Source organism: Carassius auratus, chromosome 41 (genome assembly GCF_003368295.1).
Source record: "Carassius auratus strain Wakin chromosome 41, ASM336829v1, whole genome shotgun sequence".
Classification (NCBI taxonomy): domain Eukaryota; kingdom Metazoa; phylum Chordata; class Actinopteri; order Cypriniformes; family Cyprinidae; genus Carassius; species Carassius auratus.
In genome coordinates, this window is record NC_039283.1 from 10,730,264 (window position 1) to 10,802,352 (window position 72,089).

General features: G+C 38.4%; 2 protein-coding genes across 2 annotated transcripts; both read right to left on the minus strand.

Annotated features, from left to right (window-relative positions):
• Nucleotides 1-11,653: 11,653 nt before the first annotated feature.
• Nucleotides 11,654-26,304, minus strand: LOC113060077 (cytochrome P450 4B1). The gene is made up of 12 exons (XM_026228892.1): nucleotides 26,026-26,304; nucleotides 25,190-25,334; nucleotides 25,036-25,080; nucleotides 24,446-24,573; nucleotides 23,870-23,994; nucleotides 23,637-23,791; nucleotides 21,844-21,950; nucleotides 21,508-21,698; nucleotides 20,320-20,453; nucleotides 19,853-19,917; nucleotides 16,794-16,876; nucleotides 11,654-12,222 (listed from the first exon to the last, which is right to left on the minus strand). Exons 1-12 carry the CDS (start codon nucleotides 26,209-26,211, stop codon nucleotides 12,045-12,047), a joined length of 1,542 nt encoding a protein of 513 aa, XP_026084677.1. The 5' UTR covers nucleotides 26,212-26,304; the 3' UTR covers nucleotides 11,654-12,044.
• Nucleotides 26,305-40,827: 14,523 nt separating this feature from the next.
• Nucleotides 40,828-52,347, minus strand: LOC113059637 (microfibril-associated glycoprotein 4-like). The gene is made up of 5 exons (XM_026228176.1): nucleotides 52,305-52,347; nucleotides 51,971-52,183; nucleotides 51,789-51,885; nucleotides 43,082-43,249; nucleotides 40,828-41,119 (listed from the first exon to the last, which is right to left on the minus strand). Exons 1-5 carry the CDS (start codon nucleotides 52,308-52,310, stop codon nucleotides 40,863-40,865), a joined length of 741 nt encoding a protein of 246 aa, XP_026083961.1. The 5' UTR covers nucleotides 52,311-52,347; the 3' UTR covers nucleotides 40,828-40,862.
• Between the last annotated feature and the right edge of the window lie 19,742 nt (nucleotides 52,348-72,089).

Genomic DNA, 72,089 nt, shown 5'->3' on the forward strand with positions numbered 1-72,089 from the left:
GTTCTTCTCACTGCATTGAAATGGTTTTCCTCCTTTCATCGGGTCATCTTGCAAGTCTTTGGCTGTACATTGAAGGTTTTTCTCAGTTGCTCTGATTAAACGTTTTATGTTATTGTGCTTTTTCTTCAACACCCTCAAAGGTTTTCTGGTAAAACACACTTTAAACTAAGGAATAAGGCTGAGAGCTGTGTCTCTAGGAACTTTCAATGTCTTGGAAATCTTCATATAGCCTTAGTCTTTCTAAAGTAATAGAATATTTATTCTCTTTAGCTTTTGTGAGATTTCTGTTGACATTTTTGCTGCTCAACTTCAACACATGCTTGGGCTAACTGAATGTGTAACAGCTCAGGCTAATACTGTTTTTAATAGTTTCTAAAAGCTTAATTGTGTTTTGAGACTGTTTTATTCTCCACCATGCAGATAAGTGATTTAAAAACAGCAATGTTTAATAGGGGTTGAATAATTATGATATAGCAGTATTATAAAAAAAATCTTATAATTCAAAAATATTACATTATATATTGACAATATCACTTTTAATATATAGATGCAATTTTTATTTTATCCTGGATCTTCAGAAAGGCTTGTATTTGTAAAGTACTGCAGTCTCTAGGGGGTTGAGTAATTTTGATTGCAACTGTATATATATATATATATATATATATATATATATATATATATATATATATATATATATAAACATTTATTATTTAAAAGTGATTATTTCCTCCCACTTCTGGAAGGACTTTCCTTTTTTCATGGAAGGCAAACATAACAATTAAAGCTCTTATTTTATTGGTTATGATATAAACCAGTTAATGCAAAAGTTAAACAAAATCAGCTAGACTGCAAGTTCATAACTTAAACTCTAAACGGCAATATTGGAGAATCCCAACAGCATTCTGTCATCATCTTAATCATCAGTTTCTCCATGTGTTGTAAGATCCCATCTTTCTGTTGTAGGTGTATGAGTCTCTGTAGCTCAGACGGATGTCCTTCTTTTGTCGCTTATGCTGCCATCTGTATTTAGCGCTCTTCCTCTTCTTCATCCTAGTCTTCGTCTACTTCACCTTCTGCTTGATGTTGAAACATGTTCTCTTCTCTTAATTTACAAGGAATACAAGATGAGGGTGAGATTAAAATACTACATACATACCCATGGATGAATCCGTCCCGGTCATAATTATCAGACCCAAAATAAAAATAAATTTGTTTAAAGAGAAAGTGTTCAATGAGAGACAAAAAAAATTAAAAATTAATTTTGTTTTAATGAAATGAAAAGCTAAAAAGCAGATGCCCATTGAACAGTTTCTGATGTGCATTTTGAACTAGGTCAATGACTATAAATGATGTTTCTGATCTTAATGTTTGCCAGATTGTTGACATACAGTACAGTATAGGCCATATATATATATATATATATATATATATATATATATATATATATATATATATATATATATTATATATATATATATATATATATATATATATATATATATATATATATATATTATATATATATATATATATATATATATATATATATATATATATATATATATATATATATATATGATCTCATTATGAAGCAAACTAATTGTCATACTAGTGTTTTAAGTTTGTCTGATTTATGGCATGCAATAAATGTTTCTTGGTCATTGGTTTTACATGGTGAAAATATGTGCTGTTACTAATTAAATCAGTGAGAGTTTAAAAAGTGTGTTTAGGAGTCCACAGGTCCAAAAGTTTCTAAAACATCCATAAACGTGAAAAACTGAGAGAAGCGTCATTGACCAGTTCACCGCAGACAGCACACATCCGATTTGTGATAAAATGATCAAATAACTCTTTTTACAACTTAATCTGAGACCAAAGTATTGTTTTTAAGGTTACATAGTGGTGCTGTGAATCAGAATCAGAAGCATTTCAATTTTTTATTTACGCATTACGCACATTTTGTATTTTTATTATATACATTTTTTAATCAAACCAGATCAAAATTCAGTTTGAGTGAGGGTTACACATAAACAGCATCATGAGTATATTACAGCATTGTCTCCACATACTGATGTAACTCGTTCCCCTCCTCCACTAAAAGTTATAAAAGTTCAATGGAAAGTCTTCTGTCATCATTTACTTCCTTTCTTCTGTGGAAAACAAAAGGAGACATGACGTCTGAATGTTTTTAGTTTATACAGTGAGAGTCAATGGGGTTCAAACAACACTGCCCACACACTTAAGCAGGATGGATGATATTGGTTGCTTATTTAATAATTTGTTACAATTCTTCATGGACATTTTTCAGAATTGGCCAAAATTTAGTAGGCCTGTCTTTTGTAATAGTTGTTTTCAGCATAGTGATTTAAATTCCCAAGAATTTATGAGCTGAGCAGGAGGAGAGTTTTTAGTAATTCGTCCATCACACTCAAATATTCTTGTATTATGTTACCCCTGCTTCACATTAAGTTTGGTGTGCAAACCTCTATGGTCTACCCTAAAACATACAGTGCTATAGATTCCTCTATTCATAGTGCTGTCTTTTTTTTTTTTGTATTAAAGCATTAATGCGCTGCTATTTTGAGGGGTGTCATAAATATGACAAAGGAGATTGATATTTAGTGTACTTGACTATCACAGCACAAAATCTGAAGAGTTTTAACTGTACTGTTTTAATTGTATAGACCCATGAACGTGGGGATTACACACTCTGTTGCACCATCAGCCCATTTCAAATCAGTTATACATTTACACGGGTGCATTAAATACGTCCCAATGGGCTTTTCAGGGATATGCTGTCTGGTACATAGTGCAATGCACTATAAATGGTGCATAAATAAGAAATAACTAGTGCACTGTTGAATACAAAATCTGTTGCCACCAGTTTCACTAATGGACAATATATTGAACAGGTAAACACTGTACAAGTATTTAGCAATTTATTTAGACTCCAGTATGAAGGATGATCATATATTCAAAGATTAGCCTTAAAGCTTTTAGGTGTAAGTCATGTTGATTCTATAGAAAAAATGTTGAATCCATTCTGTGAAATATGATGTGGTTATAGTAGATAATTTATCAGTACTAAAGTCCCAGACTGTACGATAATAAAAAAAAAAAAAAAACTATCCATCCATTTCCTGTCCTCATTTAAAGCAGTGTTATTTAGTATCAATGAGATGCCATTATAGTTTTTATTACCATTTTTAGATTATATTTTTAATAAGTGCTGCCTGTGACTAATGATTTTTCTGGTCAAGTAGTAGTCGTTCATTTTAAGCATCAGTCCACTAATAGCATGTTTATTAATAAAGCATTTAAATCATAATAATGATCCTTTTAATTGCCTACAAAGCCTAATTAACACTAAAGCACACTTATAAAACATGCCACAGTGCACCGCAGAAGCTAAACAGTAAGAAGGCTGCATTAAAATTTTATTAATTCACTGATAAGCAAGTGCTTTATCGTCATCTCCACAGCAGTGGATGCGCCTGTATGCATGTTTCAAATGGATTATTACATAATCTGAGATTATTCATTTTACATTTGAATTTGTTAATTTTAAAAGTAGACATTTTACTCTCTACAGATATATTTTTAATGTCTGTAAGGCAAAGATATACAAGGAGTTTCACGCTCAAGTTTACAGACCGAGATGGCAGAAAGCACTTCCCATTTGCTTTCATGACTTTACAAAAGTGCATTTTGTTGTTATAGATAGTGCAAACAAATAAACGTAGAGTCTTTACTGATTTGAAGAATATATTACTCAATAATATATAATTTTACATTATTATTTGTAATGATCAAAAAGCATGTGCAAAGTAACAACTCTGTAAGACAGGGGTCTCCAAACTAGATCCTGGAGGACCAATGACCTGAAAAGTTTAGCTCCAACTGGCCTTAACAGACCTATCTGGAAGTTTCTAGTGTGTCTAGTTAGAGCTTGATTAGCTGGATCAAGTTAAGGCTAGAAGGGATACGTTTGGCTCTACTGGGCATGCGCACATAAATACAGCGAATTTTTGTCATACTGTACTAGGGCTTGCATAGACTACTCAGCGCTGTTGGAACAATCGACTACTCCAGCATGCATTAACCATAATGCATACAAAGTGTTTGCAAGTACGACGTGAATTTTAGGATTACAATATTGCATGGAGCTGTTACTTTCTATTCACTTATCTATGTTGCATGTAAAAATGAAATATGTAATGTAATTAGGGTTGTGCCTGAAGCCGAATACCTTATTCGGAATGGCACAGATAATGGCTTCAAAATCGAATAACGGACAAGGAATAATTCTGCCTGAATACTCGGCTGAAGCTGGCACACTCCAGAGTTTGCTAGATAACAGGTGAGCCAGGGAATCAACACAATATTATACACAGACCTCTTAAGTCACGAGTGTGAAGTATTCTGTACATTAGAAGCTGTTGCCCCAATCAAATTGAAAAAAGTTAGAGAAAAACGTACTGTACCATGGTATAACAGTAATACTCACTCTCTCAAGAAATTAACTCGTAGTCTTGAACGCAAATGGAGAAAAACTAACTTAAAAGTTTTTAGAATTACATGGAAAAACAGTATGTCCAGCTATAGACAGGCTCTAAAAACTGCTAGGGCAGAGCATATACACAAACTCATTGAAAATAACCAAAACAATCCAAGGTTTTTATTTAGCACAGTGGCTAAGTTAACAAATTACCAGATGCCACCTGATTCAAATATTCCACCAACGTTAAATAGTAATGACTTTATGAATTTCTTCATTGATAAAATAGATAACATTAGAAATACAATAGCGAATGTAGATTCTACAGCGTCTAACACTTCAGTTTCATCCATCGCACCCAAAGATAAACTGCAGTGCTTTACAACCATAGGACAGGAAGAGCTAAATAAACTTATCACTGTATCTAAACCAACAACATGTTTATTAGATCCTGTACCCTCAAAATTACTGAAAGAGCTGTTACCTGTAGCCGAAGAAACGCTTCTCAATATCATAAACTCGTCGTTAACTTTAGGACCCGTCCCAAAACCATTCAAGCTGGCGGTTATCAAGCCTCTTATTAAGAAACCAAAACTAGATCCTAGTGTACTGGCAAATTATAGGCCTATTTCAAATCTTCCATTTATGTCTAAAATTTTAGAGAAAGTTGTGTCTGCTCAATTGAGCACCTTCCTGCATAAAAATGATATGTATGAAGAATTTCAGTCAGGTTTTAGGCCCCACCATAGCACAGAAACTGCCCTTGTTAAAATTACAAATGACCTGCTCCTTGCGTCAGACCAAGGCTGCATCTCATTTCTAGTCTTACTTGATCTTAGTGCTGCGTTCGACACCATAGATCATGACATACTCATAGATCGATTACAAAACTATACAGGTATTCAAGGGCAGGCTCTAAGATGGTTTAGATCCTACCTGTCCGATCGCTACTATTTTGTTTACTTAAATGGGGAGTCATCTCATTTATCATCAGTAAAATATGGAGTACAACAAGGATCCGTCCTAGGTCCCCTTCTATTTTCAATGTATATGTTGCCCCTTGGTAATATTATTAGAAAATACGGAATTAGCTTCCACTGTTATGCTGATGATACTCAGCTATATATCTCAACGAGACCAGATGAAACTTCCCAATTATCTAAGCTAACAGAGTGTGTTAAAAATGTAAAAGATTGGATGACACACAATTTTCTCCAATTAAATTCGGATAAGACAGAGATACTAATTATTGGACCAAAAAACACTACACAGAATCTTGTAGATTACAGTCTGCAACTAGACGGATGTACTGTTACTTCCTCTACAGTCAGAAATCTGGGTGTTATATTAGATAGCAATTTGTCTTTTGAAAATCATATTTCCAATGTTACAAAAACTGCATTCTTCCATCTTAGAAACATTGCCAAGCTATGAAACATGTTATCTGTTTCTGATGCAGAAAAGCTAGTTCATGCATTCATGACCTCTAGACTGGACTATTGTAATGCACTTCTAGCTGGTTGTCCTGCTTCGTCAATAAACAAGCTACAGGTCGTCCAAAATGCAGCAGCTAGAGTCCTTATGAGGTCAAGAAAATATGATCATATTACCCCAATTTTACAGTCTCTGCACTGGCTACCTATTAAGTTCCGTATCAGTTACAAATTATCATTACTTACCTATAAGGACCTAAATGGTTTAGCTCCAGCGTACCTAACTAGCCTTCTACCACGTTACAACCCATCACGCACCCTAAGGTCACAAAACGCTGGACTTTTGGTCGTTCCTAGGATAGCAAAGTCCACTAAAGGAGGTAGAGCTTTCTCACATTTGGCTCCCAAACTCTGGAATAGCCTTCCTGATAATGTTCGGGGTTCAGACACACTCTCTCTGTTTAAATCTAGATTAAAGACACATCTCTTTCGCCAAGCATTCAATAAGCCAATAATTATTTAAATTAATTAATTAATTAATTAATTAAATTCAAGCAGCCAATAATGTATCTTTTTAATTGTGAGTGTAGTTGCATCTGTTCAAAGTTGCATTTTTATTCATTAGCTTGGGTTAAACTAATTTTACTTTGTTGGATCAGCAGCTATGCTAATGATGTCTGTATTTTGTTTCTATGTTTCGCCACGGGATTTACATCCCGTGGTAACTAGGATTTAAACAAGCTCCAGTCTGGATCCAGAACACCTGAGAAGAGATGATGCTGACCCTCAGAGGACCTCAGATGATGCTAACCTTGAATCAACAAACAGAACTAACAATTATTGCTAAATGTGTGACTGAATCATATAATAACTTAATTAATAATATTGATAGTTCATCGTCTAGCTGACTACGTCTTGTATTATTATTATTATTTTTATTTTTTCTAAAATCCTGTCAAATGTGCACAAACTACTAGCTACTACTAAATATTGTAGAAACATAATTTTCTGTAAAGTTGCTTTGTAACGATTTATTTTGTAAAAAGCGCTATACAAATAAACTTGAATTGAATTGAATTGAATTTAAGTGAATCAATGTAAACTTTATGAGTGAAAAGAGTGCAAATCAAACACCGCATTGCTGTTGCCTCTCCCCGCATCTCTCAGAAATCAGAGCTTTGCAAGAATAATTTCACCTATAAAAATACATCATACACGTTCTATTATTTGCATATATTTAAAAGGCAATGATTTAAAGCTTATGCTACAATATGATACGTCTCAGTCTCTCAAAAACCAAATCAGTTCTCTCTCAAGAGTAGGCTAATAATCAACTTAGATACAGATACATTTCCTACTTGTCCTACATGTTTGCATATTTACCTTTTGATGGTTTGCGCAGCATGCACACATTTGTTTAGTGAAGTTCTCTAAAATTAAGACTCGCTTAAAGAGTTCTGCGTAATGAAAATTTGTGCATTGAATGGATTCAGTCATGTTCAAATGAGTACTCTCTCTGCTTGCATGATAAATTTTATAAAAAAAATTAATACATATTTTAGTTTAACACGAGATACTTGTTCAGTGATAACTGTTACATGAACATTTAAATATGTAATGTTTGCATAAGGCTATACATTAATAAGCATTTATTGATTAAAAAACCTATTTAATGAGTTTTCATTTACAATAGCATAAATCACGAGTAGTCAAGTAATTTTAAATAAAAAAATGGACTAGTAGAAATCAGTAGTCTTGCAACCCCTATACTGTACAACATTTATTAGTATTTCATTATTGTAAATGATAAATTTAAGGCTATCTAGGTGTAGATGTAAATAAAACACAATCTAACACGATTTATTAAGAACATTTTATTAGACACATCTAAACTTTTCAGAATGCAGCAATTTCACTGCTGGTCATGCACATCCTTCCCTGTAACAAAATTGAAAGCTAAGCCAAGATGAAGAGACAGCTGATCATATCTGTCCACACGTTTTCAGTTCCGGCATCATGCAAATGTGTTTTTGTTTTGAAGAAGAATTATTTTATTTTATATTTTTTGCTGGACTCTGTCGAGACCAACGAGAACATCTGGTGAGTCCAATGGCCAAGTCCCAGTGTAAACGCAACGAGTCCGAGACAAGTCCGATAGAAAAATGTCTCTAGTCCGGACTCAAGTCCAAGACTGGACTCATAGCCGATGAAGAGGGCTAGGTGCTGAGGCAGTAGTAATACAATTCAGCGCAATCACCCTTCCCCTCCGGTGTGATGGAGGAGTGGAAATAAGGCAGCAAAACATGCTGGTACTTAAAAAAACAGATGTCCTGAATAAGCAGGAATAGATAAATGGGGACAATTCTTTTGTGCTTTTTTTACTTAGTAAATGACTTTACAGATGCAAGAGAATAAACATTATGCTGAAACGTCTTGCCTAGGTGACCTAGTTGAAACCATGGGCTGAAGGTCTGCCCTCAGGTGACTCAGTCATCTAATGTCTGCTCAGCCTTCTCCTCCTGCACTGATAGAATATGTGGTGCAAACGAGGGAATATCCAAGTTAAATTTCACAAAAGTGCTGTGAGATAACCAGCCCGCCGCAAAGCAAATGTCCTAAATAGACATACCTTTAGCCCAGGCCCATGTGGATGCCAAGCTCCCAGTGGAGTGGGCATGCTCTCCTATCGGGTAATCAAGTCCCTGGAAATCATAAGTGAGGCACATGGCTTCCACAATACAGTGAGACAACCGGACACCCTTCTTAGTGCCCATGCAACTTCTTAAAAGCTGTTCTGAAGCTCGAAACTGGCTATTTCTGTTTACATAAGCACGCAGCACAACTACAGGACACAGATCATACTTCTCAGACAGTGCTCTGAACACTAATGATAAGTCCAATACTGGCATTTGGTGAGGGTGGGAAGGATTCAGTCGCCTCGCTCCACAAAGAGCACGGTATTAGGGGGTGCTTGCTGACTGAGCAGCCCTCCAACATGTTAAGAAAGGCAGCAATAGCAGCCACATAAACTTTAAGCACTGCCAGCATCTAGACTTTACTGCAGGAAGTTTAGAACTGCTTATCAGTTCTTTATGCCTGCTGGCTTACCAGTTTGCAAATGTTCTCCATTTCAAACCAAACAGGCGCCTTTTTGAAGGCACTCTAGCTTCCGTTATCGTGTGGGCACTGGGCCGAAGACAGCCCCTTTTGAAGGATTAATCTGCAGTCTCCCGGCCTGCGGCTTGAAGGTGGCGGGCGGAAGAATGTAGCCAGTGGTCCACAGCTGTGAACAATGGCAAGTCTTGCACGTAAGATCTTGCTTGGCAATTCCTCACAGGCTCTGCTATCCATTCCTTCCATTGCCGACTTAGCATGGGCGAGGGCCAGACACAGCACACAATCCTTGTGTGCATCAGGAAAGTCAACAGGCCTGCCACACATGTGCCAAAGAGACACCTCGAATTTGGTAGAACGTACTTGCCGGAACGCAAGAGGGGATTGCTATCCACGCCATCCAATCTAGTCGTGTAGATCAATGGCGTAATCAGGCTCAAGATGAAGGAAAAATATTCTGAGGTATTCTGGCGCCCAACATCCCTTATATAGTGTCTGAGCCAGCCAATCAGGCAATGCTCAGACCCCATTGTCTATTGCAAAGAAATAGAGTGATTCAATCAGGAAAGAGTTTCCCCATACACAATGTCTAAAAACCGACTCAATAAGGGAACTTGAATCTCCAGGAAAAAAATGGTTAAATCTGTATTAACCCATGTACAGCACCTCTGTTTACCAGCACTTCCATCTGTGATCCGCGTTCCAGATCGGCTGTTATTATCTCTATGAATTCCGGTTCCATGGCAACAGACAGGACATGGGATCGCAGCCTCCCGTGATTGGAGTGCTCGCGATGCAAATATGTTCACCAAAAGCACGATACATACTAAAACAAGTTTGGGGGGACTTTTATCTATTTTTAAGTGAACGTTCTTGATCATATTTGATCAGCAACGGTGTCAGAAAAGGATTAGTGAGCGCTAGTGCGCTGATCAGTGCATCTCTCTCCAAATAAGTGAGATTTATACTTTCGCCTGGCTTCGCAAGCCTCTGCTGACTGCACGCGCACCTCCCCAAACAAACAAGGCTTTTAAACTTGTCGCATTCACCACTGTACTATTCTTTAAAACAACAGGGGGCGATGTGGAGGAATTTTCCTCTAACACCATCGGGATTCACAGGTGAGAAGTCATTTGTACAAGACTGGTACAAGACTTCTCACGTGATGTTGACGATTAAATCATTTCTTTATGTACAAACTGATTAAAACAATCAAACTATTGGCTTCAATTTCCACCAAACACGAAACAACTTTAAGCAAATAAGTGTATAAATAGTATCTAAATGAATTCTAATTCTGTACTTATAAAATAAAAATAAAATGTACTAATAAAATAAAAAGCCTTGGACAAACTATGCAAAAACTATGCATTGTTTTCCATCAAAGCGTCAAAAAGCACCTGATGGAGTTTGAACTTCACATCAAACTGCTTAAGCACAGACGTGCATGTTTGGCTAGAGTCGCCTTGAAATCATGCATCTTTGGATGCAGAGCTGCACAGAAATGGTATGCACTCCGTCGGGCAAAATGATTTTGTGAGCACTCGAAGCAAACTTCCGCCAACACCACGATGATGTCATATTTACAGCACCGCCCAAGTGAACTTGCGGACATGTCGAGTATAAATCAGCCTTTACGGCCTGCTCTTCCTTGGGAAAACACTTATCTTGCCCATACTGGGGCTCTCCCTTGCTTTGCTCTAACTTCTCAGTCGAAAACTGGTGTGGAACTGGAACTGGAAAACCAGTTTATTCTCCATTGTCTTCTGGGAATCACGAACAGAAAGCTGTGGTAATTATCCCACTTCTGACACCATGTAGCATCATACAACTTCCCAGAATAAATAGGCAGGAGATAATCCAGTTCAACAGCAGCCAATGGCTTTCGATTATTTCCTGAAAATGACAACCTAAACAATGGGTATCAGGAGACATTCTCACCTTCCCAGAAATAAGAAAACGCAGAAGGCTCAGAGTTTTATCTTCCCTGCAGCCGAACTCCAACCACAAACTCTCCTCTACCACATGCACCAGGCCTTATTTCCGAACAATTTCCCCCAGACACCTCTCGCCATCAGCAGGTGAATCAAATAAACACATTTATAACAGAGAATAAACAGCATCATCACCACAATATTATAGTTTTAATCTTAAAATACATGAGCAGTAAGTGCTTATGTTCTTCAGTAACAGTTCTTCTGAAGGACTGCTGATGTCTGAAGGGTCCAGCAGAGGGGGTTCATACACTGTATTCTAAAACTGAATTGACCCCCACTGACTTTCACATATGGACATAACACTTTTTCAAGGATATAAAATATATTTTTTTCACAGAACAAACAAAGAATTCATAAAGTGTTGAAATGACACAGGGGTGAGTAAATGACAGAAGTTTTATTCTTGGACAAACTATTCTTCTAAGGATCACCTCAGTTTAATTTAATGATGCATAACTGCATTTTTATTTAAATGTGTAGTGATGATGAGAGTTAACTGTTAAAAATAAATAAATAACAAAAATGAAAATAGTTTACATTCATAGTACATCAAAAAGATAATAGACATTAAAAATAGAAAAGACAAAAGAAACTAATAAACATTGGTTTTTTTTCATATTTTTATTCAACTAGTTACAGATCACAAGATTTCACCTACATTTACTCCATATTAGAGATCTTTAGTTTAAGAATTAATGATGTAGGCAAATTCAAATTTATTTATATTGACTTCAACATTTTTTCTTCTGATGCCATGATTAAAAGCAACCAAGCAGTACAGCAAACGGTGATATTTAGCAACAAATTTATTTAAGGGCTGAATTCACTAAATAGTGGTGCCACTTTACTTTGTAATATTTCAAAAATTGGTTTCTTATTCACTAACCATCCAGTTTCCAGCAGTTAAATGTGTATTAACTATTTAAATTAAGTCAGAATCATTCTTCTAAAGGTAAACACACCTCCTAGCATCCAAACAGGCTCAATGTACCCACTAGCTTATCATGAATCATTTTCTACTGGTTTGATCTTGATGTGAATTCCATTAAGTGATCTGAGGACGATTTGAGGGATCATCTTCGGGGTGTGCTGGGGGTCTTTAATCAGGTGGTATTTCTTCAGTGTCAGCGCCACTGCAACTTTCATCTCATTCATGGCAAAGTTCTGTCCGATGCAGTTTCTGTTATCAAATACACATCAGAAGCTTCATTAGCGGTTTATCTACAACCGAAATCTAATCTACATCATTTTTTTTTCTTTAAATTAACACTGTATCTTTTTCTATCTGAAGCAAATATGTTTGTGTTTGTACTGAGAAGTAAAAATAAAGATTTAAAAAAAATTCTGAATCACAAATCGGACAAAACTTTTGGATATAGCTCAATGAAATGTGCTGTTTTATAGTAGATTATCTAAATATCGTTTATAACAGTACTTGAAAACAAGAAAAATTAAGAAAGAAAATACAACTGCTGAACATACTTTATCATATCTTAAAAGAGTGCTTATCTTGGAAATATATATATATATTTGCAGATGACATACAATTTAACGGAATGTAATGTTTTCAGACACTTAATTGCATGCTCTCTGCAATTAAATGAAAATGATTTATAGTTTAGATTTATATTCAAAGCAATTAGCTGAATGTAATTTCATAATAATTAATTTTCTCTTTGAATATAGCTATAGTATCGCTGCTGAATGTACCGACAAGCATTTATGATCAAATAAAATATACTTTAATTTCTATTGAAACTAATATCATGTATTTAAATGTTTAATTTACACATTTGTAATGAAGTTTCAATTTAGTATATTTAGAATATATTAAATGTAAGATCGAATAACATGCTACAGTTACAATAGTTATAATCAAGTACTTTACATGTGCTTTAGTCAACACATCAAAATAAGCTTTTTTCCTTTCTTATTAAAACAATTTAAAATGTATAATGATAATTACTTCATGAATAGTATATTATCTACAAGTACAGTTCTTTAAAATACTGTACTTTGAAGATTTGAAGTACATTACAAGTGCAAATTCAATACAATTAAGCACACCTTTTCACAAGCATAGCCAACTTAGTAAATCTTTTCCAACAAAAATAGTTGTCAAAAGGACCTGCACTATCAGTTGCTTTATTTCTGTTTGCTCTTATCAGAGGTGAACTGAGGTCAGAGACACAAACGAATGTAATGGAAAAGCTCATACAGGCGAACTTCTGTTCTTAATTCAACTTCTTTCCATAAAACAGAAGATCACAGTGACATGTCAAACTACTGGAAGGACAAAAACACCATACATTTATCATAAATGTAGTACACATGAGCAGTGAGACACATTCCAAGTCTTGCAAAATGCATTCTGTGAAAAAAAGTTAAGTTGTTATCTACTTAAAATGTCCCATCTGCATTCAGATTCTAAAAGGGTGTGCTGAGGGGGGAAGATTTTAAGTGAAAAATAACTTAGTTTACTAGAATATACTATACTATATGAACACAAAAAACTTGGAATATAGTGCAAAAGTTGTATGGTCTCCTTTCATCGTCATTTGATGTTTTTTTTAAGCTTGACAAACGTGGTTACTATGAACTGTCATTATACAGAGCTACTTGAAAAATGGCCCTTTTCTGTTCAGTAAAAAAACAAAACATGGAAGCTTGTTTCTGCCACGGGATAAAACATAACTTGTTACTTTTTAAAATTCTGACTTTAAGTCACAATTGTGATTTTCTTTCAGAATCATAAGAATCATAATTGTGGGATATAAAACTCAAAATAATAAAATGGACGCCGACGGCTCCTCCGGTTTTGGGCAGCCGGCAGGAGTCCCCCGTTCCCTGCACCTCCCCGTTCACGTGGACGGCAGTAGGCTCCAGTTTTCTGGTGAACGGCACCGACTCCTCCGCTCCCTCACGGACGGCAGCCGCCCCTCCACATTGCGGGTGGCCGGCAGCGAGCTCGTCCATCCGCGCCAACTCACTCCAGGCCACCGCCTCGAGCGTCCATGGTGGCACACTTCCTCGCCCTGCTCGATGGCACAGCGGATTCACCACAGCGGCGAGGGATCTTCAGCAGCGCGTCCCTCCTTCTCCCAGGCCTCGGCACCAGTGTAATGCAGTACAAAGTTCATAATCATCAGGAAGAAGGAGGCGGTGACCGACAGACAATCAAAATGACTTCAATAATCAAAATAAACACAAAACAGCGTGGCAGCCCCTCATGGATGACTGCTTGTGGGTACCCCCCGGCCTGCGAGGGGCGATGGGGGTATGTGGCGAGTGGGGCGGGGCAGAGAGCCGTGGGAACGGAGCGAGGCCAGTGGAGTGATTGGAAATGAGCGACACCTGATCGACCCACCAGTCTCGAGTCCCAAGGAGGACATGGAAGGATATAAAACAGGAGCGACAACAGTGAAGGATAAGACAGGACCAGGCCTGGATTTATTTTGTGTCTTGATTTTGTTTGTGCGCGGCAGTCGTCCGTGAGGGGCTGCAGCGCTGTTTTGTGTTTATTTTGACTATGTACGTTTGTACTGCGTTACAAACGGGTATAAAAAATTGTAGTATACAGAGGCAGCCCTCCAGTCAACCCCTCCTTGTTTGAAGACCGAAGAGAGTAAAGACCATCGAATCTACCATGCGACTCCACCGGGCAGGGACACCGGCAAGGGATATAAGTAATGTTTTGATTAATCCCTTTTTCCTTCTACTTGTTTCATTTCTGTTTCAGTTATTATAACCAATTCTTGCTATGTGTTTCCAGATCCCTACTATACCACTCACAAACCTCGCATCACACAATGCAGGCAGCGCAGTCTTAACAACCTGTACACTTTGCCTATGTTTGCTAATACACTACTTTCTTTTCCTATTGGTCTCTGGAATTGCCAGTCTGCTGTAAACAAAGTCGATTTCATTACTTCTATTATTAGTCATTCAAAGCTTAATCTCATGGCCCTGAAAAAAGACTTGGATCAAACCAGAGGACACTGCTACACCTGCAGCACTCTCCAATAATTTTTTTTCTCCACTCTTTCCCAGTTTGCCTTCTTCCTTTCATTGCAGAAACACTTGAACGAGATCTGTTCAACCAAGTCTCTGCATTTCTCACACAGAACAACCTCCTAGAGGACAACCAATCTGGCTTCAGAAGTGAAGCTTCAACTGAGATGGCCTTGCTCTCAGTTTTTGAAGCTCTAAGACTGGCAAGAGCGGAATCCAAATCATCAGTACTTTTCCTGCTTCATCTGTCCGCTGCTTTTGACACGGTTAACCACCAGATCCTCCTATCACACTTACTGGCAAAGGGCATCTCAGGAACCACACTTCAGTGGTTTGAGTCTTACCTATCAGATAGGTCCTTCAAAGTATCTTTGAGACGTGAGGTGTCCAAGTCACAGCATCTAACTACTGGGGTGCCTCAGGGCTCAGTTCTTGGACCACTTCTCTTCTCTGTCTACATGGCATCATTAGGTTCTGTCATTCAGAAACATGGCTTTTCATACGACTGCTATGCTGATGACACTCAACTCTACCTTTCATTCCATCCTGATGATTCGATGGTAGCTACTCACATCTCAGCTTGTCTGTCAGACATTTCTTGCTGGACCTTCAACTCAACCTTGCCAAGACAGAACTGTTTGTGGTTCCAGCAAACCCATCGTTTCATCACAATTTCACCATCAAGTTAGGCACATCAACCATAACTCCTTCAAAAACAGCCAGAAGCCTTGGAGTTATGATTGATGATCAGCTGTCTTTATCAGACCACATTGCTAAAACTTTCAGATCCTGCAGATTTGCTTTGTTCAACATCAAGAAGATCAGGCCCTTTCTTTCGGAACATGCTGCACAACTCCTTGTTTAAGCTCTTGTTCTGTCCTGGATGGACAATTTAAATGCTCTCTTGGCAGGTCTTCCAGCCAGTTCTATCAAACTTTTACAATTAATCCAGAACGTGGCCCAAGATTAGCCGAAAAGAATCACACCTCTGTTTATCAATTTGCACTGGCTACCAATAGCTGCTCGCATAAAATTCAAGGCATTTGATCTTTGCCTACAAAACCACCACTTGCTCTGCACCCATTTACCTAAATTTATTACTTCAGGCTTATGAGCCCTCTAGAAGCTTACATTCTGCAAGTGAACGTCTCTTGGTTGTGCCATTCCAAAGAAGCACAAAGTCACTTTTACGGTCTTTTAAATTAAATGTTCCCTCCTGGTGGAATGACCTGCCCAACTCAATTCGAGTAGCTGAGTCCTTGGCCATCTTCAAGAATTGGCTTAAAACACATCTCTTCCATCTTTATTTGACCCTCTAACTTTAGCACTCACTATTCTAATTCTATTCTTAAATAAAAATCTGACTACCTTTCTAATAGTTTTGTATTCCATTTTCTTATACAGTAAATATATATATATATATATATATATATATATATATATATATATATATATATATATATATATATATATATATATAAACGGCTTCAGTAAATAACAGCATGCATGTTTTGAACGTACAATATAATTTTTTAACAGGAAGCTTTTTGTTTATTTATATATTTGTTTTAAAGAATCAGCATTGCCAGTCATCTTATCGCTGTTTGCTCTCATGAGGGCTGAAATGCAGTCAGTGCCACAGACGCTCCAAACTCCAAATCAAAGAGAAGCTCTGTTCTGTGTGGCTGAAATCTGAGTGAATGACCTACTTGCTAAACCGCTCATGTCTCTTCAACAAACCTGGGTCCAGCAGAGAACGGCACAAAAGCATGCGGTGACCTCTTAGCAACGTTCTCCGGCAGAAACCTCAACGGATCAAATACCTGTGGAAAACACAACCCGTTAAATACTTTCAGAATAAATAAAAATCTTACATTTAAGAAATAAAAACATCCAAGAAATATTTAAATACATTGTAAGAATCTGTAACCAGCAGAAGTTGCCTTTAAGACCTATTTCTACTTGATTTATGCCATAAAAATTAGTTGTTAGTACAAAGTAATGTATTTGGGTTGATTCAGTTATATTAAATCATATTTCAGTTGAATAAAAACAGTTCATTTAGATGTTATTTCAGTGACTTTTTTAAATATATTTACATATACAAACATATTTACATATACAAACAAACTCCTCTTCTTTTTGGGAGCCTCGCTAACTGTCTTTATCGATGAGTGTAGTCAGGTCTCCTCTCGTTCTAGAGAGTCGTCATGCTGAGGCCTCCACTCTTAAGAGCTTCTCTAAGAAGGTTGAGTGTTAGGTTTCCTCTCATTAAGGAGAGTCATCCTGCTGAAGCCTTCACACTTCAGAGCTCCGTCATGGGCAGTAATATGAGTTTAAAGGTTCATTCTTGAGCCTCGCTTACTGCCTTGGGCGCTGAGTGTAGCCAGGTCTCCAATCGCTTTAGAGAGTCGTTATGCTGAGACCTCCATTCTTAAGAGCTCCCCTACCAGGGTTGAGCATGGTAGGCTTCCTCTCATTTAGAAAGTCATCCTGCTGAAGCCTCTGCTCCCCAGAGCTGGTGCCTGGGTTGATAAGTACACCTGCTGAGCATCTGTGTGCTTCCTGAAATCCACATAGTGGTAAGTGTGCAAGTGAAACACGTTGCATACTTTATAAAATCATCATAAGGTGTAAGTGTGCATGCTAACGCCTCTGCACACTTTCTAAAATCCAAATAAGTGATCGATCAGAATGCACCCAAGACTCCGTGCACTGTCTGGAATCCTGTACTGTAAGGGTAAGGTACGGTACGCGTATTCACTTCATTCTCTTTCTCTGAGTTGGTTAGACCCCGGTACCTTGGGCTCCACTCAACTAGTGTGTCTCTACTAACACACTCCCCTCAGCATGGAGGGTTATGGTGAGAAGGGTGCTCCTGTTGACTTCCTCTCTGTTAGGAGTGTCATGCTGCTGGAGCCTCCGCTCTCCATAGTTCCGCTTGGACAGCACTTTTGGTAGGTAGGCTCCTCTTTTGGGAGCCTCTGTAACTGTCTTTAGCGCTTAGTGTAGTCAGGTCTCCTCTCGTTCTAGAGAGTCGTCAAGCTGAGGCCTCCACTCTTAAAGGGATACTCCACTGTGTTTTCATATTAAACTATGTTTTTCCCTTAACTAAGACGAGTTGATACATACCTCTCTCGTCTCAGTGCGTGCACTCAATCGCAGTAATATCTTCACTCGTGAAAAATCCTCTCACCGGCCCTCGCTCCCTCTAGTGAAGATATTACTGCGCCAAGACGAAGTGCTTACAAGCACTTGCCATGGTATTCCGCCACACAATATAGTTATCCATTTTACACGCTTAGAAAAGCGCAACGTTTTGTTTTGTGTTACCGTCCTAGGTCGATTTACACTACGCGAGTAACTGTATTTAAATAGGGAAAAGGTGGAGGTGTTTGGTAGCTTCTCTGCTTGGCCCATATTGAATGAATGGGCTAGGATAAGTGCTTTCAAAGTGTCACCGCGCGCCAAAGCGATTGAGTGCACACACTGAGACGAGAGAGGTATGTATCAACTCGTCTTAGGTAAAGGAAAAACATAGTTTAATATGAAAACACGGTGGAGTATCCCTTTAAGAGCTTCTCTAAAAGGGTTGAGTGCTAGGCTTCCTCTCGTTTAAGAGAGTCATTCTGCAGAAGCTTTGGCTCTTCAGTGCTCCGTCAGGGGCAGTGATATGAGTTTGTAGGCTCTTTCTCTGAGCCACGTTAACTGCCTCTGGTGCTGAGTGTAGCCAGGTCTCCTCTCGCTTTGGAGAGTTATTTTGCTGAGACCTCTACTCTTAAGAGAGTCATTCTGCTTAAAGCCTCTGCTCCCCAGAGCTCCGCCTAGGCAGTATAAGGAGCCTCTGGTGTTGAGTGTAGCTACGTCTCCTCTCATTTTAGAGTCATTATGCGGAGACCTCCACTCTTAGAGCTCCAGAATTTGGTGGGTGAGTTAGTCTATGATGTTTGGAGCTTGAGCCTGCTGTAAAGCCTAGCGGTTAAGCTGGTAGAGATGTTCCTCAAGTCCTGACTTGGGGACACAGTTACTTAGACACTTATCCCTCAGCATGGCAGCGTTGGTATACCGTTCCCAAAGCACCCTATAAAGGATGCAGTGTGGAGTTCCCTTTCTCATGTTACGCATGTAACCATGGTTCCCTGAGAATAGGGAACGAGACGTTGCATCTCTGCGCCATGATTCAGTATCATACCCGTGTCTCCTCAGACAAAAAAGAGGATGATGCATTCTACAGGTGCACTTCAATTATTTTGGTGATTTGTATTTTGATTACATTACAGTGGGGTCCGAAATTATGAGACCAAATCTAACTTAAATATTTAAATCTAATTTAAATGTGGAAATAATTTGATTTAGATTTGTTGATTTATGACAAAATTTAATTAAGAAAATGGTCTTTGTGCAGACGGTCATGATCTCAAATTATGCTGTGAAACATGATTATCTTTTCTTTTTTTTCCCTGCAGCTCCAGTCCTGCTGTTATTAAAATAAAATAAAATAACATAAAATAAGGACACTAGATCCTAAAAGACTAGAAGAAATATTAATTCTCATTTATTTTCATTTTAAATTTTTGCTGCTAAAATATTATGTAATTAAAAAATAAAATGCAAATAGACCACTTTCACAACTCCACTGTATACTTATTTTATAATAATAATAATAATAACAATAATAATAAATTATTATTATTATTATTATTATTATTATTATTATTCAGTCTTTATTCTGTTGTAACTTAGCTCTTTTATGTAGTGACTCATGAGTGATTTTTCAGATATAAAGAATGCACACATACACATGGATTCTCCCATACTGTGGTATTCATGTGGATCCCATAAATGCTAATTCCAACGATAAAACCTGTGGAAGAGTAAAACAGTGTTTTAAGGCATCCGGTGATGTATTCAGCCTACGTTCACTGTTTTCTGATGAACTGATAACACTCTGTGTCATCTGTAAGTAAACAACAAGCAGCAAGGTTAATGTTTGATCAGATGTTTTCTGAGTTAGAGGTCATTATGTCTGTTTAGAGATGAACAGGGTATAAGCAAGTAGGCAGCAATCTGTCAAAATGTATACTAACCGGAAACCAAAACAATGAAAATATTAAGTGAAATTTTATATCAGGGAGACCCTTTGCAAATGTGTCCATGCTGGCTTATGCTGTTGCTTTTCCCAAAATGTTTGTTTTTTTATGACTAATGCATCTGTTTTAGTCTTATGATAGCTTTGTGTGAGGAAGAAACTGAAATATCGGCCTACCTTCAGGTACAGTCCGTCCATCAAAAAAAGTCAAGGGTTTAGTCAGCTTTCGTGATATTCCCGGGACAGGAGGGCAAAGCCGCAGGGATTCTTTAATGCACATTGTGGTATAAGGAATTTTATTGAGGTCTTCCCTGAAACATAAGAAGAGAGGAACAGTCTTTGATAAATGGATGGTGAATAATGCATTAATAGTGTCTGAAACCAGTGAGTAGTGCATCAGTGTGCAGGATTAAATATGCTCATGAAAGCAATGAAATTAAGGTGTAATGAGTGAGATTTGAGTTGATTTGCTACGAATGATCTGTGACGGTAGTGATCCTAGCTATGCTGGCTGAATCAATCACTTTTCACTGAACAGTACCAAAAACACAATACCAGCACTCTTTAACAGTTGCATAAATGTCTTTTTTAATTTAACTCATAAGTAAGATTAATTTCTTTTTTTTTTACCATGTTCTGTACCTTGCCTATGCAAAGCATATCAAAGCACATATAAAGAAAGAAACAAACAAAAATCATCTGATGAAATAAATCATCATATAAGACAGCATCAATGCATCACACGGTAGTCTTTAAAAAGAGGAAGAAGAATATACACTAGTCATCAATAGTAAATCAAGAAATCAAAACAAGATTAGGAAATTTTCTAACATCGTACTTGACAATGAATCAAAGATTGTTAAATTCAAAGTCCATGATGTAAGCAATCCAAACACATCAACTCACAACACTTTCAACAGTTCAAATAACTTATTTGAATGTTAATGTCCTTGAATGTTGGGTTCTAAAGAAAGATGATTGATGTGTGTGTGTGTGTGTGTGGGTGCAGTGCAGGTTAGATGTCCACTAAACCCATCTTTTCCGAGAGTCGATGGTGATTAAATGGCTTCATTGAGGAAGAAGAATGAACTGTTCAAGGTCTACCTGGAGTCCAACATACTATCAGATGGTTCTGGTCTGTCCAAGACAAGGTGAAACTCCCTCACAGTTGCAACTTTCCAATCCCATGTAGCTCAAACACAGTGGAATAACAAATAGCACAGCGAACATCTGAACACCTGTCTACTGTGCAGCCAGCAGAACTCATAATTCAGTAACATTACATGTTACATTTCAATTAAGCCTAAATGTCGCTCTCAACTGTCCAACACAATGTCATATGAGTAATTCGAGTAATGACAGTACCAGTCCACTGTGTCTTTTCCATCCAGGGCCTGCAGGATCTCCTCCCTGCATTTCTCCTGGTGCTCAGGGTTACTTGCCAGATTGTAGAAGATCCAAGATATTCCACTGGCCGTGGTGTCATGGCCTTCAAACATGAATGTGTCTACTTCATTCCTGATATCCTCATCTGACAAACCCTGCTGATGCTCATCCTGAGAGTGACACAATACATATGTGACAGCAATAATGATACAATGGCACTATGCAATATGTAACAAAATATCAGCTATTTTCATTCAACTTCTTAGTTAAAGCATAAATATATAAAAATTGTGTTGGTACTTGGAAATCTCATACTCGGGCAGACAGAAGAATATCCAAAAAGTCCATATATCGTTTGTTTTTAACAATGCCTTGTTCCTTCTCAATCTTCAAGACCTCCTTCCTCTTTCTGATAACTTCCGCTAAAAAAATATTAAGAAATTGAAATGACATGATAGCTTGATAGCTTCGCTTGTTACAGATTTACACATACATTCATAAATTGGGGTTTGTGAACAAAGTCTCTTCGCTCACCAAGGCTTCATTTATTTGATTAAAAATACACAAAAATGTAGAAATATTGTTACAATTTACTCAAGAAACGTATTTCTTATTATTATCAGCAGGGAACTACACTAACCTTTTCCACTGGTTGTTCTTGTGCTACTAACTTTTTCAGTTACTGGCGCAAAACATGATTTGGTCGCAAAAATTATTTATAGTAAGCCGCTCTGGATAATAATGAACAAATCTTGACGGCAAACTGCAGTGGGGAGTGCTGCTGCGTCACGGGATATCTGCATGTCTCCCCACTTCGCATGCTTCACACTGTCATTGTAAAGCTTCCATGATTCATGTTTGAATTGTTTTGACGCATTTACAAATTTGGACAGTCCTGCAATTGAAGGCCCATAGAATTTACAGTACACACAGTGCATTGCTCCGTCTTGGAACCTTAACCACTGGTATTCTTCGAGCCACTGGTGTCGAAATTCCATATGGTTTTCCCGTGTGTGCTTTTCCTGATGAATCCTTCTCAGCCTCATCATTCTCACTCACAGGCTCCGTTTGTCATGTCAAATCGAAATCAAGTGATGGTTCTGTTACACTTGAACTTCCCTTCTTAATATAGGAGTCAATCGTCTGCTTCATTTCAACACGTGCAGATTGTAGGCTATGTTGAGATATATATGCGATTGCCGTGTGTGTCTTAACGAGAGGTATTTTTTTTTAATCAACGTTATGCTACGCCTCGCCTCGGGGTTCACGGGGCTGAAGCCAGCTTGATGTGTTGAATGCTCAGAGCACGGCTGAAAAAGGTATTCTTAAAATACGCATTTCTGTTTTAATAAATGCTCATAGTAAATCATAGCATATTGCCTAAAACATAAGGTAGGTACAAAAATAGCCAGTGATACATTTGCGACCCCATAAAAATTAGGATTGCAATGGCATTTCAAAAGGTCGCATATGCTACCATTTTGGTCGCAGTGTAGTTCCCTGATCAGTGTTGAAACAGCTTAATATTTTTTTGCAAACTGCTACATTTGAATACTTTGAAAAATAGGAAGTTAAAAAAAACAAAATTGATCAAAAAATATTTTAATGTTGCTGATCAGTTTGATAAATGTAATGCATTCTTGCAGAATAAAAGTATGAATTTATAAAATAATAATAATAATAATAATAAACAATAGAAATCATTGTACTGACCCCAAACTTCTGAACAGTAGTATATATTTTAGTTTAACTAACATATAAGCAGGTATGGATATAATAGCCCATGAGCAGGTCAGACTGAATTTATGGGCTTTCACAAAATTAAGTGAATGTAGAATTCTGAGAAATGGATTTAATTGGTTTCAAACAGCTGAGTGGTCAAACAGACGGATCTGTGGGATGTTCAAACCAAAAAAACAAGAATCTTGAAGGAACATTAAATGTTTGGCCTCCTAATCCATTTGGAGGGGGAGAGGATGTGTAACTTTTTAAATATATTTTATAATATTCAGACGGTCAAAATCACAGTTATAGTTGAACCAATCATTTGGTGGGTAGGCCTGTCGATGAGGTGCATGCATGACTGAGGCTTAGCAAAGAAACAACACCTGTATGACTGTGTGCTATTCTAGTCGCCTTCCTGAATTTGTATCCATGTGGACTGAGATGAAATATGGCCTTGCTGTGGTAAGGAAACACTCTGAACCTGACGTTCACCAGGTGGCAGAGGTCATACACCGCCTGGATGTACGGGTTGGTTCCACTGCAATGAGAACAGTGAGGTTATACTGAAAGGAGACACACGTGCACAAAAGGATGAAGTAAAGGAGTGTGAACTGACCTGTCAGTCTGACAGTTGCTGTTACAGCTAAACACACATTTCATGATGCTGTCCAGCGTCATCAGACTTACATGCTTAAACAGTTCAAATGACTCTTCGGATTTGGCATAGACTTCCCACTTATCCTAAAAGACAGACAAAAATGTCTGAAACTATAATTAAAACTGACATACAGTAATAAAAAGATAAAAAATAAAAATAAAGTTCATAAATTTAATTTGAGTTGAGGTGTATAATTTCTATAGCACCAGCATCACCCAGCAACACTGTAAAAAATGATGTCATGGCAGCATATGGTTAATTCATCAAAATAATGTAACCAATTTCAACTTAAAAAAAAAAAAAAATATACAAGATTCAAATTGAACATTAGTTTTTGATTTTAAATAGGTTGATGTTAGAATTTAAAGTGAATAAGTAATTATAAAAATAATGACTGTTTCCAAACAGGTTTCTCAAAAAACCCTTTCACCTGCCGTTGTTTGAACAAAAGGAGCAATTATGTTTTGTGCCACAGAGAGAGATAGAGAGATTTTGATGTTTAACATAGAACTATGAACTATTCCTTTAACATACAAGCATGACTTTGGTTGAATCAGAAACAAGTTTCACATAAGGCTTCAGAACATCATAATGGAAACCAGGAGTGAGGAGCCGTCTATGCCGAAACCATTTCTGTCCAGCAGACAAAAGTAAGCCATCGCCTGAGGAGACAGTCAAGAGTCACTTAGTTATGTTTCTTCAACTTCAGACATTTTTATGTCCCATGGGCAGATTTATATTAGAAGTTATTTAAAGTTAGTTTAATAAAGGGGAAAACCATGTCAGTGAAGAACTCAATATGAAATGATTGTAAAATGGATTAAAAAGACATCAAATATTTATGACATTTTTTATTCCACAAATAAAATTTCATATCAGCCACAGAATGAATGATGAATGATTGAGATGGAAGAAAACACTGATAAAAATGAAGTATTCCCATACTGTCTGTTTATACACTTGACATTGCTAGTCAATAAATTAAATAAACTAGTAAGAATGTGAAAACTGTGTGTGAGTTTATTGTCTGAAAACCCACAATGACAGAACAGACCGTAGTTGAAGAAACCCAGACTTCATCTGATCAATCATCATTAAAACTGTGGTCTTTTGTGTGATCTTACCTAACCAAGGGATGAAAAACTTGTATGCATAGTCATCTTTGGGTTCTGTCGATAGAGCAAAAACAAAAATACAAGTCATTTTAAAATGCTTGTTTTAGTCAAATAGACTGTAATATAAAGCTGAAACATGCTGACCGATCAAACGGATGAGCACCTGTAGTAGAGAGAATGGTTTTCACATATGATGGGTGGTGGATGTTCAAAATGGACAATGATGGGCCAAACCACAGCGGAAATGCAAAGGGATACTGTCCACTCCACTTCAGAATCTTCTCCAAATCATGTCCATCCTGGTGAAACTAGAAATAGTGGAATTTTTGTGCAACTGTTATGGACAATAAAACGCATTTCAAGAACAAACCGTGGTCTAAAGTTATTAATTTCACGTGAATTCTTCAGAATGTCAATTCAATGAAAAGCTGCTCTGTTTATCGCAGTACAATATAATTACAGTATGCCATTGTGTAGTAGTGAATAGACAACGGCTCAGGCATGAGGTTTCTTTCCTCGAAAATAATGAGGTCAAATGGGGTTGGGTGGGGGGTATTCATTTTGCAGTATCACTGTAATATGATTTTCTAATTCAAGCAAAGATTATTGGACTATGATTTACAGGAAAATGCAACGTCAGTCTTTCTACTTCAAAATTGTTATTTGTAATTAATAATAATTGCAAGCAAATTCTTACTACACTATTATTTGGCAAAATAAAATACAGGCGACAACTTGCACTGACCCAAAATGTATATCATGTGCATCAGTGTAGTTTATGTGTTACCCAGTAGATATCAAAATATGATTATATGAAATATTATGACATTTATTTTTTTTAGTAGGATAAAACTTAGCTACTAATTATTCTAATTGAAAAAAAAACCCAATGATTTGACTTTTTTAATAAAAAAAAAACTTTTGTGAATATTTTCGTGTTAAATGTCTCCAAAGCTATAGGTAGGCCTATTGATTACTCATAGCTGTGGTTGTGTTCACCTCCTTGACGTGTCCGAGGAGCCAGTGTGCAGGTGGTCCTGGAAAAGGCTCCAGAGTTCGCATCCTCTTCCTCCTCTTAATCAGTAATTTAACCACTATCGCCGAAAACGCGAGCAACGCGAGTGCGAAGACATGATTCACGGAGAGCGACTGCAAATTTAACGGGAGACTCGCGTAAAGCTGCATGACGTGTCGAGTCCGTCTGTCGCGCGCGGGGTCTGTTGACTCTGATCTCGATGTGAGGTTGTGGCCAGAAGAGGCAAAGCTACGCCTGGAAAGTCACAGTAAATCAAGAGAGAGGGACGGACTTTCTACTGGACAGCGTTTTATACAAGAAATAAAGAGCTAATCAGCTTTCCTGAGAGCTAGTTGCTATGGATCACTTAGGTTAAGACTAACAAAGGTATTTTTAAGGGTACTCTAAAATATGAATCAAATAAATTTTTTTATTAAACTCGTAGCCCATGTCATGTTAAGGTTTATATATATATATATATATATATATATATATATACATACACACACTGTATATATTTGTAATGATGAAGTTACAATTTAGCACATTTAAAATAATAGTTCATGCTTAATAACGCAGAAGTTATAATTATAATCTAATACTTTACGTGTGCTTTAGCATTATCAACACACCAAAACAAGTGTACTTATGTGTTAAAACATAATTAATTAAAATGTACCGACGAATGATTACAAAGTGCACTTTTTAAACGTTTGCTTTAAGTACACTAAAGTGGCCTTTAATTTCATTAATACATTATCTGCATTTAAGATTTGAAGCAGTTTTTTAAGATTTTTTACACACGTTCTCGTTTTAACATAAAGATCAAGAGTCTAACAGCAGTGCAAAGAGTAAAATGCTATTAAAAATATCAGCTTAAATAATGTGCAGAAATATGTGTATTAATTTATACAGTATATATTCTTCACAAGTGACTGCAATTTTTATATCTCTCTCTATATATGTATATATATCATAACCCATATTCATTTTGAAAATATCTCAAATTAAAATTTTACTTTAAAGTACATTTTAAATCAGTTTAAATAATGTTTTGTGTTTTAAAGAAGTACACTTATTTTGATGTGTCGACTAATATGCTAAAGAACATATACTTTTAACTATAGTGTGATATTACATATTACATGTTAAGTTTGTACAGCTTGAATATACATTTAATTAAAATATATTTTAGGTTACCATAAATGCTTGTCAGTACATTCAGCAGACAACAGAATTATGAAATTACATAAAAAGGTATTTAAATTCTAAAGCTCAGCTAACTGCATTTAATATAAAAGTATTATATTTTTTTAATAAAATGTAAAATTATTAAAATGCCAAATATAATAAATTTTCATTCAAGACAGCTTTCAAACAGACAGATTTGAACAGATCATTATACTTTTTTTCAACTGCTTCAACACACATTTTCTAAACTTTACCTCTTTTTTTTTTCAAAACTTAACACAGAAATCCAATAATTGCGTGCACAAAATGCAAAATGCCTCACATCTCTTGCAAAATGACACACTGCATTCAAAAGATCACAAACACATCTCAAAAGCAAACATCTGTCTTCGTTGCAAACACTTTTGCCATGATATATTTTTTAATAAATTCTAAACCTAAAGCTCTTCTTTCATGAGCTCCTATGGACATTTTTGTACAAGATCAAAAGTAATTGTCAGAGAGACAGGAAAATAAATACCAAAATATGTAGTTAGACAGAATCCATGCATAATTTAGTAAAAATATGAATATTCCAAAGGAATTGTGTGTGTGTGTGTGTGTGATGGTTGGGTGCAACTATGGGCACAATACGTCATCCACGTCACATGCTATGTTCTCTCTTGCCAGACATGAGTGTCCATGTCCATGTCTTGTATGGCGTATCCAACCTTGGATACAAGATGGTATCAGTGTCTGAAAAATTCCTCTATATGGTTTAGAAATGGTGAATATGGAGGCAGGTAGACAACAGAAAACGGGGATGAGTAACAAACCAGTTTTGGACCTGATGGGCGCGATGAAAGCTGACATTATCCCAAATGATGACAAATTTTGCCTGGTCTTCATTCTGCAGACCTTAAACAAGCATATCATGAACATCATCCAGAAAACCTATGATGTGATCAGCGTTATAGGGGCAAAGTCTGAAATGATGGTGCAGGACACCATTCAGTGTAATTGCAGCACACATTGTAATGTTTTGACCACGTTGTCCAGGGACATTGACAATGGCCCTTCGTCCAATGATATGTCTCCCTCTTCTTCTGGTTTTTCTGAGATTGAAGCCCACCTCATTCACATAAATGTATTCATGGATGATAGCATGGGCAAAGACAAAATAACATGTAGATCAATATATGCACAACCCAATAGCTTGATAGGTGCAAGTCTGATATATTGGAGAAATTGTATGCGTATCTCCACAAAATCACGCTGAAGGTTCTTGAATCTGTCAAATGGGACTTTATACAGCTGTTTCTTTCTACGTTGACTTTTCTGGAGGACACATTGTATTGTTAAGAGGCATCATTAAGGATTTGATTGCATATTTCACAAATTCTTATAGCATTATTGGCCAAAACCAAATTCACGATAGCCGTCTCTTGCTCTTCAGTGGACTTGTGACCTAGTCCACCATGAAACCTTCACCTTGCTACTCTGTAGAAGATTCAAGAATAGTGTGAGTGTGTGCCATAAACTGTAACATAATACGTACTATTTTATACAATATAGTCAGAATGTCTTCTTACATTGAGCTGTACTGTTGTACAGTAAGATAACACACCAGACTGTAACCAGTTGTGCAGTGCACTAGTGTAAATGGATGAATGGGTGCTCAAATATATTATAGTAAAACATATGCTATGCTGCTATTGCTATTATGTGTACATTAGAACATGTATATTATATTAAATTGTAACATATCTGATATCATTTCTAAAAGTTTTAATTATACCTGCCACTGTAAATTGACTCATTGTCCAGCCTCTGTCATTGTTAAACCATGGTTGATCAATGATAGTAGCACTAACTCTTCAGAGACCACTCTTCCTATTCCTGCTCTTTGTCCTCCTCCTCTTCCCTGTCCAATTCTTCCTCTTCCTCCTCTTCCTCTTCTTCCTCCCCTTCCAACTCATCTTCCTCTAACTCTGCCTCGTCCTCAGGCTCTCCCTCAACTCCCCTTACTCTGTCTGCATTGTTTGCATCCATTTTTCAAAACGTATAATTTGACCTATGGTCTATTTTTAGGCCTATTCTAAAGCCATCATTGGTTGGTGTTCCAGTAAGTAAAGCAATGAGTGTTTGCAGATGAGGATTTAGTGTGAGGTGTTGATGAATTAGTGTGGCATTCTGATTGGTTTTGTCTGAAAAAGGAAATCAAGATTCTTCCTGTTAGATATTTGTGTGTTACATAGAGAACTGTGTGTTGTGTTTTCAAAAAGTTTTTTTTTTTTTTTTTTTAAATAGAAAACTGAGGATGTTTCCGAGGCACATCAGCTTTCTCAAGGCTTATGTCCTGTTTGCTGTTTAGAGAAATCTCAGCGAACTTCTTCAGATATTCAGTCTGGGTTAGTACTGCTCACCAAGGATGCATTTGTTTGATCAAAAATACAGTAAAAACAATAACATTGTGAAATATTATTATGTATAAAAAAAACAAATTATATGGAAATATATTGTAAAATGTAATTTATTTCTGTGATCAAAGCTGTATTTTCAGCATCATTACTCTACTGTCACATGATCTTCAGAAATCATTCTAATATTCTGATTTGTTATCAGTGTTGGAAAGAGTTGTGCTGCCTAATATTAGGAACCAGTGATACTTTTTTTATTCAGGATTATTTAATGAATAAAAAGTTTAAAAGAACGACTTTTATTCAATATAGAAAGCTTTTCTAACAATATAAGTGTTAACTATTACTTTTTTTTATCATTTTAACACATCCTTTCTGAATAAAATTATGAATTTCTTAATAAATAAATAAATAAATGTACAAACCCCAAACCTTCGAATATCAGTGCATTTTGTTACAAAAGATTTCTATTTTAAATAAATGCTGTTCTTTTTATCTCTTTATTCATCACAAATACCAATCTCAAACTTTTGAAGAATAGTTGCATACCTGATTTATACTGAACAGGAAAAAGACTTGTTTCTTCTCCAGCTTGCCTAGTCTCTAATTAAATTTAAAGGCACGCTGTTTATATTCATTGGTTCGGATTCGGAGTGTCATTTCCGGATAAAGGGGGTTCGAAACTCGCGCCACCTTGTGGGTGTTGTCAGGAATAGTTGAATCAGTCTTAGTACACTGAAAAAAGTAATAAGTAAATTTACTTAATTTTTATTTGGCAAGTTTTTGCACAAGCATTTTTCAAGTAAATTTAACACATTTGGAAATTAAGTAAATCTACTTAACTAAGTTAAGTAAAAAAAATAAAAATAATAATAAGTACATTTTATTGAATACAATTTTATTAAATAATATTCAGTTAATGCGTTTAGCAGACACTTTTATCCAAAGCAACTTACAGTGCATTCACTGTAAAACCCGATAAGTAAACTTTACTCAAACCGTTTGAGTAAATAGATTGCCTTTATTTAAACCATGTAAGTTTTAAAACTTTACGGTCAAGTAATTAAGTGATTAACTAAGTGCTGATTGAGAATTAGTGATGAACAGCTGCTGTTAACAAACAGAATCACTGAAGAAAAGAGAAACACAAGAACTACTACAACTGACTTCAGACACAGACTTAGATGAAATCAACTGAAATAAAATACATGAAATCTCTCAAGATCTGATTAAACAACCTAACAAACATCATCAGCAGCTCCACTTATTAATAACCAGACTGACTTTATTTCTGTCAGACGTCTACAGAAGATCTTATTGAGAATGAACTAAGGTTTAGATGTTGATTTATTGTTTCATTTGAAGTAACCATGTTAGAGATCAGTGTTTGCTTTAGTTGGGCTCTTGACCCTTGACTTCTGTCTTAGTCTTTTCTCTGGCTGTTATAACCATGTGTTTCTAAACCACATTTGTTGTAATTCAAAAGCCCAGAAGAAAAGCCATCAGGTGTTAACCTGTACCTAGGTGTAGATGTTATACTTTATAGCTTTTTTATTTGGATTGCCCGTTTAGTTATTGTAACAACTGTTTTAAAGTTGAGAATTTGGTAAATTATTATTAGGTAACAATATGATGCTCTATCTGAGGCAGGAAGATGGTAAGATTAGAATATATCCTCCTTATCTGGCAATGTAGAATTATCTTCCAATTTATTAATCGCTATGGTGAAAAAATAACTAGAAAAATAACAGTAGTAAATAGTAAAACTATTTGCTACAAATTAGTGTTTATAATTCTGATAATAAATTAAAATAATATGATTATAAATGCCATTTGCAATATAAAGAAGTGGACTGGTTTTGTAAACTTAAAATAACTGATGAGACCGGAAGCCTCGCACAAATAAAACAAAACTTCCTGAATGATTTCTGTGCAGTTTTTGCCATTTCCAGGCCTTATACTTTGACAAACCCCTCATACAATTTTCATCAGATCATCTTCAAATTCGGTGAGGGTCATCATAAGGCCTTTGTGACGTTAAATTTCAAAGATCTTGAGAAAGTTTTATGTTTTTCCATGAAACAGGAAGTTATTCTAACTCATGCAAGCAATGTCCAATCAGCCCCAATCTTTACACGTTTGATGAGTGTTCAGGTCTGAAGACATACCCATGCCCAGATTCTATTATAGTCATAGCGCCACCTGTTGGCAGCAGTGGCGGCTCATAGGGAGAAGCACAGCTTCCCCCAAATTTTGAGGTGAAAATGAGATTGATTTTATGTTAATAAAATTCACAATTAATTTCAGTTCATGTCTCAAATGTATATATTTGTGTTTGTAATTTCATAGTAGTAATACCATTACGTGAAAGCGTCACTTTTCTGTCGCAAATGTTCTGAATCCGCTGATGTAATTACAACCGCTAAGTGATAGAGAGGTGCAAGGGGAGGCCAGGGGAGAGATAAGCTCTTTTTGGTGATCATATGTAGACAGGTTAGCAAAAATAAAACTACTGTAAATAAAAATAAAAATAAAAATATAGCATAGTACAGCTCAATGTTCAGTGGCAGCTGTTTGGCCGGTCCAAGTCCTTCGGATGCAGCCTTTGATATAATGAACTGTAAGGAAGTACATTCAATTAAGTATTCTCAAACAAATATGTAGTACTAAGTTTTATTTTTTTCTCACAGACAGCAACATTAAAAATATAAAGTCTTTTACAACATGATGCTTTTTTGCAGATTAAACTACCAAAAAGTATTTTAAGTAGGCAATTTAAAAATTGAATAACCTTGACCATATTCAGAAGAAAAATGCAATATAAACAGTAGTGCAGCAGTAATGCAAAACCATCCTAATTATTTTTCAGAAAGATACTTTACAAACCTTTACTTTTACTCTCAATTCCTTGAGTATATTAGAGGAGGCAAGATAGTAATTTTACTTAAAGGATAGTTCAGCCAAAAATTAATGTTCTTTAATCATTTACTCAGAGAAAATCCAGACCCTGGTGTTTATCTTTTGTCTGGTAGTGGTACATCATACAGAGTGGTCTCCAGGGTGTTTGACATGTGCCACATTCATTGACCTCCTGAAGACCCCAGAACATACAGAGGCAGGACTGCACTCAAACTGATGTTGTTTTTCTAATGTTAAAACTAAGCTATGTTGTAAAATTACTTTCAGTAATTGAACAATTTGTTTCATTTCAGTCTCATAAAAAAGAATAATGTACTTATGCATTTCATTTTTAACTTACATCACAAAAATCAATAATGTTTCATTGACAATTAAAAAGAGGAGAAATTGAAAAACTGTACCCATTTTTTCCACTGCTAACTCTTGGCTAATAGAGAATGGCTAATAAATTATGTATTTGTTAAGCATTTTCTTAAGAAGAGAGAACAGTCCCTCCATTCTCTCCCTGCTCTCCTGTGCTCTTCTCTACTCTGTCTCTATGGAGTTTGATGTCCTTACTAAGCAGCTCCACTAGCTTCCACTCACTCCCTCACCTATGCATAGTGCCACCTGCTGGCAACAATAAATGACTTGTTTTACACCAAATTTAACAAGCAATGTCCGATCTGCCCCAAACATCACATGTTTGATAAGAGTCCTGGCCTGAACACGTCTAAAGGCATAGTACCACAGCAGGAAGTGACTTGGTTTACAATAGCTTAAGTCTCAGTAAGAACTTCTGTATGCCTCTAGTAGAACGCCGCCTTCACACTGGCAGTTGAAATCAGCTTCGATACGGCTACGAAACGACCGGAAGTCATTCATTTCCTATGGAGATTTGCGAACCGGGTCCGAACAAGTGCGGTGCGAAAAAAATCATGTCCATTGGTCATCCGGATGCGTTAAAAAAATTGAACTCTTGCGAAAGGCTACAGACGGTTCCTATCCGACAATTCCAGCGGAAGTTAGCATTGCTATGGTACTGATAAACAAACCTGAATTCATAACTTTTAATAAGATAAATAATGAGTTTATAACGATAAGTTGTCATGTAGTTTTTTTAATTTTCATGATTTTCTAACATTAATACAAGTTAATACAGTTAAAATGAATAATTATATATCGTGCCCCCCGCTCTCGGACACACTCGGTCTCTCTCGCTCGAGTGCAGGGTTGTTGCAGTCCTATATACCACTATATCACATTTAGCTGACCTGACATGCACATTCAGATACAGACAATATCAATCGTTCTAATCTCTCTGCCATTTTTGTTCTACTTGCTTCCGAAGCTTTCCGATGCTTTTCAGTGGTGTAGTACGACGTCAACTGGGGGAGTATTGCGTATTACAGAGCGGATTTCAACTGCCAGTGTGGCAGCGGCGGAAATAAATAGTTGTTGTTGCATCCGCTGAGATCTTCAAAAATATGACGTCTTTTATCTTCATTTGATTTCCTCTAAGACTGTGTCTGCAGTCAGTTGTTGTTGCTGTGTTTCTGTTCATAATTTTTTTTTCTGCTATCTTCTTTCCTTTAGAGATTCTGCTTGCTAATTGGCTTATTAATGTTGAGATGACTCCATATTTAATATACACAGATTTTGTGGCTCAGATAAGGCCCAGTCTGGTTTACAAACCCGATTCCAAAAAAAAAAGGGGAAATAAGTTGATTTTAAATTTCATGGCATCAACACATTTCAAAAAAGTTGGGACAAGGCCATGAATAACACTGTGTGGCATCCCCTCTTCTTTTTATAACAGACTGCAAACGTCTGGGGACTGAGGAGACAAGTTGCTCAAGTTTAGGAATAGGAATGTTGTCCCATTCCTGTCTAATACAGGCTTCTAGTTGCTCAACTGTCTTAGGTCTTCTTTGTCGCATCTTCATTATGATGCACCAAATGTTTTCTATGAGTGAAAGATCTGCACTGCAGGCTGGCCATTTCAGGACCCGGATCCTTCTTCTACGCAGCCATGATGTTGTAATTGATGCAGTTATAATGCAGTTGGCAACGCTGTGGGTGGGAACGTGCAGATTTAGGGGTCGTGATGGACAGATTCATTGTTGACGTCTCAGTGTGTGGAGAATTCTAAAATTCCAAGCAATTCTAAAAACTTCCTCTACTAAAATACTAGAAAACTTAGAATTGCTTGGAAAAACAATATGTCAAGCTATAGACAGGCTCCCAAAAACTGCCAGGGCCGAGCATATCCAAAAACTCATAGAAAATAACCAACACTATGCAAGGTTTTTATTTAGCACAGTGGCTCGATTGACATAGCCAGACACCACTAAATGTTCCCTCACAGTTACATTGTAATGACTTTATGAATTTCTTCAATGATACAATAGATAGCATCAGAAATACAATAACAAATGTAGATTCTAAAGTGTCTAATACTTCAGTTTCATTAACCAAAGATAAACTGCAGGGCTTCACAACAGGATAGGAAGAGCTAAATAAACGTATCACTGTATCTAAACCAACAACATGTTTATTAGATCCTGTACCCACTAAGTTACTGAAAGAGCTGTTACCTGTAGCAGAAGAACTACACCTTAATAATTTCATTATCCTTGGGTCACATCCCAAAACCATTTAAGCTGGTGGCTATTAAGCCTCTTAAGAAACCACAACTAGATCCTAGTGAACTGGCAAATTACAGACCCATTTTTTCCATTTATGTCAAATTTTTGTAGAAAAAGTTGTGTCTGCTCAGTTGTGCTCCTTCCTGCAAAAAAATGAATATATATCTCTATGAAGAATTGCACAGAAACTGCACTTGTTAAAATTACAAATGATTTGCTTCTTGCATCAGACCAAGGGTGCATCTCATTGCAGGTTTTACATGGTCTTAGTGCTGCATTCAACACCATAGATCATGACATACTCATAGATTGATTACAAAACTATACACGTATTCAAGGATAGGCTCTAAGCTCCAACCAGTCCAATTGCTACCACTTTGTTTATTTAAATGGGGAGTCATCTCATTTATCACCAGTCAAATTTTGGAGTTCCACAAGGATCTGTCCTAGGCCCTGTGCTATTTTCAATATACATGTTGCAATTTGGTAATATTATTAGAAAATACGGGATTAGTTTCCACTGTTATGCCAATGATTCCTCAACTATATATCTCGAGACAAGACCAGATTAAACTTATAAATTAAGCTAACAGTGGGTGTTAAAAATGTAAAAAGTTTGGATGACCAATAATTTTCTTCTATTAAATTCGGTGATATTACTTATTGGACCAAAAAACAATACACAGAATCTCGTAGACTCTTACTTCCTCTAAAGTCAAAAATCTGGGTGTTATATCAGACAGCAAGTTTTCTTTTGAAAAACATATTTCTCCATGTTACAAAAACAACATTAACAATAAACAAGCTACAGGTAGTCCAAAATTCAGCAGCTAGAGTCCTTACCAGGTCAAGAAAATATGATCATATTACCCCAATTTTGCAGTCTCTGCACTGGCTACCTATTAAGTTCCGTATCAGTTACAAAATATTATTACTCACTTATAAGGCCCTTAATGGTTTAGCTCCTGCGTACCTAACTAGTCCTCTACTATGCTACTATCCATCATGCTCCTTAAGGTCATAAAATGCTGGACTTTTGGTAGTACCTGGGAAGGCAAAGTCCACTGAAGGAGGTAGAGTTTTTTCACATTTGGCTCCCAAACTCTGGAATAGCCTTCAGACACACTTCCTCTGTTTAAAAAACACTTCCTCTGTCTACATTAAAAAAACATGTCTTTGGCCAAGCATTCAAATAAGGCATCTCATAAATTTGTACTGCAGTTTTATCTGATCAAATGCACATTATTATTGTTTGGCTTGCGTTAAACTAATTAATTTTACTTGGTTGGAACAGAAGCTATGCTAATTACATCTATATTTGTTTCTTTGTTTTGCCATAGGATTTACACAAGCTCCAGTCTAGAACCAGAACACCTGAGAAGAGATGATGCAACCCCTCAGAGGACCTCAGTTCATGCTAACCCTGAAACAACAACTACCAAATTTTGCTGTTAATAGTGTTCTTCGTCTGTTTGATTATGTCTTTAATTGATTTTTCTATGCATTTCTGCCATATGCACATAAAGTGACTGTAACACATTAAAACTTCATAATCATCGGGTAGAAGGAGGCGGGAACTGGCGGACAATCAAATAAGATTTTAAAAATCAAAATAAACACAAAACAGCGCAGCAGCCCCTCACGGCCGACTGCAGTGCACAAACAAATCCAAAACAAAAACTAAAATCCAGGTATGGTCCTCTGTCGTCCTTCACTGTCGTCGCTCCTGTTTTATATCCTTCCATCTCCTCCCTGGGACTCAAGACCGGTGGGTCGAGCAGGTGTCACTCATTTCCAATCACTCCACCGGCCTCGCCCCATTCCCACGGCTGTCGGCCCCACCCCACTCGTCACACTGACAGTCACCACTGATAAACTACTACTAAATATTGTAGAAACTTAATTTCTGTAACGTTGCTTTGCAATGATTTGTATCGTAAAAAGCGCTATACAAATAAACTTGAATTTAACTGAATTGAATAGAGAAGGCATATAACATGTTGAGTTGTGTTCCATTTTGATGTGTTAACGCATAAAGTTTAGCGCTATACAAATAAACTTGAATTTAACTGAATTGAATAGAGAAGGCATATAACATGTTGAGTTGTGTGCCATTTTGATGTGTTAACGCATAAAGTTTAAAGATTTAGCACAACTACACCACCCTTGATCACAGGGGTCAGCCGTCAATCGTTGTGATGCACTGACAACCAATCAGATTGAAGCAGCTGAGCAAGGAGCGGAAATTATGTCATAGCCAATCAGATTTTTTCATTAATTTATTTGGACCGGGATTCAAATCCCACTCACGCAGGTCTAAACCATTATTTCACAGCTTTGTACCTTTTAATCAAACAAAATTCTAACATCTAACAATACATTAAAGCTGCAAAGTATTTTAAATTTATGTCTTGCCTTTTTGGATTACAAAACAAATGATTATGAATAAATGATTAGTATCAAAATAAATACAGTAAAATAATAGCAGTATACATTACATGGTTATATTAAAAACATGAATGGTTATATTAAATGGCTTTTGAAATGTAAATAAAAGACAATTATATTTAACTCTTAATATTATATTATTCTCATATTCAACAGTAATATTCAAGTACTGAATGAAAATTGATTGATGGAATAATTTAAGTCACACTGAGTATAAATGATTGATTAAATGTTTCTAAAACATTTCTAAAAGCACTCGCGAAGCAATTTGTAATTTTCAGTTGTTTTTATTGAATGCTTTCAGCACTTTTTAAGATCAATTCAAGGTAATAAAATAGAAAGAAAAATTTAATTCTGACAATATAGATATTACAATCTCACACTGAAAAATTTAAGTATACAGTATATACAGTAAATGACAATGTTTTTTTACCTTGCATGGATTTAAACCTGTTGTACAGGACTTATAAACAGTGATAGGAAGCTTTTTCATCTTTCATTTTCATCTTACTGGCTCTTTAAATAAATTATATTAGGGAATATAATTTATTTTTGTTGTTGTTATTGTAAAATGCAGACTCTTTCCAGGTCTTCTCTTCCTCAATGCCCTGATGTTGGTAAATGGAAAAGACTTTAGCAGGGCACTGAACATATTTCAGGAAAGCCTGTGTGTACGTGAGGACTGTTTGGACCATGCTTCAGTTCCATTTCACAAAATCTGCACAAGTGACCAACTTGTTCAGCTTCAGGCCTTTTGTGATTTTGATGTCCTGTTTCTTTGTGTCCTCGAGCTCACTCTAAAGTGCTCCATTTCCATAAAGTCTTGGAATGGCATTCTGGGGTTTGTTAGTTCTTCACCACTGTAAGCATTAAAAACCTTGGTGTTATGAGTTAGAGTGTGGAGCAGGTGCTGCTGGGTTTACATCCACAGGCTTCAGTGTTACCATTGGCTTTCTGGCTGTTTTACTGCCTGCTTTAAAGACTCTTCTCTGGAGTTGTTTAATGATGTAGTGGTGTTCAGCAGTTCGGCAAGGTGCTTGACATACTGTGACATGTAGTTTTGTGGTCTGATGGAGTGTGCTGTTTGGATCCAGAGAGGAATTTTGGACCATTGCTTCATACTCCTGAAGATGTCCTTCTTCTCATGGTGTTTATTAAGCCAGTTGTCAGGTCCAGTACGGGTCGCAGACGAGGCCAGCACAGGCAGAGGTGACATACATGCAGTTCCTATACAGAGAGAAAAAATGATCAATTTCTGCATTCTGAACATTCAGAAGGAGGCATGGGACCCATGAGATGAGGACAGCGGGGACCAGTGGTGTCTGCAACAAGCTGAATATTTAATTTAACGTGTAAGGAAACAAGTTTATGCAGGTTTTATGAAGGTAAAGTTAAGACCTTTGTAATTGAGTCTTATATGTGAGCTGTTACATTTAGCGACTGCTCTTCTAACTCCCTGTTTATGCAATAAACCCTTTTTTATTGTAATAGAAACTATGCAAACTTTCTCAAATCCAGACGTCTGACCGTGTGACGTCACACGGTGGCTTCTTACGTCATCACTTTACCCCTCTCACAATTGTTTGATTGACAGCAGTGCTTCAGCACAGACTGGACTTGTGCCTTACCTCAGACCCGCCCTGTGTGAGCTGACATCGGTCTGAGATGCAGACGAGCATGACTCCTTAACCCCTTTTTCACACCGCAAGTGTGAGCGGCACACGAGCAGTGCGTATTTTTTTTTGCCATCCATGTTAATCAATGAGTGCATTCAGACCGGGAGCAGTAGCCGCGCATGAGCGTCAAGCAGGAGTGTCGCGTGAACAGCAGTGCAGCGGGGGTCTCGGCGTCTGGTCTATTTTTGCTGTGCTGCTCATGCTCAATTAAAGTGAAAGCACACTTTTGATGGACAAAATAAATATGATTTAACACCAAACGTGTGCAAAATGCACAGAATAATGTCTAGTGTTTTAACAATTATAATTATGCCAGAAAAGAAAATTAAGTATAAAAAAAAAGCTATTTACCCATTTCAACTTTTGTAATTAATCGGTTTGGGTGAAAGTATGGTGTATTATTATAAAAACCAATGTAGAAAGAATTATACCCATTGTTTGAAATGGTTATACTGTCTGCCGAACACGCTTTGCAGTGTGAATACTCGCGGATTAACTTACGTTTGGAGAAATGAAAGAAGTGCACCCTATTTTACAGGGTGTGGGCCACTTCTGGGTCAGAGGAAACTGTTTATGTATGCTTTCAGTGAATGCGCCAGTTTTGGGCCGGGGACCCAGCCAGAACTGGGCCAGAACCAGAGCAAGGATACGGCCCATAGGTGGGCCAGACAAATTTTGCTATCTGGGATGCGTTTATATTTGCGCGAATCCTTCATGATCCAGCCTGAGTATAATGCATTTAAATGAATCATGGCAAATAGGCTTTCCTAATAATGTGCTAATTAGCAAGTTTCACAATGAATGTGGTCAAAGTAAACAGTCTCTCAGAGAGCAGATCAGGAGAAAGGGGCGGAGTCAGCAGAGCTCATTAGCATTAAAGGAGAAACCCACAAACCAGCCTGTTTTGAAAAGAGCTGTTTTTGACTGGGTAAAGAAAAGGTGTCTTTTACACTAACATTGAGAAATTTTAAACAAACTATGGTACAGACTTTTCATTAAGACCCTAAATAACCATATCAACTTTGGCATTATATGACCCCTTTAACACAAAACAAAAAGTAATCGAGAAACATCTGACTGTATTTTGTGAACATTATACAGTATACCAGATATATACCAGAGACCATAGAGTCTAGTCGTTATTTACAGGAAATATAAAAGAGAGGGATAAGTAATAAGACATAAGAAATGGAACAGTGTTAACAGGACATGGAGAACTGAACATACTGGAATACAGTCGGAGTGAACAAGTCAATACATTTGACATCATATGACTTATGTCTTATATTTAAGCATGTCCTTCACTTATGAAATAACTTACCGTTAATAAAATGACAGATTTTTGATGAAATCACAGCACCGGACACAATGCACATTAAGAAAAAAATGCTTTCAATGCAGGAGTTTATTGGAAGTTAATTTATATAACAGTAAATCAAAAGACCAGAAGCATATTCAATCGTTTGCTTACTCTGAGGAAAATAAAACCTTAGACATTCACATTTGTAATAAAGCGAAAAAAAAAAAAAAACAGATGCTTGCTCCTGAAAACACTTTGTTTTTAGGGCACATGTTTGATCTTCATGCTGATGTATTTCATACCGACAGCAAAATTATTCTTCCAGGTATACCAAACATTTCCAATGGCATAAATGGTGGGATCTTCACCCCACAAATACACACCATTGGGGTTTGTGTAGTGACAGCGATTGTACCAAAATGCCCCTAGGAACGTTTTGGCACAGTTTCTTGGATCGCTTTCTTGGTCCTTGTCAAAGGTGGAAAACTTCTGTCCATTATGGGTGAACAAAGAGTCACCTGCAAAGAGGATCATTTGTGATGTTAACATCTTATTTATAATTTATTTACAACATATTTATGATTTATATTTAATTTCTTTGCTGACACTGCTGATTATTCAGAATGATGTATGTCTATACAGGGAACCCTCTCTACATTACTGTAATATTACATGTTAAAGGGGTCATATGACGTAGCTAAAAAAAAAACATTTTGTGAATTTGGTGTAATGCAATGTGTTTATGCAGTTTAAGTGAGAGGAGACACGTTTTAAGTGTGCACACTTTCTCTGGGTGAGAGCAGCGTGTATCGGAGCAATCACGTCTGGTTTTGTGACACAGCAAAGGAAATCTGCATGCTAACAGAGAGATTCGCCCTCGTGCATTATTTTAATGTGCTTTTGACTTACATTAACGCGCTCTCACTGCTGACCGTTTACACATACTTTATAATCACTGCAAAAGTACGTGTGAACCTGTACAATATATAACAAATCTATTTCAACACCCTAGGCACTGCTACAATTAATGAGCTTTATGACCAATGCATGGCAAAAAAGAAAATAGTCCATGGGCACGGGATTTATACGTTTTTGCCATAAGACTAGAAATTTTGTAACACCTTTACTATAGTGATTATTTTGACTTGTGTCTGTTCTAGAGTCGTTACAACTCTTTGATAAAGCTCTAATTAGTTTTCTTTTGGAAATAGGTTTCAAATTAATCCTGAATGCACTTATGCATTAAAATCCCATATCGCACAGCGCTAGTTCATTCAATAAATACAGTTAACAATCTAGAGTACTAAGTTATTAACCCAACAATAGCGGGGTCAGTTAATTTTTTTTCGCAGTGGGCCGCACAAACATATGTGTTTGGTTGTGTGGGCCGCGAGTTGAAAAAGGTTGGGAACCACTACTGTTGATAGTTAGAGTCAAAATTCAAAAAGTTGAGTAGGTTGAGATGAGGCAGTTCAAACATCGGTAACTGAGGAGGATTTCTATATCCTGTTTCTCAACACTATTACAGTGCTCTTACAAGGTGAGCTCATGGGTGCACATTCAGCTAACAGATTTTGGTTATAAGAACCTTCTCCAAACAAACAACTGACTTCCAGGCACAGCCTTCAATGAAATCATCTGAAATACAAAATATAGAAAATCTTTTGTTATCTCAGCAGAGAATGTTTAAACAACTCCACAAACAGCATCACCAACTTCTCTCATTATTAACCACACTGACTTTATTTCTGTCAGACATCTACAAAACCGCTTATTGAGAATTAACAGATTTTTATGATGATGTTTTATTGTTTCATTTGACGCTACCATCAAGGTGATTCATGTTTGCTATAGTAGGGATCTCGACCCTTGACTTTATAACATTATATTTTTGGAGGGTTGCTGTAACTGTGTTTGTAAAGCATATTTGTTATGGCAAGAAATACCAAAACGAGTGCAACCAGGTGATATCGGTTTGTTATTGATGATAACAAAATCTTCATCTGGATTTAGATGCAGTCTTTGTGAGGAGTTATTCATCTCTAGTTATTATTATAGTAGCTCTTTGACTATACAGTATAGGACCAACAGTGTAATCATTTATGAAGGATTTTAAAATCATTATAATTCACAAGCATTTTTAACTGCGGTGTCATTTAAAAACAAAGAGAGAGAAAAAAAAAAAAACTATGTATGAATCTCAACAATGATGACAATAAAAAGCTTCATTCTGCAGTGCATGCTGGGTACCTAGTTTCTGTGCAGTGAGTGTACTTTGACCTCACATTAGTATGAACACACATTGAGGACACTTTTAGCTCACTGTGACCTCACATTGTGACCTGTATGAAGAACTTTATGTCAATAATCAGTTAAATATATGAACAAAACAAAACAGATTTGAAAGTACGTGAGTAAGTAATTTGTTCAAGTGTGACTTTATTAATGCATTTTCAAGAGTATAAATGAAAGTGTCCTACCTGCTCCTCCATTTTTGAATCCTGTAACTTGTAGTTTATACCCATCGGATTCAGGACCCACAGAGAAGAATGTGTACAGAGCAAAACCCTTCCTTCCTTTGAAGTCCTCCAGATCCACTCTCAGCATGTACTTTCTTTTGCGTGTCAGCTGGTACATGTTCTCCAGCCCTGTTCACACACACAGATGAAGAACATTTTCAATCAAACACTGGACTTGAACATCCACATAAACAAAACGTTCAACCAAACAAACACTGGAAATGAACATCCATTCAAATACACGTGAAGAACACCTAAATCCAAACACTGATCAATATAATGGTGAAATATCAATATAATGGTGACTTTAAAATTGTGAATTTCTCCTTTGGTGATTCTGCTCATTACTAGCAGGTGTCTTCAACAATGGTCAATCATCTCTCAATCAATTAATTATCGCATTAACTTTAACTCTGATTCAGTGTTAATTTACCATTCTTATTTTAACACCTTAACACTCTTGACTGTGGTCTCACATGTACTCCCAGGAGAGTTAATTTCACATTGGATTTACACAAGTCCAACAGACAAACATTCTGGTAAATGTGCTATCCAACAAGAAGCACTTTAGAAAAGTTGAAATTACAGTTATCAGAACTCATGGGGTTTTAAAAGAGAATACAAATTGCTAACTAAATACAACCCTGGATATTTTATATAATTTTGAAATGAATGTGCAAACCCACAACCTCATGCCTAAATGTAGCCCATATCACTACTGACAGTATGCCTTCAGTCGTCTTTTATATTATCATACTATTCATATTATCATAATCTATTTTACATAGTGTCTTCATTTACTACATAACCAGGGTTGATTGTTCAGTAGCCGTATCACATATTGATTTAAATCACTAATTTCTGTTATTGGATGACCTAATCAATAAAAACGCAACATGGAAACATATAATCAACAGCTACATCGGAGAAAGAGGAAAGCCACCATCAGCTGAATTTCGGGGGCTGAGGGGGTTGCTCTGTCCAGTTTCTCTCATTTAATTCATTTGTTTATTTTAAACATTATGTGTACTACAACTTCAGAATTACATTCATACTGTATAGACTGAGATGTAAAGAACTTTGGACTGTCAACAGTGATAAGGTGTAGATAAAAGTGGTCCAGACCAACCTTACGAAGGTAAGATTTACAGGAGGTAGAATGTTTCGGGAAACACATTAACAATAAGGTACAGCTTAAGGTATAACGAAGTGGACTTAGTGTTTTGGGAAATGCAGCCTATATTTTTACTGGAAATGTGTACTTGTTGCAAAAAAAAGCAAAAAGCAAAATGCAAACAAAATGTAAAAAAGTATTTTAAAATTAATTATTTATATTAATTAAAATTCAAGCAAAATATATATATTTTCTCTTGTCCTGTCTTGACATCGAGCACATTTTATGTTAAATATAGTATACATTTTTATTTAGTTATTATATATATATATATATATATATATATATATATATATATATATATATATATATATATATAGTACAGACCAAAAGTTTGGAAACATTACTATTTTTAATGTTTTTGAAAGAAGTTTCTTCTGCTCATCAAGCCTGCATTTATTTGATCAAAAATACAGACAAAACATTAATATTGTGAAATAATATTACTACTTAAAATAATAGTTTTCTATTTGAACATACTTTAAAAAAATAATTTATTCCTGTGATGCAAAGCTGAATTTTCAGCATCATTATTCCAGTCTTCAGTGTCACATGTAACATCCAGTCTATCACATGATCGTTTAGAAATCATTCTAATATTCTTATTTAGTGTTTGAAACAGTTCTGCTGTCTAATATATATAAAAGTTTAAAAAGAACTGCCTTTATTCAGTATATTTTCTTTACTATCACTTTTTAACAATTTAACACATCCTAGCTCAATAAAAGTATTGATTTTATTTAAAAGAAAGAAAGAAAAAAATGACTGACCCCAAATTACTGACCAGTAGTGTATATTGTTATTACAAAATATTTATATTTTAAAAACATAGCTTCTTCTTTATTTTCTAATTATTTTTTATTTTTTATCCTTTTTATTCATCAAAGTATCCTTAAAAAGTATCACATGTTCTGAAAAAATATTAAGCAGCAGAACGTCTCGGTTACGTACGTAACCCTCGTTCCCTGATGGAGGGAACGGAGACGTTATGTCGACCGACAAATGGGGTCTCACTTGGGAGGCCAATCATCTCTGATTTTAAGAGAAAACGCCAATGAAATTGGCAAGTGGATTAACACACCTGAGCCACTCCCCGTGCCAGCGGGTATAAATAGGGCGACAGGTGCATCCACTCATTAGGTTTTACGCTGAGGAGCCGAGAACGTGTCCCGGCAACAGCGAATGGTTCAAGGTTGTGGCATGGGGACATAACGTCTCCGTTCCCTCCATCAGGGAACGAGGGTTACGTACGTAACCGAGACGTTCCCTATCTGTCGGTCACTACGAGTTATGTCGACCGACAAATGGGGTCCTATGGAAAACGCCATAACCTGAACCCCGTCACAACCCTGAGGCGCTGCAATTGTTGACAAGCCTTGGCGTGCCACAAAAGCTACACTTGAGGTCGTAACCTTCCCAAAGCCCCAGCGCAAATTCACTGACCTTGGTACCGAAGGGGCCAAAGGGTGAGTACATCGCTGCTGGAGAAGGCCATGCTGCTGTTCCGCCCACATAAAGTAAATGGAAGGGATTTCAACCTTCGGTGAAAGACAGCTTCAAATCTTCCCTATTTGTTCTTTCAGCTGGCAAGACAATGGGGAAGCGAGCCTTTAGGAAAGGCCGCTACGGAGACCACATCCTACCTGTAGGGAGGTGACATGTGGATATACCGATATGGACTGACCCAGGGGGCAGTACTACATATGGAAGGGGTCTCTGAGGCAGGTCCTACCTTGGAGTAGGGATGGAACGGCTGCCAGAAGAGACTGACAGAACGGTCTGTCAAGGGAAGACACGGGTTTGCCAAGAGGGAAACCTTACCGTGGAAGAATACACATATGGGATTACCCGTAGGGAACCCAGCCATATGGACACCTAGCCCAGTACAGGGGCTGACCGAACTCCGGGCATGCTAACGCCAGTACTGGGCCTGGCGACAGACTGCTCCGCCAAGTCTGACGCCGAGGGTGCTGGAGGATGCTCGACCAGGGTACGCCAACCGGGGAACTCTACTGGGAGAAGAAGGCGCTCACATCCCCGTGTTAGGGGGAATGGCGCAGCAAGCGAGACACCCAGCCAGCCCTTCCCGCCAATTACCTGTTACCCAACACACGGGAAGAAACTGGCTCTACACGGAGGTTGTAAAACCTCGCAAAAGTGTTAGGTGTCGCCCAGCCCGCAGCTCGACAGATGTCTGCCAGAGAGGCGCCGTGCGCCAATGCATAGGAGGAGGCCACACTCCGTGTGGAGTGGGCCCTCACCCCCAGGGGGCACGGCTCGCCTTGGGAATGGTAAGCCAAGGCGATGGCGTCCACTATCCAGTGGGCCAACCTCTGCTTAGAGACAGCCTTCCCCTTCTGCTGACCTCCAAAGCAGACCAGGAGCTGCTCAGAGCTTCTGAAGCTCTGGGTGCGGTCCACGTATATGCGAAGCGCTCTTACGGGACACAGCAACGACAAGGCTGGATCTGCCTCCTCCAGGGGCAGCGCTTGCAGGTTCACCACCTGGTCTCGGAAGGGAGTGGTGGGAACCTTGGGCACGTATCCAGGCCGGGGTCTCAGGACAACGTGAGAGTAGGCCGGCCCAAACACAAGGCACTCTTCACTTACCGAAAATGCTTGGAGGTCCCCGACCCTCTTGATGGAAGTGAGCGCGATCAGGAGCGCTGTCTTGAGAGACAGGAACTTCAGCTCAACCGAATCCAGCGGCTCAAAGGGACCCCTCTGAAGTCCCGCCAGGACAATAGAGAGGTCCCAGGAGGGAATCAGGGGTGTCCTAGGAGGATGTAACCTTCTGGCACCCCTCAGGAACCTAACGATCAGGTCATGCCTCCCCAGGGACCGGCCGTCCACTGCATCGTGATGTGCTGCAATGGCAGCCACATACACCTTCAGGGTGGAGGGTGACAGCCCACGCTCCAGCCTACCTTGCAGGAAAGAAAGCACGACTCTGACCGGGCATCTCCGGGGGTCTTCTCGGTGAGAAGAACACCAATTCGTGAACAGACTCCACTTCAGAGCATAGGCCTGCCTCGTAGAAGGGGCTCTAGCCTGAGTGATAGTGTCTACCACCGCTGGGGGCAGATCACTTAGGTCTGCCGCGTCCCGTCTAGAAGCCACACGTGGAGGTTCCAGAGATCTGGACGCGGGTGCCAAATGGTGCCAAGCCCCTGAGAGAGAAGGTCTCTCCTCAGGGGGATGCGCCAGGGAGGGGCTGTCACGAGGAGCATGAGTTCCGAAAACCAGGTCCGGGTGGGCCAGTAAGGCGCAACCAACAGGACCTGTTCCTCGTCCTCCCTGACCTTGCACAGTGTCTGTGCGAGCAGGCTCACTGGGGGAAACGCATACTTGCGTAAAGCCCGAGGCCAGCTGTGTGCCAGTGCATCTGTGCCCAGGGGGGCCTGGGACAGGGAATAGTACAGCTGGCAGTGGGAGGACTCGTGGGAAGCAAACAGGTCTACCTGGGCTTCCCCGAATCGACTCCAGATCAGCTGGACCGTCTGGGGATGGAGTCGCCATTCCCCGGGGAAAGTGAGCTGTCGTGAGAGCGCGTCGGCTGCACGATTGAGTAACCCGCCTTGTCGGTTGATGTACGAAACAGCCGCAGTGTTGTCCGTGCGGACCAACACGTGCTTGTCCAGCACTAGTGGACGAAACCGTCGCAAAGCTAGATGCACTGCCAGCAACTCCAGGCAGTTGATGTGCCAAAGCAGTCGAGGTCCTGTCCAGGACCCTGAGGCTGCCTGCCCGTTGCATGTCGCGCCCCAGCCCGAGTTGGAGGCATCTGTTGTGACAACAACGTGCCGGGACACTTGTTCTAAGGGCACGCCGGCCCGTAGAAAGGCAAGGTCCGACCAAGGGCTGAATAGGCGGCGACACATCAGTGTGATGGTGACACGATGTGTACCGCGGCGCCATGCCCATCTCGGGACTCGGGAGTGTAACCAGTGCTGAAGTGGTCTCATATGAAGCAATCCGAGCGGCGTGACTGCGGCTGCGGATGCCATATGCCCCAGGAGCCTCTGAAAGTGTTTCAGCGGTACCACTGTCCTGCCTCTGAAGGAACTCAGGCAGTTCAGCACTGAGTGGGCACGCTCGCTGGTGAGACGTGCCGTCATACTCACCGAGTCTAACTCCATACCGAGATAAGAGATTCTCTGCACAGGGGAGAGCTTGCTCTTCTCTCGGTTGACCTGAAGCCCCAACTGACTGAGGTGCCGAAGCACGAAGTCCCTGTGATCGCACAACTCTTCTCGGGACCGGGCCACAATGAGCCAGTCGTCGAGATAGTTGAGGATCCTGATGCCCACTTCCCAAAGTGGGGCAAGGGCGCCCTCCGCGACCTTCGTGAAGACACGGGGGGACAGGGAGAGCCCGAAAGGGAGGACCTTGTACTGCCATGCCTGACCCTCGAAAGCAAAGCGCAGGAACGGTCTGTGACGAGGGAGGATAGAGACATGAAAGTACGCGTCTTTCAGGTCGATCGCTGCAAACCAGTCCTGGGGCTGGACGCATTTGATAATGCGTTTCTGCGTCAACATCCTGAACGGGAGCTTGTGTAGGGCCCGATTCAAGACTCGCAGATCCAGGATAGGTCGAAGGCCACCGCTCTTCTTGGGCACGATGAAGTAAGGGCTGTAAAACCCCGTCCTCATCTCGGCTGGAGGGACCGGCTCGATTGCATCCTTCGCCAGGAGGACAGCAATCTCCTCGCGCAAGACAGGGGCGTCCTGGACTGCCACCGAAGTCTCGAGCACGCCATTGAACTTGGGGGGTCGCCGGGCGAATTGAATCGCATAGCCGAGTCGAACCGTCCGGATGAGCCAGCGTGACGGGTTGGGCAGCGCAAGCCACGCTCCCAGATACCGTACAAGTGGCACCAAAGGGACAGTCGACATACCCGCAGTGGTGCAGCGATGGGGAGTCGTGCCGGAAGGCCCAGAAGGCACTGCGTCCTGGGTCATCGCAACCACACTCCTCGTGTTCCCGGAGGAACTGGCCAGAGACGCGTGGAGAGGTGTTGCGTCTCCGAACCGCGACCTCTTGGCCGCTGGCGAAAGGGGGCGTCGTGGGTGAGAGTGAGGAAGCTGTGCGTCGCTCATTGTCAAGCCACGAGCCTTGCAACTCGGAGGAAGGAGAATTTGCTCTTTTATTGAAAATGTGGGTACCACTGGCCGTCCGGCCAGTGGCGGAACAGAACAAAACAGAAACTGAAGATTCTCCGCCCGGCCCTCCTCCGGGGGAAGGAGTGGCGCTGTCTTCGCCATCTCCTGAAGAGCAGTTCTCCGCATCTCCGAGTTGCCCGTGTCAGGGCCGCTTGGTCGACTTCCTCGAGGACTTCGCGGCCGGGAGTGACACGGGGGGCGCCGCTCTCCTGCGCGGGGCTCGACGCGCCGGCCTCGAAGAACTCTCGGCACGGGGCGGAGCTGGTGTGGAGGACGCAGGGGGGCGCCCACGGCGACGAGCAGGCTGAGGCGCTACCCGCGACGGAACGGTGGCAACCGGAGAGACACGTCGGGGCAAGATGTGCTGGATGGCCTCAGTCTGCTTCTGTTCCGCCGAGAACTGCTGGGCAAAGTCCTCGACAGTGTCGCCGAACAGGCCTGCCTGGGAGATGGGAGCATCGAGAAAGCGAGCCTTGTCCATGTCTCTCATCTCAGCCAGGTTCAGCCAGAGATGCCGCTCCTGGACCACCAGCGTGGACATCGCCTTCCCGAGGGACCGCGCCGTGACCTTCGTCGCCCGTAAGGCGAAGTCAGTCGCCGTGCGCAGCTCCTGCATCAACCCCGGGTCGGTACCACCCTCGTGCATAGCTTTGAGTGCCTTGGCTTGGTGTACCTGCAGGATAGCCATGGCATGCAGGGCAGAGGCAGCTTGGCCCGCAGCACTGTAAGCCTTGGCAGCGAGCGCGGCCGACAGCTTACAGGCCTTGGACGGGAGACGCGGACGATTCCTCCAAGTGGCGGCGTTTTGCGGGCACAAGTGCACCGCAACCGCCCTCTCCACCTGGGGAACCTCCACGTACCCCCTGGCTGCCCCGCCGTCGAGGGTGGTGAGGATGGAAGAGGGAGACGAGCGGCTTCTGGCCGTGAAAGGGGCCGTCCACGACTTCGTCACCTCTTCATGCACCTCCGGGAAGAAAGGCACCGGAGCAGAACGAGGTTGTGAGCCGCGTCCCGCGCCGAGAAACCAATCATCCAGCCGCGAGGGCTCGGGACTGGGCGGTGTGGTCACCTCCAGCCCGATACTCACGGCTGCCCGGGCAAGCATGGCCGACAGCTCCAAGTCAGATTCGGCAGTGGCGACAACACCCGAGGGGGGCAGCTCCACCCAACCCTCATCCTCAGAGGTCGATAACCCATCCCCCGATGCCGCGATCGACATCTGATCTTCGGGCGGCGCACCGAAAGACACGCTGGGACCGCCGTGAGACGGCCCAGCAGAATCAATCGGCAGCTGCACGGGACAGGCGCTGCGGGAGGAGTGAGAGGTCCGTGGGGCGTGGCCCGGCGGAGAAGCTCTCACTGTAATCCTCAGATCTCCCAGAGCGCCAGCCGGCGGCCCTCTGCTCGAGCCAGAGAGACCGGGACGGGTGGCGACAGAGGGGTCTGCTGCACTCCCCTTGAGGAGTGAGAGACGCGATCGCAGCGCTGCCATGTTCATACGCCCACAATAGACGCATGAATCATCCACGAGCGCAGCCTCAGCGTGTTGGACGCCCAGACACTGCAGACAACGCTCGTGACCGTCAACCGAAGACAGGAAACGACCGCATCCAGAAGGACACGGACGAAACGGCATCTTGAAAAAGACGCGAATCGTCCGTGATTTGCTCTTTTAGAGAACTGTCTCTTTTAGCCGAAGCGCCCAGGGGAATCGCCGCTCGCAGGGACACCACTGTAACGCGCCGTCACACCGACCAGGAACAGCTCTACCGAAAACAAAGATGAATGGCTTTGTAGTGATCTTCTTCATCGACTACTCGGCTCCGAAGCAAAAATCTAATGAGTGGATGCACCTGTCGCCCTATTTATACCCGCTGGCACGGGGAGTGGCTCAGGTGTGTTAATCCACTTGCCAATTTCATTGGCGTTTTCTCTTAAAATCAGAGATGATTGGCCTCCCAAGTGAGACCCCATTTGTCGGTCGACATAACTCGTAGTGACCGACAGATAGGGAACTGTTTTCCAACTTTGATAATGAATCATCATATTAGAATGATTTCTAAAGGATCATGTGATAATGATCCAAAAAATTCAGCTTTGCATCACAGAAATAAATGATAATTTAAAGTATAATAAATGTAAAAACAATTATTTTTAATTGTAATAATATATCACAATATTCATTTTTTTTCTGTATTTTTGATCAAATAAATGCAGGCTTGATGAGCAGAAGAAACTTCTTTCAAAAACATTAAAAATAGTATTGTTTCCAAACTTTGGTCTGTACTTTACATATATACTCCATTAACCCAAAACCAAAAAGACATTACCCAGCCAGTATTCACTCTCCACATTCCCAAATCCTCTCTTGTACTGATTCCATGGCCGGTAGAAATTCACACTGCCATCCATTCTCCTCTGAATCACCTGGGGTGGGTTTATATAGAATAAATTATTTATAATATATGTTATGATGTGTGTTGATCTAAATGATCTAAAGTCACATTCGTACCGTCCATCCTCCGTTTTCTTCATCTTTCCCACCTGAAATCATCTGACAGTAAACCCAGACAGGAATGTCCCCTGCTGGATAGATGGAGTAAATCCCACTGACTTTCTCTCCTGACTTATAGATGTCAGAGCAGTCAACCGGATAGAATTCATCAGAAACAGACTCAGTAAACCCCATGAAAACAGAGAGCAGAGCCGCGACAAACACTGCCATCTACAAAGAGACACGACTGATCATCATCCTCATTTATGATGATCAAATCACACTGACATCATGATCAACACTAAATAAATGCTTCATTCATTCATTCAACATTAAGGAAACATGAACTTACTGCCATCTTCTTTTACGGAAATCTTAACTTTGCTTGAAGAATCTTGAAAGTAAAAACAATTTTGATGAATGATTATCTGAACGTTGTATAAATTTCTGAATGTTTTGTGAATTAAATAATTTGAGAGTAAAACAGTAACTCACCGCTTTTGTAGTGATGTTGTTCAATGGGTCACACACACTATTATATCTGTCAGATCAGGTTCCTCCTCTGCGTTTAGATAAAAAAAAAAAAAAAAAAAAAATATATATATATATATATATATATATATATATATATATATATATATATATATATATATATATATATATATATATATATATATATATTTATATATATATATAAATATATATATAAATATATTTTACCCACCCACCCACCCACCCGATTCTTGGCACAAATCAAGTTATAATGTCCTGTCAGTTTATTTATTTGTTTATTTATTTACAATCTGTTGTTTTTACACAATGGCCTAAAGGTTATCAGTAAGAGCATCTGTAACATCTGCCGTTTGAGTCACTCTTGCACTGCACAATGTTGAAATACTATTGCTTCACTAAAACTTGGACTCTTGTCATGCAGTTTGAAATTGTTTTGTTACACTACTAAAATAAGTTTAGTATTAATTGGTTTTAAGTAATAGGCTGCCTGTGCTCCTGTATTCAATGTTATTTTCTTTTTTATCTTGTTGTCCAACTTCATGCAAAGGTAATCCCACCACTGCCAGGACAGCCTTTGGGGCAGCTGTGGCCTAATGGTTAGAGAGCCACACTAGTTACCAGAAGGTCAGCAGTTTGAGTCTCGGTGCTGGCAGGAATTGTATGAGGTAAGGAGTTAATGAACAGTGCTCTCTTCTACCCTTAATACCCATGACTGAAGTGCCCTTGAGCAAGGCACTGAACCCACAGTTGCTCCCCGGGCGCTGGATCTATAGCTGCCCACTGCTCTGTGTGTGTGTTCACTTCTCACTGCTCTGTGTGTGTGTGTGCACTTGGATGGGTTAAATGCAGCGCACCAGTTCTGAGTATGGGCTACCATACTTGGCAAGTGCATTGATCTGATCTGGACTATGTAGAGGCAATGGCCATGAAAATAATGTTTGATGGCCTAAAAAGGTTTGTTTCAATTAACATTATAAAACAATGAGCTAATTTTGTGATCATTTTTGCAAAAATAAAAAAATGGTTCATCACAAAACCATGTTATCAGCATCATGTGAAGTCATGTTCTTCTGTGGAGGGCATTTTGTACACTTTATGGCAAATGCTTATTTTTTTCTATATTTGATCTCCAATGGTCTGTTGTCAAGGAGCATACTATTTTAATTGCTTATTGACTGTGTTAATTGTTATGGTTTGCACAATTTTTATGAATTTCATTTAAATAAGTATACAAATTTGAGGTTAACTGGTCAGAACTCACAAATCAAAATGGAAAATGTTGACTCACAGGGCTGCACACGCTCACGCATTCAGCGTGGGACTCACACAATTGACACTTTTCTCACGCTGTCTTTCACACATTTTCTCACGCAGTCAAAACTTTAATAATAGGACATAAAAAACTACTTTAGTAAACTCTAGTAGTACACGTTCAAAGCAAAGGTGTGAATCCTCAAAATCTTCTTCCACTCAAGTATGTCAGACAATCACAGATACAAACTGTTCATTCTCATGTAAAAAAATGGCCCTGGTTAATGCTAGGTCTGTGTGTAATCAGACTTTTTTACTTGTAGCAGCTTATCATTTTTATTTTTAACTGAGACATGGACTGGAGCAGATGAGTCATTCATCTTTGGTGAATTATGTCCATTAAATAGTATCTTAATAAGCACTCAAGATGTGTTTGAAGAGGAGGTGGGGTGGCCATGGTATTTAGGAACCAGTGCAAAATATAAAATTTTTTCCTGAGAACTTTTCTACATTCGAATCACAATGTGTACTGATGTCCCACCACTCCGTTGCTATGTGTCTTGGTTTACATACCTACAAATCCAGATAAATACTTTATAAAGGACTTTTCTGATTTCATGTCTCATATCTAATTTTTTGGACTTCACTTTGTAAGCAGAAGAAAGAGAAGCTACATCTGAAGTGGCATTAGATATATTTACACAGACTGTTTAATTAAGCTGAGGTGCCATAAATGCACTTATGCCACACAATTTCATAAGATTAATGTTTTCAATATATTTGAACTCACAACTTAAAAATGTTGGGAAAAATGCAATACTTTTAAATGTGAAACCAAACCACCAGTAGATGACATGAGCGATTCATTTGACATTTATTCAAATGGCTGATTCATTCAAAAACAAAGCAAGTGACTACTGTCTTTATGAATGGGTAACTGAATAATTGAATCACTTCGTTTAAAAAAACGTAGATTTTTTCAGTATCGAAACACCACTGTGTTGCTCGGAGACACAAAACAATTCTGCTGTGGCTTTGATTAAAACTTTGTCATTAAACTTGAGCAAAAACAGTCAATATTTTATTACAAATTGCAAACTTTGTGTCTGTTTAACTCAAAATAAAGATCTTCAACGCCGACCACATGTTTACATTGTGGATTTGTACAGGGGTGGCGCAAGAGAATTTTAAGAGCTGTACTGAAAAAAAGTGACATAGCAGGTCTTTGAATTTACAAAAATTAAACATGTACAGTAGTTGGCCAACCAAAATGCCTATTACCGCCACATGTACCGCCACCGCAGGGCATAGTCAGTTGCGTATTGAAGTTGTTCACGAAACTACCGCCAGGTGGTGAAAGGGACTGTTTGAAAACTGACTGAAATTCATATTTTGATTTGTAAACTGTGATCAAACAAGGAAATAACAATAACATTATACAGGGTTTCCGAGGGGTCATAAAAAGTTATAAAAAGTCATAACTTTAACAATAAGAATTTAAGGCCATAAAAAGTCATAAAAACGTCTGGTTTTTATCCATAGAAAGTCAAAAAAAATATTTAGTCACGTCTTAAATTGATATGCTCGTCCATTAATTTGTTCTTCCATCAAAATGCGCTCACGGCGGCAATGGCATTAATTTGTTTTGCCTGTTGTAGTTCTGTATGAGGAATCTGGGTGGTATCACACTGGTATCACAGCGTTCCAGAACTACAAGGTCCATGCGGCAGCATACAGACTTGTCGGAAGGACTTTCACAAAAACCCGCACAAACTCCGAACATACTATATCATACTAAGTCACTGCTTAGTTTAATTGATCACAATGGGTAAATGTACCTTTAATGATCTCTGGCTCGAAGATGGTACATTTAGTAGCTGGCTCAAGCCCGTCACTAACAATCGATATCAAGCCTATTTTACTCTGTGTAAGAAGACGTTGGAGTTGTCTAGTTTAGGCATAAAAGCCTTGAAGTTGCATGCAAAGTCGGAAAAGCATATTACATAGCCAAAACATTTACGTGCGGGAAAGATAAGACCTCATACATCACCCGGTTTGGCTTGGCAGATTATATAAAAAAAGACCTCATCTCCAAGGTCTCGGGGCCTTATGTTCTCATGTTTGATGAAAGCTTAAATCACACAAGCAAGAAGAAACAGATGGACATACACGTTCGGTTCTGGAATGACGACAAGGTGCATTCCCGGTACCTGGGATCACACTTCATTGGCCATTCCACAGCCCAGGATTTGCGAAAGCACTTTAAGTAAGTTATTAAAGTTTAAAATTTAAAACAAATATGATTTCGAATGCTGCATGTAATATTTGAAATAATTTCATCTTCAAACCTATGACTATGAATACCCTAAAACCTGTGTTTGATCCATTTATTCAAACCAATTTGGAGAGTAGAGAAACCGTTATATAATAATATATGTTAATGGTTTCTACTCTGCACCACTCTAGCCAAACTCTTTTGAGAAAATAGAAAAATAACTATTTATAATATAACTATATATAATCGAAATCTTTTAATTTGTTACATCAATTGCATGGCGTGGTTGTATTTTCAGAAACAGCCCACATGGATAACTTGAATAGAAACAGACATGTAGGCCTAGTCAAACATTATACTTGCTTGAACTTGAAAAGTGCAAAAGTGTGTGTGTTATCAATTAAGTGGTATATTTATTTATACTCAAATCTTTTTATTGTTTTCCCTCAAGGAGTGTGTGCAGCAGCTGAATCTCAGCATGCTGGTCTCTGTATCAATGGATGGGCCCAATGTAAATGTAAAGTTCTTTGAGCTTCTCCAATCCGACTTAAATAAAATGTATGGGGGTGCTCAGCTTTCAAGGCAGGTTTCTCCATGTGGCAGGTGCAAAAGCTGTTAAGAGCAATGCACACACTCTTTATCAATGTTCCAGCAAGGAGGGAAGACTACGTGACATTCACAAAGTCATCAGTGTTCCCGCTATCATTCTGTGGCCATCGATGGTTGGAGAACCTGCCTGTGGTAGAAACAGCTTTGGAGGTCTGGCCTTCACTTCAGCTGTATGTGGATGTGGTTAAAAGAAAGGAGCTGCCAAACCCTGGTACAGGCTTGTATGATACAATAGAGGCTGAGTTGATTAAGGTATTTAAAAAATTAATTTTGTGCTTGTCTGGCTCCTCAACTACTATACTTAGGTATGAGTATGATGTATTATGTACACTGTGTTTAATGGATGAAATTCTTCAACCTTTGTAAAAAAAATTCTTTTTTGAAACTGTGACATTGCTGCATGAAAAATATGGATGTAGGGCACTTACATTTTTCGTCTGGATTTTTCTTCTGTCATATTATACTGAGGCCGTTTGTGAAGCGAGAAGTCCTGCAGGACATTACAAAACTACAGCTCACTAAGCTGGACTTGAGTGAGAAGAAGAATTTGCTCCTCCCACAGAAAATTGACATTTGCCTAGGTGCAGATAAAGCCCTGAAGGTATTATGGTCAATTTTGAAGTTGTAGTTGAAGTAATTTTAGAAATTTTGGTCAGGATACAAGCAGGAATCATTGTGTTGTACATTCTACTTACTTGTTTTTTTATTGTACATCCCTCTTCAGGACACTAAAATATCAGATCTCAGAGTCCTTGAATTTAGAAGGGACTGCATGCGGTGGCTGACTAATATAGTCTGAAAAGTGCAGGAGAAGAGCCCACTCAAATACGCCACTGTTAGGCAGATGGCCTGTCTGGACCCCTCTAACATGTTCAGAGACCCAGACAGGTGCAAGGAACAAATGAAATGTCTGGTGCAGTCCTTTCTACAGGCAAAGCAGCTGCCAGGAGGTGTATCTGCTGGTATGAGTAGTTCTGGAAGGGGCTTTGACCAAAGTTAGAGTACCATGCTGAATTATACTAATTATTTAAGTGTTTATTAGACTGTGTTTACAGCATTATACTTAGTGTGCCATCTTGCAGACATTTGCTACATTTCTATAAATTTTCTCTTTTCCCATCAGTGCTATTTTTTAGGTGGATCTCTAGCTTTTGTCATTTCCTCTTGTAATGGTCCTGCACCTGTTCTGTGTGCAGTGGCTCATGATTTTGGATTATTTTACATAGGGTTTTCCTTGCTTACAATATAAAGTTTAGGTGCATCACCTGAGTGTTTTTAGGAAGCACATGAACCTAATAAGTGTTAACACATTTAAGAAAATAAATGTAAAAATTAGAAGGTAGCTTATAGTCTCAAAATGAAAGGTATCCTGACAACAGTAATCAACAAAACAAACTGGATGAGCGAACATGCAGGTGTTGCAGATTAACACATTTTCTGGTCATGAGTTTAAATTTGTATTTATCTGAGTTTAGTGGAGTTTCTATGTCCTCTGAAATCTTAGTAAAAAACTGAATTTAAACCATCATAACCAAATGTTATTGTAGTCTTTATAGAGGCTAAAGTGGATCAATATAATTTTAACTAATTCCCTTTGTAACTTTTTTTTTTTTCTTTTTTTTTCTTTTTTTTTTTTTTTAAGGGGATGTCATTCTACAACAGTTTGAGGCTCTCCTGACACTTGAGTGTAGGAATGAAGAGTTTCTCTCCTTCCAGCCAATGTTAAAACAGCTGGACACCTTCTTGTGCGGATGTTTAAGCCATGCCTATCCAGTGGCTTGGGCATTTTGCCAGAAGCTGCTCCTCCTTTCTCATGGACACGCTTCAGTTGAAAGGGGGTTCTCTGTGAACAAGCAGGTTGAGACTGACAATATGCAGGAAGAGAGACAATGATTGCACACAGATTTGTGTGTGATTATGTATATTTGCACGGTGGGGTGACCAAAGTTCCCCTCACAAAAGAACTGCTGGTATCGGTGGGTGCAGGCAGGTCGAGGTACCGCATTTTCCTTGATCCGCAGCGTGCGAGGAAGGAGAGTGAAGCAGGGACACAGAAAAGAAAGCTGGCAGAGGAGTATTTGACCGACCTTAAGAGAAAGAAAACCACTGTTCAAGAGGTTTCCACCTGTCTCGCCAGAGAGGCTGACATGCTGGCAGAGGAAGCAGAGGGCAAATCGGGTTCAAAGATGGCCCAGCTCCTTTTAAAATCAAATGCCCTCAGGCGGGCAAGCAAGGAGAAATTGGCTGAGCTGAAAAAGGTTAAGGAGGAGATCACCATTAAGGGAGACGAACTGAGAAAAATGTAGACAGACACTGACTGACGGACTTGTTATTTTGGAAAGTAATGCCATAGAATAATTGTTAATTTACAATGTTACTTTACAATGTTACCATTGTTAAGTGTTCCTGTGTTCTTGATACTCAAGAAAAAGAAGGCGAAGGCTTCAGTTTCTTAATCTTAAGTAAGAAATAATAGAATTACTCTTTACATAATAAAATGTGTTACTTTCAATGAAAGTCAATAAAAAAGACTTTTCAAAGGAACTTTAATGACTGAAGTTATTTATCGTAATTCGTGTAGGTCATAAATTCAAATCATATCAGTCATAAAAAGGTCATAAAAAGTCTTACATTTGACTGATTAAACCCTGCAGAAACCCTGATTTTAATACAACATTATAACATCCTTAAAAATCTGAAAAGTTTTTAGAAAGTTTATTTCAAAATGTGTAATAGTAGTAGGTTCAGTGGAGGTTCAATTACACCCTGGGCGAGAGCCCCTTCTAATTATATTTTATTATAACAACAGTCTAAGAGAAAATAATATTTCTCAATTGCACAAATCCTTCATTAGAACATTTGAAAAACACACTTAAGAGAATCCAGTTATTTAACTATTGCAATTACAACAGGAAACACACTTTTTAAAGGGATAGTTCACTCTCAAATTAAATTTTGATATGTTTTAGCTTACCCCAAGGACATCCAAGATGTAGGTTTCTTTGTTTCCTCAGTATTTCCCATTTTGATATTTTTAGGTCCAACCGTTCTTATCTGTGACTCATATAATGGAGGTCTATGGTCACCACCTCAAAGAGCATGCACAGAGGAGTCCAAATTAAACAATTCCCCATCATAAGTACACACTGATGACCTAAGACACAAAACGAGCGGTTTGTGTAAGAAAACGTACAGTATTTATATAGTTTTTACCTCTTGTACACAACCATGTCCAACTGATCTGAGGGCGCACGTGCTTCCTGATGTGTGACATGTGCGCGCATTCTGGCTTAGTCTGCGCGAGCGCAGAAAGCCCCGAATGTGATCTCTCACGCATGCACACCACTCATTGTTTACTGTTTACCACACGATACTCCACCAATCTGCACTGTCTGGAATATAATGCAGTAATTGTAATTAATTAACTAGTTTATAATGCACCCTATAATCATTGCGATAATAATAAAAATTCAGCACATTACTCACTCTATTGACAGCGTGCCATTGGGTCCCTCTGGCATTGGACATCGCCTCCAGTTTAAACGTGGCAAACTAAATACAACGTGCAAAACGCTGGGTCTCAACAGCGGAGAAAACGCAGGATCTTCAGTCAGGCAGGTGTGTGATGCGATACTGTCAATGTCCTCGTCGTCGTCTTGTAGTTGTTCCATTCGTGACAACATATGCTCTCCACCTCTGTTGGCATCTCACAACACTTGCTACTAAAACACCACCAATTTTGAAGAGATCTCTGTCTCTGAGGCTTGAAGCTTGCTGCTGCAGAGGATCGCTCCTGAGTACTTGGTCTGTGTATTCTGGTTCAAATAAATATGGTTTTGAAAAAAATTCAACGTTGTCTATGGATATATTGAAATCGTCTTCCATTGCAATTTCCTGTACATCTAAATATGTTTAGATCTTCACAGTGAATGGTAATACTTCCGAAATCTGTGTAAACCATAGGCAGTAAGTGTAAACAATGAGTGATGTACACGCGCGAGAGATCAATTCCGGCGCTTTCCGTGCTTGCACAGACTAAGACAGAGCGCACGCGCACGTCACATCAGGAAGCACTCGCGCACTCAGATCAGTTGGATGTGGTTGTGTACAAGAGGTAAAAACTATAAATACTGTTCGTTTTCTTACACAAACCGCTTGTTTCGTGTCTTAGGTCATCAGTGTGTACTTACGATGGGGAATTGTTTAATTTGGACTCCTCTATGCATGCTCTTTGAGGTGGTGACCATAGACCTCCATTATATGAGTCACAGACAAGAACAGTTTGACCTAAAAATATCAAAATGGGAAATACTGAGGAAACAAAGAAACGTACATCTTGGATGTCCTTGAGGTAAGCTAAAACATACCAAAATTTAATTTGAGAGTGATCTATCCCTTTAAGGTGCAAAATCTCCACTCCCAACATTGCCAAAAGATAATGAACACAGTTCTGCACAAAGTATGACAGTATAAGTTGTCAGAACTTAAATAAATATACACTATGTACATAAATCTGGCAAAAATGTATACAATCAGATATATAAAAAATATAACCTTTTTTATTTCATATCACATTGTTTAGAGCATAAGAAACAAATGGTAAAAAAAAAAAAAATGTCTCCAATGATCCATTAATTGCCCATCAACGATGTTAATTTGTTATGGTTTGCAAATTTTTTATGAATTTAATTTAATTAAATAAATATAAAATGTGAGGTTAACTGGTCAAAACTCATGAGTCAAAATGGAAAATGTTGACTCACAGGGCTGCACACTCTCACACATTCACCGTGGGACTCACACAATTGACACTTTTCTCACGCCGTCTCTCACCACATCCATTTTCTCAAGCAGTCAAAACTTTAATAATAGGACATAAAAAAAATACTGTAGTAAACTAGTATTTACTATAGTAAATTGTAGCAAATTATAGTATACTTTAATCAACAGTTTACTACAGTATTTTTTAATATACAGATTTGGTATCTTATTTCATATTTTAACAGTTGATTTTTCAACTTACTGTCACTTGCTAAATGGTTATTTAACAATTGCATTCAATCATGCTGTTGCACACGCATTAGTGTGATTCAGTTTGTTTTCTGATCAAAATCGGACAATTGACTACTGCACTCCTGCAAGACTGCATGTTCAAAGAAAAGGACTCTTTTGGTTTTATTCTTCATGTTGATAAAGTTACATATGTACTTGGGCATACTCTTGCTCTGGTTATGTCATATGGGTTTCCCATTGTTGGTATCAATATTGAAGATGCTTTTTTTTTCTCAGATCATAAGCCCATTGTTTTCAGTGTCATACTATGAGAGCCGTACAGTAACGGAGTACATTTACTTGAGTACAGTAAATTTTGAGTTTATTTTATAAACTCCCAAAAGTGAAGATAGAATTCTAATGAAAGCCTGTCAATACCAGGGGATTTACCTTTTTTTCGTTGAGTGCAGAGCTTGATTAATTTCATCTACTGACAAATCAGCGTCACAAATTTGACTAAACTCATTATCAATAACTGTAATATGGTGTTTAATTGTATCAATGAATTTTTCACAGCTGTCATAGTTAAATTTAGAGTTGTAAAGATTGCTAAAAAATTTGGTAACAAATTCTGAAATTTTTTGGGGTCTTTAGAGGTAACTCCATCGATGTTAAGTGCTGAAAGAGCTTTCCTCTGACCGTTTCTTTTTTTTCCAGGGCAAAAAAAATTGCTAGAATTCTTTTCCCCCTCCTCAAGCCATTTTGCCCGAGATCTAATATATGCACCTTTGGCCAACTCTAAGTAAGCTCTGTCAAATTCCAGATTCCTTCTTCATAAGTCTATTAACCAGCTCTGAATAAGTTTTATGTTTAATATCTTTAAGTTCCTTGCTTCTTTTAACTGCAATATATCTAGCTTTATATTTAAAGAATTTATGATCTGATAAGGGGGCTGTGACATGAGAAGCATCTTTCACATATTTAAGGATAGAAGATGAAATTAAAAAAAAGTCAATCCTAGACCTAAGAGATAAACTTCTATTGGACCAGGTAAAATCTTTTGTATAAGGATTAAAGAACCGCCATGCATCAGTAAGAGAGTGATCGGAGCACAGGAAAAAAATTAGGCCATTATTCATCCTATCAAGTCCAGGGGGATATCCATCCAGGTGATAGTCCATACAATCATTAAAATATCCTCCCGAAATAAAATAAGCATTATTATATTTTTGGTGAAATTTTTTAAGCTTGTCCACTAGATGAGAGAACATTACTCTATTGGATGCACGGGAGTTGTGTCCATATACACAACAAGCTATAAAGGTGGCGTTATCTTGTTTTATTACAACACAAACCCATCTACCTTCATCAGAGCATACAGTTTCTAATACAGTCCCTTTAAATCTGTGTAACAATATAGCAGTCCCAGCCGAGTGGCTACTGCCATGACTAAAGAAAATTTAGTTTCCACATTGCATTCTCCAAAATTTGACATCTGTTTCCCCTGAATGAATTTCTTGAAGAAAAATAAGATCAGCTGCACTTCTTTTACAAAACAAAAAAAATTGCTTTTCTTTTCAGATTGTCCCGCAACCCTCTAACATTTAAGGTTATGACTGACAAGGAGTTAAATTAATACTCCATAACAAGAACAAGAATAAGAGAAAATAACCAAAATATTAGCTACTTTAAGTAGACTTACTGTAGCTACCAGAATGTAAAGGGAGAGGTGGATAATAACCATAGCGCATTGTTAATGAGGTGATAAACAAAATAGGGATATTAATTGTAACGGTAACAATTAAAGAACAACAAAATTAGTTACCTTCTTATTTATGCACAACTAAAGAATTTTTGCACTGTTTATATTGATAGTCAAGATTCATCTTTTCGATTTTTGCATGAGAAAAGTAACAAGTGCAAGTAGCAGCTCAGCTTACACGACATCAGAATAAAAGATTTGTTTCCCATCAATCAAAGCAAATGAGTTGCGAAAGTTTGCCTTCTTGCCCTCCTCCCCTGCCTTCTTCACAAGAGGCCACAGTTTATCCCGCGCTTCTCTATCTTCAGGAGACAGCGGCTCCGAGAGATGCAGTTTATTATCAGTTAGAAACTTGCAACCTTTAGCAGCACCCCAAATGATGTCACGACTGCTGCGCTGTGAGAACAGAATCATGATAGATCTGATCTTTCCATCCGTCCGCTTTGGACACAGACGATGAACGACATCAACACTGTCCTGGAGCCCGTCTCCGACTCCAGGAGCAATCTTCCCTAAGATGTTGAGGACGACACTTCGGACATCCTCGTTGTCTTTTTCCGCAACGCCGTGCAACTTTAGAAACCATCGCCAGCTGTAACATCTACACTCCTGTACACTTGCTTTCAGTGATTTGTTTTCCTTTCTCAGAGCATGTACCTCAGATTCCAGATGATCGATAGCCTCTTTATGCACGCCAATATCCAAAATAAGCTGTTGCACCATCGCTGTTAGACCTTTGACTTGTTTGGAAGCTGCCTCAGTGATGGTTTCAATCGCCGAAATCTTCTGGAACGTTTTATCTAATTTTGAATCAAGCTCACTAATAGCAGCCAAGACATTCTCATGTCCGTTACCACTAACGTTAGATTCTGTGCGTTTTGTTTTTTTTGCAGCTGGCTTCTGAGGAGTGTCCGGGAGGGATGTGACAACAACCTCATTTTCGAAATTTGGACATCCGTCAAACCACTGTGATTCGGTATCTTTCTTAAGTTTAGAACCAGTACTACTCGAGGCTGATGCTGAATCCTCAAATTGAACAATTGAGCCAGATGCGTCAGAGGACATGGTGTCAAGCCAATCTTGTTTAACTTTCTTCTTGCCTCTTTTTCCCATGCATAAAGATGTCAAAACAAAATCACCTAAGTTTTTCACGTCTTTTTTCATGTTATCACCAGTCCAATTAATAGGTTATCACCACTTCATCTTTATTTCCCTGAAGAGCAAAGATACGCTACCACCTACACCGCTGCCATCTTGGCCTCCTCTCGCCAAGCCGGACACGTTGTGGCTCCCGTAGTTTGCTGCAATTACGTCAGTCATGGCAGATCACATGGCGTTTGCTTACTTGATCGCGTTTAAGATGTGTGTATAAGTGGTGTTTTGGAAGGGTGTCTTCCAAAACAAGATACCATATTGAATATATACTTTAGCAGTATGACATGGGTGTTTCTGCTAATACAAAATGATAAAAGTAACCTATAAAAAATTCCCTGGTGGGTATGTGTTTTCTAAGAAGGTTTCAGCAACAAGATTTACAGTACCCTCCTGCTGAGCTCTTTTTAAAATTTTAAACATAACACCACTGATTTTCATATACAGAAAAGCACAATTCTGTTAGATTTGTATTGCGATTTAGACAAACTATTTGAAAGTGAACAGAATGTTGTCAAGTTGTTAAGTTGAAGTTACAGCAAGTTGTTAGCAGTTTGCTAACCACATGCAAGTGAAGTATAAACACAGCAAAATAAACTATATGAAGAATATAATAATATAATAAGAGTATGAAGAAACCAAACAAATGGAACATAATGTATTATGTATAATTTGTATATGAGCACACATGTATGACCACATTAGATTGAATGTTTTTAAGATTAACATTTTAGTTATTAAAAATGCTCATTTAAATAGGTTATGCTGCTGATTATTGTAAAAGGTCTCTATAAAAAAGAAAGTCATGCAAAATAAACATACACAAACTTTATATTAACAATAAAGTAAATACAGTAAAACAGTATTTAATAAATATGATTTATAAGTTGACGACGACATACAAACGTATTGAACTGTTTTAAAAGTCCATATGAGAATTTCTGAAACTGAAGTCGACTCGCAATAAACTTGAAATGCATGTCATCGGTGTCATCAGTGAATCCAGCCAATCGTGGATCAGTTGTGTCATCATCAGAACCTGTGCAGCCGCTCTTCAGAAGCTGCGCTGGCTGAGTTCTCCGGCTACTCTCAAATTTTTTCATTTTTTTTATTGAAATGCTAAGAGCATACAAAATCAATGCCAGGGGTAAATACAATTGTGAATACAGCTACAGATTATATAGTCAGAAGAATATTATGCAAATGACATAATGAGACAGTTTTACGGGCTTTGGAATTGCCAGATGTACTGAGAGTTTCCAGGTAGGATTTAAGTTCCTTATAGAAAAAAAAAAAAATAGGGCTTAGCATCCTGAAATTTACATTTATGTATAAAAAATTTTGCTAGAAAAATAAAAAGGTTTATCAGAAAATATTGGTCCTTTACATTTTTATCAAAGTTGTGCTGACCAAATAAAACATCTTTGTATAACAAAGAAAAACTCTGTGATGATGTTAACAAAGATACAAAAATTCTTCCAGAACAGACTCGTATATGTGCATTCCCAGAAGAGATGTGAAATGGATTCGTGTTCAGCACCACAAAAAGAACATAAAGTGTCAATATCAGGAAACATCGTTTTTAGGTAAAGCTTCACAGGATAGAAAATATGAAGTAATTTGTAAGACACATCCTTAACCTTATTGGTTATTAAGAATTTAGATGAAAAAGTCCACACTTTCTTCCATGGAATATCGACAAATTGGCCATTCCAGTATGACACAATGTATGGGAGAGAGGCAATCTCATTTTGAAATAGCTGTCTAATTTTCCTGTTCAGACTACAAGAGTTAGATAAAAAACAAATATTTCCAATCGTTGTATCAAAAGGATGAGCAACTGATAACGAAATCTGGGATCTAGCTGAATCTCTGAGAAGAGTTATTGCTCCATAAGGGATGGAATCCATTACAATAGCAAACTCTCGTGGAGTTACAGGTATATTGTACTTGTTCAAAAACTCTGAATATGAATACAGGTATCCATTAGTATTGATTAATTGAGAAACCAAAATAAAATTATTTTTAACCCAGTTTGGGAAAAACAACGACTTACTTTTATAGATAATATCACAATTATTCCAAATAAAGTACCAGTGAGGACTAAAATTGTGTTTATAAATTAGGTGCCAGGCCAAAAGCGCTTGTTTATGAAAATTAGACAATTTAAGGGGCAATTTGGCGATGTTGTAGTTACATAGCAATAAAAAAGGGAGACCACCCACCTTAGAGAAAACAAGATTAGGAAGAGTATTCCAGAATGAATCAGGATTAATTAAATACTGCTTTAACCAATTTATCTTGAAAGTATTATTTAAAGAAGAAAAATCTATAAAGTTTAGACCACCACATTCATAATTATTAATAATCACAGACTTTTTAGTATAATGCCTCTTATGCTTTCACAGAAAATCAAATAACATTCTATCAATATCTGCACATGCAGCTTTATCCACATATAATGAGAGAGCAGGGTAAGTCATTCTTGAGATACCCTCAGCTTTAGCACTAAGAGTTCGTCCTCTCAGAGATAAATCTCTCTGTAACCATGAATTGAACTTCCTTTTAGCTTTCCCAATAACTGGGTCAAAGTTCAGTCTGCATCTGACTTTATCATCCTTACATATAGATATACCCAGATAGGTCACCTGTGACTTAACTGGAATACCGTAAAAAGAGAGAGAGAAGGACAGGTTTTAATGGCTAACAACTCACATTTATTAAGATTTACGTTTAAACCGGAAGCTTTAGAGAAAACTTTAATGTGTTGGATTGCAAACGGAATCTGTAATTCATCTTTTAAGAACAGGGTAGTGTTGTCAGCTAGCTGACTAATAAGTATATGTTTGTTGGCAATAGTAATACCTTGCAGATGAGTACTCAGAAGAAAGGAAGAAAAAAGTTGTGCAGCCACAAGAAATAAATAAGGGGATACAGGGCAACCCTGACGAACTCCTCTTGACAACTGAAATCTAGGCGAGGTACCCGATTTAAGGTTGATGGAACAGTTGGCATTATTATAAAGAGTTCGTATAAACTTGCAGAATGGATCACCGAACCCAGATTTTGGAGAGCTAGAAAAATAAACTTGTGTTCAAGAGAGTCAAAAGCTTTGTAAAAATCTACAAAAAGAATAAAACTAATCATCAACTAATTTGCTATAGTCTAATAAATCTAGAACAAGTCGGATATTGTTTGCTATATGTCTTTTTGGCATAAATCCTGATTGAGTCTCATCAATAACTGAACTCAGAACACACTTAAGTCTTTTGGCCAAAACACAAGCTAATATTTTATAATCGTTGTTAAGAAGACAGATAGGACGCCAATTATTTATCAATGTTGTACCTTTTTTAGGTTTAGGTATCACAGTTAAAAGCCCTTGAGTTAAGCTAGAAGGCAAAGTTTCCAACTGAATACTCTCCAAAAACATCTTTAGCAAGAATGCAGCTAATTCTTCAGCAAAGTTTTTATAAAACTCGGCCGTTAGGCCATCGGTTCCAGGAGATTTGTTATTTTTAAGGCCCTCAATCCCCTCAATTACTTCAGAGATAGTTATAGTTTTATCACAGGCAAGCTGCTCATCTTTAGATATTGATTTAACCTCCTTTAATGATTGAAAAAAAAGGGAGGCTGAGTCCTTACAGTAATTAGATTTATATAGTTTTGAATAAAAGATACTACAAAAAGAGGCAATATCCTTGGAATTATCTGTTAGTATGCCATTGATTTGTAGAGAACTAATAGAAAGATTCCTAGCGTTGTGTTTTTCCATTCTAAAAAAATAAGCAGAGCTCTGTTCACCTTGTTCTAGCCATTTTCTCCTTGAACGAACGTAAGAGCCTTCAGCTTTATATTTATAAATATTATCTAATTTAGATTGGATCTCTGTAAGTTCTGTTAGATCAGTTTCCGATAAGCTTAATTGAGTTTTGTTTTGAAATGTTATGATCTTTGATATGACCTTCTTCTCTTCATCCCTTCTCTGTTTTGCCAAAATGCTGCTAAAATGTCTAATACACATTCCTACTTCATATTTTAATAATTCCCAATTTAAGCTAAAAAAAATTTCAAAAGAAGCTTTCACCCAGTAATATCGAATCAAAAAGGAAATTCTTTTTTTTAAATTCATCATGCTTAAGTAGAGATGAATTCATTTTCCAATAGGAGGTTCTAGAATTTATATTTGAGTGTCCTGTGGATAGAGGAGTAGAAAGAAGAATAGTGTGGTGATCCGTTAAGGGAGAGGGAAGAATACTAACCGAAACTTTATAATCTTTGAAAGAGTATGGTACAAGCCAATAATCTAAACGAGAAAGTCTTGAGTGACTCTTGTTACCCCATGTATAAGATTTAGTATTTGGAAACTTCTCCCTCCAAATATCAACTAAATACAACTTCTCCATGAACATTTTCAATTTTAAATTAGGAGAAGTAGACTGCCTAGGAGGAAATCTATCAAGATTATTATCAGGAGTGATATTAAAATCTCCACCAATACAAATTACAGCATCAGGAAATTTATTAAACCATAATAAAATTTTGTCTCCAATCTCATCAAGTAACAAGTCATTTTCTCTAGAGGTATTATACCCATAAATGTTTACCAATAAAACAAATATATTATTAATACAAATAATCAAAATAAGAAAGTGTCCCATAGGATCTATATAACTCTGTAACACTGAACCTGCGAAATGGTTTTTCATTATCATAAGACCGGCAGAATGTTCTGAGCCATGAGCCATCCAAACCTCATTGCCCCATTGGTTTTTCCAAAAAGAAATGTCATTGGAAACAGAGTGAGACTCCTGGAAAAAACAAAAGTCAGTTTTAAAGGACTTAGCATACAAAAACAATGCCTTGCACTTTACATTGTCACGCAACCCCCTGGCATTGAGGGGAACAACTGAAATAGACATTTAAAAGAATAGAACAAGAGATAATAGAACAAAAATACCAGTAGTAGAACCCTCAAGGGAAAAGAAAGTGCATCGATAGCTGACTAACAGTACTGGGTAAAACCAATCATCGGCATGAACTTAGTCAATCAAGTTAGTAAGCTTTCTTAAAATGAATTACTGCACCCACTAAAAATAAACTGGTTTCCCATGCTTAAGGTGGAAAAAATTCATATCCTTCAATAAAGGCATGACCTCCAATGAAATGAGCTTTCGTTCTCTCCTTTCGAGCCTTGTCTACAGCAGGCCAAAGCAGCTGTCTTCTTTCTCGATCAGTCGCGATGAGATCCTCAGTAAAGCGAAGATGATTGGCACGAAGAAACTCTGACGTCCTAGCTGCCTTCCACACACCGTCTCTCGTAACTCGCTAAGAAAATTGAATGATGATCGATCGCGGACGTGAACTATTCTGGATCCTCTTTCCAATGCGGTGAACAGTATCGATTTTGTCTTCTAGACTGCTTCGTCCTTCAGGGAAAGTGGCTTCACAGATACGGATGGATTCCGCTCTTACATCCTCTCTTTCGTTCTCACTAACACCGTGTAAACGTAGATTCCAGCGACGGGAATATCTTTCCAAGTCAATGAGACGTTGTTCACAGAATCCCATCTTCTTCTCTTCAGTGTTCAGTCTTTTCTCAACGTGACTGACTTTGCCTTTGATGTCGTTTAGCTCAGCACATATGAAGTCCACAGTTTTTTTTAAACCTTCGATTTTAATAGCATTTTCACTAACCATTTTCTCTAGGACGTCAAAGCGAGTATTAATCAAGTTGGAAAGCGTCGAAACAACAGATGAGATATCATCATCTGCTTTGCCCTTCTTGGAGGGAGGTTTAGCTGGGCTATCAGAAAGTGGTGTTCTGGACCCAGGCAGCGATTCTTCCGCAGACACATAGTTGTGAAAGTCCATCTTGTCAGATTGCCGCGAAACACGCGACATATCTTTCCTTTTGTCAGCGGTCGACTTCATATCTCAAGCATTAGAGAAAGCAGAAATATAGATATGGGTAATTTTAAATAAAAGTAACTTAAAGAAATGATATTTATGCCGTTATTAAAATTTGTCAGCAGAGCTCGGCGAAAGTTAAGTTAGCAGGACCCCATCTTGGACTCCCCCCTCGGCTACTCTCATATCACTCTCGTGGTACTTTGATGGCACACGTCACAGTCACGTGGCGTCAGCGCTGTATGAAGTCGGACAAAATTTCTAACCGGCATGCACTGCTTCAAGTCAGCCGACGATCGGTTTACGCAGAGCTGCGTGAAGTCGAATAAGCCTATTAATTAGTCTTTTTCACATGCAACAGGAAACTACGTCACGCAGGGTAAACTTATTTCTGTCTCTTAAATCTTATGCGGTTGCAGACTTTATCTATATTTCTTGAATTTTCTGCTGTTTGCAGCTTTCAATTAAAAGCACGTAATGTAGCTGAAAGCTCATAATTGTTCATTAGCTAAACAATTGTCCTCTCAAACAGATAGCATTGGAATTGGAAGAGGTCGTTAGTCTTACTGACTATATTTGCACATCTGGTAAAGCTGGTAAAGGATTGTGCAACCATTTGACAGCACTTTTGTATCAGACGACCCACTATGTGCAACTTAATTTACAAACCGTCCCACCACCACTGGCCTGCACGAGTGAGCCACAGAGATGGCATCGTCCAAGAGCACAGGCATATATTTTTCTTTTCTGCACTTGGTAATAACACACAATATCTTCAAAGGAAGTATATTTAAACATCAAAACATCAGATTAATAATGAACAAGAGTTCAGATTAAGTAACAAAAATGAAAATCAACCAAGATCAATAAACAATTTTTAACTATTACTGAACTTGTTTTATATTTAGGGAGTACATCCAGAGTAGAGGCTGACATTTTTTCGGGATTTCCGCGTGATTGGGAACAAAATCACTATTAATCACAGGATTGGGACGGGAAAAAATGTCAGCGGGTGTGGGCGGGACCGGGAAAACACTTGGAACCCATATGAAGCGATATGAAGATTTTTGATACTGGACGATAAAAATGTCTCTACAATCTGCTTTTGAAGAAATGTCATCCGTCATATAGCTATAACACCACATCATTCACAGCAGTGTTAACTCAGCGCTAGAGTTACTCTCTCATTTACATGTGCTTTTAAATGTTTCATTCACTCGCAGCTCTGACCTGTGCTTTTTCTGAGCGCCTCATTCACCCGACCAGATATCTAAGATCTAACTTTGTTTGCCAATTACAGAAAATCATGAGATTGTTTGAAATGCAGTATTTACAATGAATTACGATGCAAATAAGTGCTGAAGTGCTGATGGCCACTTATACAGATGGTAATAACACAAATGCACCATATAGTAAATAATCCACTCTCTCTATTCATATAGACGCATTCACTTTGATAGCCGCGATCATACAGTAATAGCGAGCTGATTTGGGCTGATTTGCACTCAAACAGATGGTAATCACGCAGATACATTCACATTCAACATAAAACACACTCTCACATATATAAAAACTGTTGAAAAATAAAAGAAACAAAGACAAAGGCGATCGCTGTAAGTTCCACCTCCATCAGCTGACAGGCGCATCAGAGCGCGTCACAAGCTCTCAGGAGA

What these genes read in the sequence shown, in the direction of transcription:
- LOC113059637 (XM_026228176.1), bottom strand. An exon ending in GGAGAGTGAATACTGGCTGG is followed by an intron (nt 43,250 to 51,788) that starts GTAATGTCTTTT and finishes GTGTGTGAACAG; the next exon opens with GGCTGGAGAACATGTACCAG. An exon ending in ATTCAAAAATGGAGGAGCAG is followed by an intron (nt 41,120 to 43,081) that starts GTAGGACACTTT and finishes TCCTCTTTGCAG; the next exon opens with GTGACTCTTTGTTCACCCAT.
- LOC113060077 (XM_026228892.1), bottom strand. Translation starts at nt 26,211, where the DNA reads ATGCAGCTTTACGCGAGTCTCCCGTTAAATTTGCAGTCGCTCTCCGTG. An exon ending in GTTTTTCATCCCTTGGTTAG is followed by an intron (nt 24,574 to 25,035) that starts GTAAGATCACAC and finishes CTGTCTCCTCAG; the next exon opens with GCGATGGCTTACTTTTGTCT. An exon ending in CAGTATGGGAGAATCCATGT is followed by an intron (nt 16,877 to 19,852) that starts GTATGTGTGCAT and finishes TGTTTTCCACAG; the next exon opens with GTATTTGATCCGTTGAGGTT.